General features: G+C 43.7%; 1 protein-coding gene across 2 annotated transcripts; it reads right to left on the reverse strand.

Annotated features, from left to right (window-relative positions):
• Window positions 1-11,003: 11,003 nt before the first annotated feature.
• LOC122926616 (galactoside alpha-(1,2)-fucosyltransferase 2-like) lies at window positions 11,004-54,101 on the reverse strand. 2 transcript variants are annotated; one of them, XM_044278046.1, is made up of 2 exons: window positions 54,051-54,101; window positions 11,004-13,276 (listed from the first exon to the last, which is right to left on the reverse strand). In XM_044278046.1, exon 2 carries the CDS (start codon window positions 13,209-13,211, stop codon window positions 12,138-12,140), a length of 1,074 nt encoding a protein of 357 aa, XP_044133981.1. In that variant the 5' UTR covers window positions 13,212-13,276; window positions 54,051-54,101; the 3' UTR covers window positions 11,004-12,137. The 2 variants fall into 2 exon arrangements, with proteins under 2 accessions (XP_044133981.1, XP_044133980.1); XM_044278045.1 differs by lacking the exon at window positions 54,051-54,101 and adding an exon at window positions 36,685-36,739.
• Window positions 54,102-72,089: the final 17,988 nt, after the last annotated feature.

Genomic DNA, 72,089 nt, shown 5'->3' on the forward strand with positions numbered 1-72,089 from the left:
TCCAGGCCATGTGGACCACAGAAGCGTCTCATCTAGGAGGACAACATTGCCCCAGAGAGCCTGCAGGGTCCCATAATATAGAAGATTTATAAGCTATGGCATATTTGTGCCAGCAGAGTGATGAAGCAATCAAGCTATCAAAATTCCTGCAAGGTGGTAGGAAACACATTATGACACCATCACTGCAGTTCAGGACAGGCATAGCTGGAAGACTGCATCATACAGTGGACACCTACAGCCACAGATGCAAGTATACAGCCGTAGGCAAGGGAATCCGGAAGAAGACATTGTCAGCTAGCAAACTTCTGAGTTTCATCTTCTGTCACATTGACAGCCACCATACCAAATTATCTGGGAGGAGAGAATTGCACTTGTAAGAACTGCTGTTGGATGTGCTGCCATTTATTTATTTTTTGCACTCAGTAAAGAAAGATGTTCTTGGATCTACAATCTCTGCCTTCCTTCACATCATCTTTTTCACCAGAGAGTGATGGCCTGAAGTAGGACACCTTGACACAACAGTACTTCATCAGGGCCACTACCACTCTCATCCTCAGCAACGGCTCCTTGGGGGCTTTCTGCAAGTTGAGTATATAATCATTTTTTATTTCACAGAATTAGGTGGCATGGGCCAAATTTATAGTTAGGCAGCACCTTTAAAGTCCACCTTTTGCCATGCAGTTAAAGGGGTTTTCCCGGAGCTTAACATTGATGGCCTGTTCTCAGAATAGGTCATCAATATCTAATTGATGGGGGCCCAATTCTCAACACCCTCACTGGTCAGCTGTTTGAAGAAGCCAAGGTGATTCAGTGAGCACTGCGACCTCTTCATAGCTTATCATGCACACTGTCGTTCATTGTATAGCAACTGTGCTTGGTATAGTAATCCACACCCAATCACTTGAATTGGACTTGGCTGTGCCTAGGAAATGTGACCGATGAACATGAAGTTACTGGCCTAGGAAGAGGCTGCAGAACTCACCAGAGAACCTCTTTAACCCCTTAGTGACCACCCATATGCTTTTTTTTGCAGCTGTCACTAAGGAGCCTTAGGCTGGGCCGCCGCCTTTTCATGGTGGCCCAGTCTAAGCACTACGCAGGGCCCCCGTGCAGTGGAGAGGGGGAAACAACTCTAACAGCCTGGACTGTCAGGAGTGCTGATCTGGGCTGTTTAACCACTTACATACCACAGGCAATGGTGCCCGCCGCATATAAGCGGTGACAGAGGGAGCGGACTCCTCTGTCTCCCATCGGGTGCTGATGTGTGTATAGGCTGACTGGGACCTGATGTAGGCCCCAAGCCTGCCTTGAGTGTTCTCTGACAGGCTACGTCTGTCTGGCGCAGCCTGCTGGTCATTGTCAGTATAGTACTGACATTAAAATGCAATGCACTATAGGGATAGTGCATTGTATTTTAGAAGCAATGAAAAGATTGCCTGTTATAGTCCCCTTGTGGGACTATTAAGTGGTTAAAAAATGTATTAAATAAAAAAATTCCAATAAAAAAATATAATTTTTTCCATTGAAAATACGCTTTTCAATAAAAAAAAATAGCAAAATAAAATCTCCCCCACATGTTTGGAATCGCTGCATCCGTAATCACCTAACCCACATGGAAGAAAAATATATTTTAAATCGATGTCATATACTTAAATTATGTTGCTAAATATATTTGAAATATATTTCTCTACAAATATCATGAAAAGTATCCCCTACGGTGAATGCCATAAAAAACAACAATAAAATTTCAGAAATGCTTATTTATTCTTAGTCACCACCGAAAAATCTTAATAATAAGCAATCAAAAACAGTTATTTTCCCAAAATGATATCAATGAAAAGTACATGTCATTCTGCAAAAATCAAGCTCTTACACAAATCCATAGAAAGAAACATAAAAAAGTTATGGGTCTTGGGATGCGGTGATGCAAAAAGATTTTCTTCTTTTTAATAAAGGGGGTTTTATTGCACAAAGTAGTAAAACATTAAAAAAAACATATATGTATTTGGTATTGCTGTAATCGTACTGACCCAGAGAATAAAGATATTATGTTATTTATGCTGAAAAATGAACACTGCAAAACTTATAATGTAAAAACTTAGTGGCAGTATTACAGTTTTTTCCCCATGTCCCTCCCTCGAAGAGTTAATAAAAGTTAATCAGAAAGTTATGTGTACCCCAAAATGGCACCATAAAAAACTTAAAATTTCCCACAAAAAATAAGCCCTCATACAGCTATGTAGACAGAAAAATAAAAAAGTTATAGCTTTTGTAATGCGACAATGAAAAAAAGGAAGAAAAACGCTTGGTCAATAAGGCCCAAAACAAGTTGGTTACTAAGGGGTTAAACAGCTGATCTGCTGGGGTGTTAGAACTTGGTCCGAATCTGCTTAGCTATTGATGACCTATCCTGAAGATAGGCCATCAATATAAAACTTTCAGAAAACTGCTTTAAATGTAATCTGTTGATGAAACTAAGCAACCATTTCAGGTTTAAGAGAATCCGACGGAATTGTTCTTCAATAGGATGACTGATGTTAAACTTATAGGGGAAAAAAATAAAAGTGAAAAAACGAAAATTTACCAGGGGACAAATATACATAGTAACAAAAGAAATTACACAAAAAGGCAAACGATTGTTAACATGTTTAACACAAAAACTTGATTTAAACAAAGGTCATTTTCTGCTGACACTTTCCCTTTAAGAACGATGCATGCGTTGATTCACGATAGAAGTCATTTATTAAATAACATGAGTCCATGACATGTATTCTTTGAAGGCACATTTGATAATGGCTTACTTGAATATCATGAGAACAATCCTGAGCTGTTTACCTGGGATTGATATATAATATTAATGTGACTCAAATCTCATTAACTGTAATCATCATGCTATATTAATAATTTACATTACAACACCTTAAATGGACATTTCCATCAGAAAGGAGGAGTTTTGAAACTTTACTCATAGAAAACATATTTTTTAGACTTGTTGGGCTGTTTTTGATTTCGGCAGCACTGTACCATTGTAAATGTTGTTCTTCTGTAGCAGTCAACAAAATGATAAGATCTCCTATATAGATAGGTAATTTATAGTACGTAATGTTGCTGCGAGGGGTAGGTGTTTTTTTAAGGGTAATTGTCATGATAATATTAGGTGTAGAATTGGTATAACAGGATGACAGCTCTATTGCTCTCTTGATAGCCCTAGAGAAAGATGTCCAAAGAAGAGCATTGCATTGATTAATGTAATGTGTGAAACTGTAGTTGAGTCTGTCTGATCGCAGTGATGCTCTGGCTGAAGTTAAGCAAGACTGTTTGCTGTGATAAAAGTTCAAAGAGGAAGTTAAAGAATCAGAAAAGGAAGGAGAATACTCCTCACTTTAAAAAAATATATGCAGAAAACCAACCACCCATTTTTTTTTTTATAAAAAATAAATAAATAGAATTTTCACATATTGGCTTTTTATATGTAAAAAAAAATGTGTTTGTAGAAGTGTCCCTTTAACGTATAATAAACCATGCACCATTAAAAGGTGAAAACTGTTAAAGTACATGTATCCAAATATGCAGTAGTAAACTAAATAGATACTTGCCCACGGCACAGACTTTACAATAGAGGGCAGGGATATAACTATAGGGAGTACGGTTATACCTCAACCTTTGGAGCCTTAGATAGCGCAAAGGCACATAGAAACACAGCAGCACGAAGGCACAGTGTAAAGGAGCAATGTCAGTTCAGGCAATTGCACAATAATATAATGTGTGTACTACTTTAGCTTCACAGTGAATAAAGTGGACCCTGGTACATGATAATACATTGGAGCCCAGGGGCTTCCAGTTACATGTGACTCTCTGGCTTTTGCAAAACCACTCACTATAATGCTGGAACAGCCTGCCCGACCAGCCTAATGCGAGTGTGAAAGAAGCCTCATAAAGTGATGTAAAGAAGCAGAACTTCTAGAAGTAGTGAATGAAGGTTCCTGCTGAATGACAGCAAGCAGGAACCTTGATAACCATAAGGAATTGATACTGAAAATATTTTGGAAAACTATACGATTGTTTATTATACACAGAATAACATTTAGTTGCTGAAACTGGAATACCTCCTTTAAAGATATTGCCCCATCTTGCCATTACTAAGGCAGGATGGGACTAAGCGTCAATCAACAGATGACCGGGAAACAGGGAAGTGTGCCAGTGCTCTGCTGTTTCGGTAACTTCTATTGCAGTGCATGGGATTTACAGAAGTCAGTGTAGAACCATTGCAGTGCAATAGGAGCTACTGAAACAGTGGATCATTTACCCTGTTTCTTGGCCATCTGGTGGTTAGCACTTAGTCCCATCTCACATCAGTAATAGCGAGATGGAACAACCCCTTTGCCCCTATACTGGTAAATGATTCAGCCATACAACAAAGTATTCTCTCTGTCCATCCCTTTCCATCTGTTTACGGATATACAGTACTCTACATAAAAATTACCTATCCTACGTGTTAGACAGTTCTCTTAACTGTTACATCATAAATTTATAAATATTAAACAAATATGATAATTTACTAAATGTTCACTGAAATGGTTATGAATCTTCAACACACTTTGCAGAAATCAGTAATACAAGTCAATATACAACTTTCTAATATACTTTGTTAAAATAATGCTTCTTTCTCCCACCTCCCTCCTCTTAAACTAACATTTCCTTCTAAATTCATCCTGACAGATGAGAGCTTTAGCAACTCACTAAAGGATCGGACTGCACACTGCCAATAGAAGTCTATGGAAAGGGAAGGAGGAGTAGAAGTTAGCTGCTAGAGGGAAAAAGCGGCATTTTCTTTGATAAGATATATTACAAAGTTTCTCATATTCAGCTATATGGCTGATTTATGCAAAATGTGAGACCACGTAAGGATCAGACTGCCTTACTTTATGCTGTACATGTAACATTTCCTTTTAATAACACTGGCTATTTTCACTTTAAATTTAACTTTAAATCATATAATCGGCACAGCTCTTGCATCACTTTTATATTCAAAAAGTTTAAAGGCCTAATATCTTTATTTTAGCAAATATTATTTTCCTTAAATTTTGGGATATTAGATATGACGAGTTAAAACACAAATGATTGTGCCCCTATCACAATACGAACACCCTGGTATGTGCAATTACTGGCCTAATAATTCAATTAATTTTTGATTCAAAACACCTAAAAAACACAATTTGACGATTAGAGTTTGCTTGTTTTTATAACTGTTAAAATCAATAGGAAACAAAAACAACATAGACATTGGGTAGAGTAAGAAAAAATATCGGTAATACTATTGCCCTGAGTGAACCTAGCCAAAGATACTTTCTGACTATGAATGTGTCATCAAATAGATGTTTATTTTGTGTCAACATTCATGGATATTGAGCATTTTCAATCCTAATTAACTTCCTTACATTATTCCACCCAGGTCCCTTCAGATAAATATGTGTACAGTAGACCTCGTAATGCAGGGCGTGGGTAAGTCTGTTAAGTAGGTTTGCTTTTCAATATCCTTTTAGACTTTACAGACATACTTTGCCATACATATCAACAGAAAATGTTGAGTGATATTGCAAATAGTTTCCTTATATTGTGCTAATCTCACATTTTATTGCATTATATCTTTTACTGCACATAACAACCTTGTTCTGCTTCAGTGATTGCAGATTATCTGGGAGTCATTGTAAGATAAGTAGGGTGTACACATATACAGGAATCTGGCACAGGAGCGGATCAAATTTGTCGGGGGTTTTCGGGCAAAAAATGCAGTTGCAGACCTAACCGCCCTAGTAGCAGTGTACTGTATGGTCATTGGATAGCCTGCCCAGGACATAACGGACAGAAGGTCCTAATTATCTGAGCAGGATTTGACAGTAATTGAATACGTTTGTAGCCTAACTTGCTGTCTCCAGTGTCTGTCTTTGGGGGAAGCAACACAATATGCTTGATCACCAGATTTCTAGAGGAGGCTTCATTGCCCCAGTGGGCCCCTGAGCTAGGTGGACCTTGGTCCCCCACCCCCTGCACAAGTGGCACATAATGCAGCAGAAAGACTGCACTACATATAGATAGGCAGCTTACAGCATCTCAATACGCTTGTGTCCATATAAAAACTGTGTACATTATTTAAGAGACTACTCAGTTTATGAATATATATATTATATATATATATATATATATATATATATATCAAGATTGATATTTTTCTATAGCCTAGTACTAGAGTTAACTTTATCATATACAAAAGCGAGGTTACTGATACAAAACAGAAACCCAGCAACCAATTCATATTCGTCTGAAAGATTTTAAGGGTATATTCATACGAGTTCCTAAAAAACTATCTATATATCTGAATGGGACTCATTCTGCAGCATGTATGAATTTGTCTGCAGAAAACCCTAACCTGAGACTTAATTCTATGGCAAAAAAAACTCAATTGTTACTTTTGTGTGTCCTGAGAAGCAATCAGACCAGGCCACATGAACGTTAGATGCTTGCTGGCAATTATCAGTTAGAGGATGCCAGTTCTGTGATACAAGAGTGGCAATAAAATTGGTTTATGTGGGATTTTGTATACAGAGTTGAACCCATTTGGAATTTACTGCAGATAGGCAAAGTAACGTCGGTATTCAGTAAAAGGCGTTTTCCTAGTAGAAAACGTTATCACCTATCCGTGGGTAATAAATGTATGATTGTGTGTTGGATTTCTGGGACCTCCACAGATGAATAGGGTTTCCTGAGTACGCTGTGTGAAGGAAGTAGTGGTGTGCATGTGTGACCACCACTATGGGACTGCCGAGTACAGCATTTGCCTATCGTCAAAGTTCCATAGAAGTGAATCAACTGTTGGTCATGCATGCGTACCATCACTTCATTCTCTTAAGGGATGCTGGGACCCCTGTTCTTGTGATCTCCAGTGATCATACATTTACCACCAATCCACTTCAAGGGGTCCCAGTTTTATATTTTTGGCTTTGCTGTTTTATATTATAATAAAAATTTTGTAAATTTACTAGAATACTTTGTGCTTCATCATTTTTAAGGTCTCTGCTTGTTATAATATTTAAATGCCGTAATAAGACATATGAAAGCGGTTAGGCTACTTTCACACTAGCGTTTGGCTGTCTGCTTGTGAGTTCCGTTTGAAGGCTCTCACAAGCAGCCCCAAACGGATCCGCTCAGAATGCATCAGTCTGGCAGCGTTCAGCCTCCGTTCTGCTCAGCAGGCGGACACCCGAACGCAGCTTGCAGCGTTCGGGGGTCCGTCTGGCCGTGCGGAGCCAAACGGATCCGTCCAGACTTACAATGTATGTCAATGGGGACGGATACGTTTGACATTGACACAATATGGTGCAATTTCAAATGGATCCGTCCCCCATTGACTTTCAATGCAAAGTCCGGACGGATCCGTCTGACTAACTTTCAGACTTAGAATTTTTTCTGAAATATAATGCAGACGGATCCGTTCTGAACGGATCCCATCGTCTGCATTATAGGAGCGGATCCGTCTGTGCAGACACCAGACAGATCCGCTCCGAACACAAGTGTGAAAGTAGCCTTATACAATTAGTACAAATTGTTTGCATAAATTAGTTTTCCTCTTTAAATAGAATCTGTAATGTTATTAATTAGGCCAGGATATAATTATACTTTAACCCCTTAAGGACCCTGAGATTTTCCATTTTTGCGTTTTCGTTTTTCACTCCCCGCTTTCCCATAGTCCTAACTTTTTTATTTTTCCATTCACATAGCCTTACGAGGGCTTTTTTTTTGTCGGACAAGTTGTACTTTCTAATGGCACCATTTACGGTTGCATACCATGTAGTAGGAAGCGGGAAAAAAATTCCAAATGGGGTAGAATTGGGAAAAAATGAAATTCTATATTTTACACTTTACACTATGAGGTAAAATTGACCTGTTATCTTCATTCTCCAGGTCAGTACGGTTACAATGATACCACACTTGTATAATTTTTATTGCGTTTTAATACTGAAAAAATTTAAATAAAATTCAAACCCCCATTCACATTACTGTATTGTAGGCCAAACCAGCCGACAGTCTAATGTGTATGGGGAGCTCCTGATTGACTGGGCAATCAAAATGTTTTCATCCAATCCTTTGTCCTCCCAGGAAATAAGCCACCACCATAAGTGTGACTTTCTCCTTGAAAACACATACACGCTCAGCAAAACCAAACATGCACCGTATGTATATGAGCCAAGAGAGCAAATGATCGCGCCAGTTATTGAATGTGCATGGCCAGCTTTAGGCCTCTTTCACACGAGCGTGACGGATTGGCTCCGGATGTGTTCAGGGTGCGGTCAATGAAACTCGCACCATTTTGCAAGCAAGTTCAGTCAGTTTTGTCTGCGATTGCGTTCAGTTGTTCAGTTTTTTCCGCACGGGTGCAATGCGTTTTGATGCGATAAAAAACTGAACTTTTACAAACAACATCTCTTAGCATCCATCAGTGAAAAACGCCTCCGCACTTGCTTGCAGATGCAATGCGTTTTTCAGTGAAGCCCCATCCACTTCTATGGGGTCAGGGCTGCGTGGAAAACGCAGAATATAGAACATGCTGCGATTTTCACGCAATGCAGAACTGATGCGTGAAAAACAATGCTCACGTACACAGACCCATTGAAATGAATGGGTCAGAATTCAGTGCGGGTGCCAGTGGCGTAACTACCGGGGAAGCAGCTGACAAGGGGCCGGCAGCGTGTCAGTCAGATTATTTAAAGACTAGGACCTTTCATGGGTCCTGACTTTGTTAACTAAGTAGCAGGACATGTAGAGCGGTGCCCAGGGATCTCCCTGCACTTACTGTTATATCTGGGCACCACTCTGTTCCCCCGCTGTGGCCCCCATTACCGTCTCCCGCGCTGTATGCTAATTACTACTATCGGAGCAGGGAGGAGGAGACTGCCCTGTTTCTCAGTGGGCGTTCCTTCTAGCTGGCTGTAGCGCTGTCCAATCGCAGCGCCGAGCGTCACAGCCAGGGAGAAAAAAAACTCACCTTCTCCCTACTGCCACATTATAATAACCTGTAGGAGGCACATTACTGGAGCATAAGGGGATACCCCTGTACTATGCCTCCTAACCTCTACTATGCCTTCTTATACCCTATACTGTGCCTACTCACCTGTACCCTGCATTGTGCCCCCTTACCATAGCCTGTACAGTGCCCCTAATCATACCATGTACTTTGCCCTCTTATACTGTATACTGTGCGGCTGGTCACATACTGTACTGTGTCCCCTTATACCCTGTTATCCAGTAACTGTATGGCAGCGTTATCCAGTCACTGTTTGGCGGCATTATCAAGTCATTGTATGGTAGCGTTATCCAGTCACTGTATGGCAGTGCTATCCAGTCATTGTATGGTGGTGTTATCCAGTCACTATATGGCGGTGTTATCCAGTCATTGTGGGGTGGTGTTATCCAGTCATTGTGTTGTGGTGTTATCCAGTCATTGTGTTGTGGTGTTATCCAGTCACTGTATGACGGTGTTATCCAGTCACTGTACGGCAGTGTTATTCAGTCATTATATGGCGGTTTTCAAGTCACTGTATGACGGTTATTCAGTCGCTGTATGGTGGTGTTATCCAGTCACTGTATGACGGTGTTATCCAGTCACTGTACGGCAGTGTTATTCAGTCATTATATGGCGGTTTTCAAGTCACTGTATGGCGGTTATTCAGTCGCTGTATGGTGGTGTTATCCAGTCATGATATGGAGCTATAACGTTACAGTGTTTCGTTATCCAGTTAAGGTACGAGCTATTATCCAATATGGTGGTATTATTTAGTCTCTATATGTTGTTGATTATACAGTCACTAAATCTATTATTATTCGGGGGTAGGGCTAATATCTTTACAGTATTAACTGTAGATTCCAGTACATGATACTGTGGAGTGAGCCTTGTAGAATACAGTCCACACCACTGATCACCAGGACCAGGCTGTGCGCTCTGCCAGCTTTCTGTACTATAGCATGCAGTACATTGCAGCCTTCCTTCTGTGCCTCTAGTGCTTGGCACTTGGCACTTTCATGGCACACTAAGGCTTTTTTTTTACATCACGTTTTGCCATTCACCTAATGTATACAAAAAATTTATATGTTAACAAATGCCTCAGACTGACACCATACAGTGGCATCCGTCACCATAGAGTCCCATTGTAAAAAAAAACATATAACGTATACTTTTTTTTTAACAGTCTTTGCAGGATACAAAAGCAAAGTGTGCTTCACTTTCGTATCCCTTTTTTCCAACGTATACATCAAACGGAAGGCAAAAATGTGATGTGAACCCTTCCTTACATATGCACACATACGATGCCAGGATAGTCATGGAGGGGGGGGGGGCCCATACAAAATTTTCTGTGGGGCCCAGTCAGTTCTAGCTACACCCCTGGCGGGTTCATGTCATGCATTACACCCACATGGAAAACTCGCTTGTGTGAAAGGGGCCTTACTCCAACATAAGCAAGTCCGATGACTGGACAACCTGGATTGTGAGTAGTGATGAAACATTTCAAGTAGGTATGAATATTTAGGAAAATAAATGCACTTACTGACAACAGTTTTAGACCATGTTGACATGGCAGATTTTTCAAGTTCAGCAATCTGACATGGATTTGCAAGGTTGAGAATTGTTAGGTTGAGCAATTCATCATGGTGCTGATCTGCAGGTGGATTACCCAGATTAGTGCACGTGGAAAGGCTACTTTCACATACTGAGGATCTCAAAACCTGACCAAAACGGTTCCAGTTTGATTACACATCAGTATGCATCCGTTCCGTTAGGATGCGGTTATGTGAAATTGAAAAAGAACAAACCGGATCCGTCTATAAATACATTGAAAGTCAATGGGCGACAGATCAGTTTTTTTAGGATACGTCGCCATTGACTTACATTGTTTGTAGTGATGGATCTGGTTTGTTCCATTTCGATGACCGGACACAAAATCGCAGCTTGCAACAGTTTTGTGTCTGGTCACAAAACCGCATCCTGACAGAACGGGAGACATCCTGATGCATCCTGAACTGATCTTTTTTCTTCCATTCAGGAAGCATGGACAAAATGGAAGCGTTTTGGCCCGGTTTTGAGATCCTCTGCCAAAACTCATATGTGAAAGTAGCTTTACTTTCTGTAAGAAAAAAATTAAAAAAAAGTTACGTTGACTTCTCAATGAAAACAATGTCAAGTGGCTTTCAGCATAGAATATGTGAAAATGCCCTTTATAAAGGCAGTGGAACTATATCGGATACCTACAAAATAAAAAATGGTATAGTCACTAGCAACTCTAGAGTCTTCCTAAGTTGTATAGAGACATCATTTGCCACCCTTTCCCTATTTTGTAACTTAAAGGGGTTGTATTACGGCACATGAACATCATAAGAACCCCCTCTTCGATGTTCAAAAAAGCCAAAAGGGAGAACCGCCTTGGGAGACCTGACCCAGCCATGCATTCATTGAAGATTTAAATTACAGGACTGTTTAGTATACAAATGAGACCATGTTCACATACGGTGGCCTTGCTGTAATCTTTTTTGGTGGGGATTCTGTAGAGAAAATCGACAATCTAAAATTGAGAACATTCACAATATAAATGAATGCAAAAAAACTTAACAGAAGTATGTAAAAGGGGTTGTGAAGGTTTATAAAAACATCGCAGTCCCCCCCCAAAAAAAGAACAGTACCACACATGTACACAGGTCAAATGTGGAATTGCAGTTCAGGCCCCTAACTTCTTTAACATCCCATAGACAGGTATGGTGTTGTTTTATGGTAGAAAGCAGCTGCATTTTTCTGACAATCTCTTTAATGCATAAAGAAATAAAACATTTAAAAAAGTTTTCAATATACCTATAACAGTTTACTATTTTATGCCTCTGTGTAGGCTTTGTGCAATATTATGCAGTGGATCTTGTAAAAATATTAGTTACATTTTGCACCAAAGACAATCTGGTTTTAAAAAGCTGACAAATAAATAATCATATTCCTGTTAAAAACATATTTTAGATATAATAGTTTAGCTCTATTAATATTCATATCCATAAATATGGTAATGTGTGCGATCTAGGCAGCTTTGGCTTTACTTTCAGTACTTTCAGTGCCACAGTGGAGACAGATCTGCTGGAATCCCTTTCCATTCTGGTAGAAATGCAGCATCATAATGGAAAAGTTTCAAGAATTCCGATTCAGGAAGCGTAAAATTAGTGAGGTAAATAGTTTCTCCCCCAACCAAGTAACTTGCCCAAAATCCAAATGTCCCAATAGTCATGATGGTATGGTTACAACCAACCAGAAGTGCAAAATCTTTGCCTGGAGTAGACTCATTGCCATCCCCTGAGAAGTAGACATCTCCCTTGGAATTGTCAATGTTTTGTTTACACCATTTCATTCCATTACTGGTCACTACAAAAACCGGTTCTTTATATTTATTTCGGAAGTAATTCATGGCTTTCTCCAGGTAACCCTTGTCTGCGACCACACCCTTCCAAACATTTGGCATAACGTTCACATAATCGCCTCTGCGGACATGGACCCCAATGTAGGTAATATTTTTTTTAGAACCTTTTATGCTTTCCAAAACTTGGTTGGCCTCAGTCTTAAGGTAGTCATGGATTGTAAACTCCTTAAGGATGTCCTTTCGAAGATGATGAAAAAATGTCCACGAACAAGGATAGCCTGTCAGTTTAATAAAGCTCTCGTCAATGTGATTATATTCCTCTGACATCCAGTCATGTAGCCAATATTCCTTAAATGGGACATGCCTGGCCACGTTGTCATGTAAAACTGGAAGCGTGATTTTAAATATTTGTCCCAAGTAGTTATGCATATCTGTAAGTATAAAAGCCTGACGCCCATTTGCTTTGGCCAAGGCATATAATGTAGCATATTCACCCATTTGATTTCCCAACCTACCATCTGGTCTTATAGTCCAAATTCCTAAATCTTTGCATTTAGCCATTATCTCATTGCTACCAGTGTCTGATAAACCCTCCTTTGTTTTAGAAGGTGTGTTGTCTTTTTCTGGGCATATTAAAGATATTGGTAGATTAGCAGAAAATGTCAGAAATTGGATATGGAGCTGTAGTCGGTATAATCCAAAGAACACAAAGACTGACATAAACAGACAGCCCACGATAAAAAGTTTCTTTTTCTTGTTAGGTATCTGCATCTTTGTCTGGGATCTTCCCTTGATCCTGGATGGTAGGACTGATTCATCGATAACGAATCTAATACCTGTTGAAAAGCAAAAACAACATTTTTAATTATGTTCTACATAGAATCAAAGCATATAACTATCTCTTCTCTTTAAGTGGGCCCGTTTGGGCCTTTAAGACCAATAAATAAAAAAATATAATAATGTATTCATTGAATTACAGTGAATAAAAAATACTTTGTATTGATTATGATAAACAGATTAAGTCACCAGTACTTAATGCTGGCGATTCCTTGTACAAGTCATTCTAATTGAGAATGGATGACTAGTGAACCATCTTCAAAGAAAAAATAAAGCAATTACCCCAGGGATAAATAACATTCTAACTTTATTCTGTGGGTCAATGTGATCATGGTTATACCAAATATATGGACTTTTATATTCCACTACCTTTGCACACAAAAAAAAATCACTTAAAAAAAATCCTCTGTTTTTGTGCTGCCATATTCTGAGTTACAGTGTAAATCATGGAGCGTGCTGAAGCTCTGGAGCAGGGAGTATTGAAATCGTTAAAGGGATTCTGTCACCAGGTTTCACCCCCTCCAGATAAAAATATGGTTATGTTCAGGGAGCTTTAACCATTCCTAATGTGGTCTTATAAATGTAATCTGTAGGCTCATTTTGCTAAAAATACGCTATTACTAACCTGTCATTCATAAAAATAAGGTGCCCAAGGGGATGTAAATGGATCCAAGCTGCCGCCCGCACCCGTCGCCCTTCGTGCCCAGCTCCGCCTTTCCCGACCTCAGCACCGCCTCATAATCTTCGGTGACGCCTCCCGCTCTCCCCCCCTCTCCACCTCCTCCTGCTGTAAGATCGCTGTGACGCCTCCCCCCGCCTCCTGCTGTAACATCGCTGTGACGCCTCCCGCTCTCCCTCCCTCCCCCCTCCTCCTGCTGTAACATTGCGATGTTACAGCAGGAGGAGGGTGGAGGGAGGGAGAGCGGGAGGCGTCACAGAAGATTATGAGGCGGCGCTGAGGTCGGGAAAGGCAGAGCTGGGCACGAACGGCAGCGGGCGGCGGCTTGGATCCATTTACATCCCCTTGGGCACCTTATTTTTATGAATGACAGGTTAGTAATAGCGTATTTTTAGCAAAATGAGCCTACAGATTACATTTATAAGACCACATTAGGAATGGTTAAAGCTCCCTGAACATAACCATATTTTTATCTGGAGGGGGTGAAACCTGGTGACAGAATCCCTTTAATGATGTATGGTGTGGATACTGTTTACAAGTTGACCCATATTCTGAGACCCATAACTTCTTTATTTTTCTATCAACAGATTTCTTTAAGAGATTTTTGTTGCGGGTATGAGTTGATGGTTTCACTATTATCATTTGAGGGAACATGAGACTTTGCGATTGCTCGTATTCAGTTTAGTTTTTTTAAATCGTAATACAGAACAGCAATACTGGTAGTATTTTTAAAATTTTTCACTTTTCTAGTGTTCAGATTAAATAATACAATAGTTTAATAGTTTGGGTCGATATCAAGGGCAATACCGATATTAATGTATATTTTATTATTTAAAAAATCTGACAAGCATAGGCCAAAACAATTGCAAAAAAACAATATTTTAATAATATTCAAAAAAAATTTTTTTTAGTAAAAAAAAACACTTTTTAAACATTTTACTACATTTATTTAAATCTTACTAGGGGTCTTTAACCTCTGACATGCTGATTGCTAGTATAATACTCTGCAATACTTCTGTATTTCAGTGTATTATACCTTTCAGCATTGCGATTATAAGCAGTCTATTAGATCCTGCCTCTGGAAAAGGATAAAAGGGAACCTCCCAAAACCATCCCAAGCCGCCAGCAGTACCTGCGTGTAGCCCACAGTGTGTTTCTGATGATGCCTTTCTTCCCGAAGATAGATGCAGCAAAAGTACTGAATACGTTGTTTTATCCCCTGCCCGGCGCGCTTCTCCACACATGCTTGAAGTCAAGGGGGCAGCGGCCTCCTTGCTTCAATTCATGGTAGCCACGCCCCCTTCCCTGCCCCTTCGCTGTGACTGACAGCCGGCAGTTCGGCAAAGCATAAGCGCTGTCAATCACAGCAAAAGGGCAGGCAAGGGGGCGTGGTTACCATGACTTGAAGCAAAGAGGCCGCTGCCCCCTGGACTTCAAGCATGTGTGGAGAAGCGCGCCGGGCAGGGGATAAAACAACGTTTTCAGTACTTTTGCTGCATCTGCCTTCAGGAAGAAAGGCATCATCAGAAACACACTGCTGGCTACACGCAGGTACTGCTGGCGGCTTGGGATGGTTTTGGGAGGTGACAGGTGCTCTTTAATAAGCTTTCTCATTTGGCAGTCCTGGGGCTATTGTAAGGAATCCAGCTCTTGCAACACATCAGTAGCCCACAAACACATTGCGTGGGTGCCAATGGTCATATCAGTCTGACAAATTCCAAATAGGGGACATGCAAAATTATTTATTATTTGTTATTTGGTTCTATGTAATGTTCTGATGTATTATATTGTACATGCATATTTTTAACAATCCTGACTCTGCCCTTTTGGGAGACTAGGAGATGGATCTAGGTTTGCCCCTAGTTCAGTCTAGTGCTGCGGAAGAGAGAGGAGCTACATGTGCCTACTCATCAGAAGACTAGGCCTAAGTCCCAGAGAATCTCTGAGATATAATTCATCAAGAAATCCATCTGTACTCTACAGTACACCAGAGGGGGGGGGGAAGAAACTAGAAGGTCCAGAATCTGCAAGGTTAGGCGCAGTCAGTAAGGTATTTGCTGTATAAGGCTGATAAAGACTTAACTGCAGTGAGAGGGACATTGCTAATAAAATCTTCACACTTAGGCGTGGTCGTGGCTAGCCATATTTTAATCCAGTATCCCCAGGGGTGGGATTCAAATTTTTAACAACAGGTTCCCTACTCAGCGGTGGATACGCAGCGCGTTACGAGTCATGACACATATATACATACACCATATATATGCAACACAGTCACGACATATTTACATACACCATATATACACTACACACATACCACTCAACTTTTAAAAAGCCTTAGGCCCCCTCTTTGTTATTACTGTAATGGCCCCCTCTTTATTATTATTATAATGGCCCACTCTTTATTATTAATATAATGACCCCCTCTTTTTTATTAATATAATGGCCCCCTCTTTATTATTAATATAATGGCCCCCTCTTTGTTATTACTGTAACGGCCCCCTCTTTGTTATTACTGTAACAGCCCCCTCTTTGTTATTACTGTAACGGCCCCCTCTTTGTTATTACTGTAACGGCCCCCTCTTTATTATTATTATAATGGCCCACTCTTTATTTTTAATGTAATGGCCCCCACTTTATTATTAATATAATGGCCCCCACTTTATTATTAATATAATGGCCCCCACTTTATTATTAATATAATGGCCCCCACTTTATTATTAATATAATGGCCCCCTCTTTATTATTAATATAATGGCCCCCTCTTTTTTATTAATATAATGGCCCCCTCTTTATTATTAATATAATGGCTCCCTCTTTGTTATTACTGTAACGGCCCCCTCTTTGTTATTACTGTAACGGCCCCCTCTTTATTATTATTATAATGGCCCACTCTTTATTTTTAATGTAATGGCCCCCACTTTATTATTAATATAATGGCCCCCACTTTATTATTAATATAATGGCCCCCACTTTATTATTAATATAATGGCCCCCACTTTATTATTAATATAATGGCCCCCACTTTAATAACAAAGAGGGGGCCATTACATTAATAATAAAGAGGGGGCCATTACATTAATAATAAAGTGGGGGCCATTATATTAATAATAAAGTGGGGGCCATTATATTAATAATAAAGTGGGGGCCATTACATTAATAACAAAGAGGGGGCCATTACATTAATAACAAAGAGGGAGCCATTACATTAATAATAAAGAGGGGGCCATTATATTAATAATAAAGAGGGGGCCATTACATTAATAACAAAGAGGGGGCCATTACATTAATAATAAAGAGGGGGCCATTATATTAATAATAAAGAGGGGGCCATTACATAGTGGAGTACCGCTTAAAAAAGCTGCTCTTACTCTGTGGGCAAAATAGATGTGTTTCCCTGTGTGTGGCCACCTTAAATATTGTCATCAACCCCATCCATAACTCTTGTTTGGCTAAAAGAATCTAAACATTGGGTCAGGATGAGGGGAAGGTGGAGTAGGCACCTGCTTAGGAGAAATAATTAATACTTACCTCTCTCTCCTTCACAGCTTGTGGCATCCTGGTACAGGCGGTCACCAATGCCTCGCTCACTGTGCCTTCCCGCGCCGCGTCATCGCGTCATCTCGCGAGATCCGCCGCAGGAGGTCACAGTGAGGTATGTGACTAAGTCCTGCGTCGCACCTCAACTGAAGCCGCTCCCCCGGCCCCTCCTCACTTCGCCTGCCCAGCTGCCCTGCACAGTGCGCGTCACACAGGGCCTCTCCTCTCGGCTTCCGCTCCGCCCCCACCCCTATAGCTACGCCACTGGTGCAGGCGCAGCTGCAGGACCGGGTCGGGATCCCTGCTTCTCACCGGTTCTGCGAACCGCCTGTAATTTTAACAAACGGTTCGGCAGAACCGGAGAGAACCGGCTGGATCCCATGCCTGAGTATCCCTCATCCTGAGAATTACAGGCAATTTTTTCAACAACCTTATTGCCAGCTTTAGATTCTGGAGAAAGCGAGAAAGAGACTTTTGGAAAGACAGAGAAAAGGAGCACTACAAGCCCCATCATTGCTCGCATCAGTACAGTACATATTTGCACTGTGAATTGTTTGGAGCTATATTTTGATACTATTGGATGTACTACAACTCCCATTCTATGTTTTACTAAAGAGAGGCTTATTTATTTTCTACAACTAGCCTGGTTACTGACTCCAGCACCATTCACTGGCCACAGCACTTACATCTCCTGCCTTGTACTTGTACCAAACTCATAACATCAAGGGCACTCTAACTACTATCAGGCAGGAGCCCCAACATCAGGGGTGCCCCAAGGGAAGAAAGGGTTTGCCCTCCTATCACTGCCCCAGCTCTAGCGAGCACTGGTGTGAGGACTGCCCCTGTGATTTAGGTGAATAACTGTTGCAGCATCTACCACCCTTGTCCTCCAATCAGCTCCAACACAGATTGTGCGGGCACAGCTCCAGTGACCACATAATCACAATTGCAAACATGCATGCCACTCTGCGGAAAGTATTTCCTGTAGATTATGTACAATACATGTATGTAATTTTGCATTAAGGGGTTAATGTAATTGTAGGTTAACCAGAGCTGCACAATGATTTAGTGGTTAGTCCTTGCAGAACGGGGATTCTAGGTTTAAATCCAAGAACAACACCTGCATAGGTTTGCATGTTCTCCTTGTGTTTGTGTGGGTTTCCTTCCACACGCCCAAAATCATACTGATAGGTAAATTGTCCCCAGTGTGTGTGAGAAGTAAGGTCATGAGCCTATAGGAGACACGGTTTGATAGTATGTTAGTACACAGCTGAATAGTATGCTGGCAAATTAAAGGGAAACTGTCACCTACTAAATGCATGTAAACCCGCCAGCAGTGCCTCAGGGCAGCCCGCAGTGTGATACTAATCATACTTTTCATCCTGCAGTCCGATGCCTCATAAGGTCAGAAAACAATCTTTTATCCTCCGTTCGCGCTAATTTGCATGTCAGCTTGAAGTCAAGGGGGCAGCGGCCTCCTTGCTTAAAGTCAAGGTAACCACGCCCCCTCTTGCCTTTGAGTGACAGCCCACAATTCGGCTTCGCTTTCCAAAGTCTCGCACATGCCCTCTATTTTACTGCGCGATCCTATGACATGGGGGTTACGTGCCCTCCATGTAAATGAAGGGGCAGATGACCATGCTCATTCAAAATGCTAGGCTGCCGGAGATAGCCTGGTGCTGTTATGTTCTTCAGTCCGATACAGAATGAATAGACCATCAGTGTGCGTGCTCATTTGCCAATCTATTCATACAGGGGGACACAGCATCCCGTGATAGCTGGGGGTCCCAGCAGTTGGACCCGCACCAATTAGACACATATGTTATCCTGTAGATAGGACAATCCCTATAAAGGGAACCCGTCACCACAAAAATGCAGTGTAATCTGCCAGCATTATGTTTTAGAGGAGCTAAGGAGATGTATTTCATTCATTTAAATCTCTGCTCATTCTGGGCTTTGAACTCAAGGAGTCGGTCCTATCAGTGATTGACAGTCTTCCCTTTATGACTGTGTATATGTTGAATAATCTATAAATTAGGGTTTAATGTGCTGTTAGGAACCAGACATATGCTTTCTGGAAAATTGACTAGATATATTAATGCAGATCTACTAATCAGATCAAAAAGAGCAAGGAGAAACAGCGGGCAAAGCCTATCAGACTGCTGGAGATAGCCAAGTACAATAGTCATCTCTGACATTACCATCAAGTATGACTGGAGCAGAAGTCCGCATGCTTGACTGCTAGTCCACTCATATAAAGGGGGACAGAGGACCCAGGTTCTCGGGATCAGTGGGGTCCCAGCCAGGCTTGGACTGGCCAGAGGGGTACAGGTAAATCCCCCGGTGGGCCCCTGAGCAAGGTGGGCCCATAGTCCCATAGTCTGATAGATTATAAAAGAAACTCCCCAGTTTATTATTATAGACACGATCAGAGCTGAGATGTCTTCTAGGTATAGAGGAAAGCTACCAGTGTCCTCTTCTCCCCAGGACCTACCTTCTCAAAGTCGCTGCAGGGACCCCCATATTCAATTATCTGGTAGCATCTTGCTGCTGTGTGAACAGGTAATATTTGAATGTATCCGTACGGTGGGCCCCCAAAATAAATTTTATTAGTGGGCCCTAGGCACCCCCTAGCAGTCAACCCAAGTCAGATGCTTAATACCAATATTACAGATATGTAGTTGATAAGTGATAACATGACATTTTAGAACAGCCCCTTAAAGCATTTTCAGACACAGTATCGCAATTTTATTTAGTTTTTGCACCAGGATTTTGGTTATGTAGTCAAAATGAAGAGTAGAGTTATATAACACTCTGGAGGTGATTTACTAACAAAGTCATAATCCTGTCTCAGATAGTGAGAAACCACTGGAGTACATGGCTTGCGCTGAATTTAGAGGGGACCTACACCTTTGGTGAAACATTCTCGGAACACTCTGCACTGTTGGGCTTCACCGACTTCAGCATATGGAGTATGGAACTAGTGATGGACGAACATCGGCCGGGACAGTTTGCGAACGCGATCGCGATCAAATGTTCGCGAACTGCAACTTCGTGGCGGCCCCCAATCACTTTAATGGCAGGCGAACCTGAAAAACCTTCAGCACATATTTGCAGCCACCACTTACTAGAAGTGCACAAATAGTCCCACAACATGGACAGTTTTTATGCGTCTTAAAGGGAAACTCTCAAAAAAGCGCCCTGCTGGAGCATAGAATTAATTTATTTCCTATCGGTTTGATGTATACAAATGTGCAGAACTCCACGTTTTTGTATCCTGCAGAGTCTATTTAAAAAATGCATACGTTAACTTAATTTTTTTTTCTACCATGGAACTGTATAGTGAATGGAGGCCACTCTACGGCATCAGTCTGAGGCATCTGTTAACGCATACATTTTTGGTATGCATTAAATGGATGGCAAAAATAGGATGTGAACCCAGCCCTAGTGTCAGAATAAGCACCAGTACACAGCGGAGCAGCGGAGAGGGGAGGCCGCCATGTACTGACAGAGCGCTAACTGGTCCTGGTGGTCAGGGATGAGGACTGGGAAATACAGGGCACAGTATAATACACTAGAATATATATAATATATAGATATTAGCCCTACCCCTCAATAATAATACAATTAGGTGGTAATTTATTATATAGAAATGCATCTATGTTAGGTGTATTTCTGACAGATTGTGGTGCAAAGGTCCTTAACACCGCAATCTGCATATTTTTCCTGCTCATGCCAGGTCTAAAAAAGGATGGAGTGGGCAGGAAAAGGGATACAGTTATGGCCATCCAGTTATTGGATACCACCGCCATACATTGACAGGATAACACCTCTGCATAGTGACCGGATAACACTGCCATACCGTGACCGGATAAAAGAGGGTACAGTACAGGGAATGACTAGAGGCACTGCACAGGGTGTGGTAAGAGGGCACAATGCAGGGTATAAAGGGGCACAGTACAGGATGAGGGGCACAGTATTGGGTGGGGGGCACAGTCACATGACCCCGTGACATTAGAAGGTACTTATGGTGAATGCAATAGAGATGTATAATGAAAACCGGCACTCTACATCTGGTGGTAACGCTTAAAGAGCAATGTAGACAGATTGGATGGTAAAAATATGCATTTATTGATTATCTATATCGATAGTATAGGGAAGGGTTAGGTTTAGAGGGTAATATTCAGCAATGGTTGGTAATAATATTAAAAGAGTAATAATAATAATCAAAAATGTAAAATGCAAAAATGGGAGTGCAAATGGAGCAATGCGGTGGTTGTATGGTGGTGAGATTGAACATGTGGTGTGTTTTGGGTAGTGATTATGTGCTTTAATTTATGTGTTGGCACGGAGTGAGGTCTAGTGGTGGCATTGGTGGGGGGCATTGTGAGTGGTTAAATTAAAGCACATAATCAGGCAGAGGAGTGAGACAGGGGTGTGATTATGTGGCTAGAGATAAAAAATTTAACTGTCGGCCAGTACAGGCCCCAAAAATTTGCCAATAGGCATTCACCTCACAACAAAGAACTTTGGATGCTGTGGCTGGAGGTACATTAGGAGGTCACAGGATAAATATGTAACTGTAGGCCAAGTACAGGTCCCAAAAATTTGCCAATAGGCATTCACCTGATAGCACACAACTTTGTAGGATTCTGTGGCTGGAGGTGCATTAGGCGGTCACAGGATAAATATGTAACTGTCGGCCAGTACAGGTCCCAAAAATTTGCCAATAGGCATTCACCTCACAACAAAGAACTTTGGATGCTGTAGCTGGAGGTACATTAGGCGGTCACAGGATAAATATGTAACTGTCGGCTAGTATAGGCCCCAAAAATAATTTTCTTCAAATAGTGTTTTTCACTCTGTGTAGTTGAGGTAACGCAGCAAAACCGCAGACAAATGCTGCACTACCTAAATGTACTATATAGAAAGTATATTATTGGTATATAACACCCCTGCTTCAATCAGTTTTTTTGGGGGGCAACTGGTAAATCACACCAGTAGAAATTATTTCTTCAAATAGTGTTTTTCACTCTGTGTAGTTGAGGTAACGCAGCAAAACCGCAAACAAATTCTGCACTACCTAAATACACTATGTAGAAAGTATATTATTGGTATATAACACCCCTGCCTCAATCAGTTTTGTTGGGGGGGGCAACTGGTATATCACACCAGTAGAAATTATTTGTTTCAATAGGATTTGGCGCTCTGTGTGGCTGCAGTATCGCAGCAGAACCGCACACAACTGCTGCACAGTACAATTGCACTATAATATATTTTCTATGTTAGAAAGTATATTATAAGTATATCACACCCCTCTGTGTATCACACCTATCGATAGCATACCTATACCAGTCCTTAAAAGGACTTTTTGTGGTCCTATTAGCTAGCGATTTGTGTCCCATAGGCTAGGTATACACAACGACATTTGTCACTCAACATTTTGTCGCAGCAATGTCGTGCGGCAGTCTGTGGTGTCGCACTGCAACATGCAACACGACAGTCGCAGAAAAATCCATCTCGAATGGATTTTTTGCGACTGTCGCATCGCAGTCTCAACATGTCGCATGTTTCAGTGCGACACCATAGACTATCATTATAAAAATTGTCACGCGACATTGGTCTAACAAAATGTCGCGCAACAAATGTCGTCGTGTAGACCTAGCCTAACAGCCTGTCCCTGCTCCACACAGCAACCTCTCCCTACACTGGCAAAAGACTGAATGTAAAATTGCGCCCAGATCAGGTTTATTTATAAGGTAGGGGGTATGTCCATGTGCTGCAATGTCTCAATTGGCTGTCCTGTACCACCTGATGGATGTGTCATGGGTCAAAGTTATTTACAATGTAAAAGAATATGGCGGGCGCGAATATCGCCATATATTCGCTCGTTTGGCGAACTGCAAACGAGCAAAGTTTGCCGCGAAACGACTGCCGGGCGAACCGCAAGGCCATCTCTATATGGAACTGCAAAAAGTATATGGGATCCTACGGAAGTTGAGCAGGACAGAGGACACCCAACAGTGAGGAACACTCTGAGAAGAGCTGCTGCACGATTGTTGTTTCACCAAAGTACTGCAACAGATTTTAAGGGACTACAAAATAGGAGTAACAATAAATAGCACTTCCCCTTTAGTGGCCCATGAAATTGGAAATGTATAGCTGGACGAAAGTCTTCTTGGACAGCAGACACAGGGGTTGTCCAAGATTTGAAATGCATGGTTGTGCAGTACCACACCTGTCCATGGTATGTGAATGATATTGTAGCTTAGCTTGGAGTGAATGGAGCTGAAATGTGATACTGCATGCATCCTGTGGACAGACGTGTCATTATTTAAGCAACAAAGCTTTTCTATTCCTGGACGATGCTTTGACTGAGACAATGCCTTTAAAGGGGTTCTCCGGGAATGAAGAAAAGGAAAATACTTGAATATTACTCTATTATAAACTAGAAGAAGGACCCGGCTTCACACAGTATATTTCATCAATTTCATTAAATGTTTCTGTGTGTCGTTAAAAGATATTCATATTATCCCCAATAACTGTGATATCTACAGCACCCTGCCCCCTTAACAGTGAACTCCACTGCCCTTCACTCCTTAACACTGACCCCCCCACAGTGCCCCACCTCCTTACAATGAGATGTCTACGGCAGCCCGTCCCCTTAACTTTGAGCTTGACAGCAGCCCACCCTTTTAACAATGAGTTTCACAGCACCTCACTCCCTTGACATTGACCTTCTCAGGGGGCACGCCCCCTTAACAGTGACCTATACAGCACCCCCCCTTTTAACAGTGACCTCCACAGTGTCTGCCCCTTTAACAATGACCTCCCCAGTGCCCATTCTTTTAACAGTGACCACCACAGTATCCATTCCTTTAACAGTGACCTCCACAATGTCCATCCCTTTAACAGTGACCTTCACAGTGCCCGCCCCTTTAACAGTGACCTTCACAGTGCCTGCCCCTTAACAGTGACCTTCACAGTTGTGATCCCTTTAACAGTGACCTCCACAGTGCCTGCCCCTTTAAGTGACCTCCACAGTGCCCGCCCCTTTAACAGTGAGCTCCACTGTGCCCGCCCCTTTAACAGTGACCTCTACAGTGCCCGTCACTTTCACAGTGACCTCCACAGTGCCTGCCCCTTTAAGTGACCTCCACAGTGCCCACCCCTTTAACAGTGAGCTCCACAGTGCCCGCCCCTTTAACAGTGACCTCCACAGCAGCCCACACCTTTAACAGTGAGTTTCACAGCACCTCACTAATTTTTGGGGGAATATCTCAGGAACGGTACGTCCTAGAGAGCTGAGACCCTCACAAGATTTCTTTCCAGGTAGCAAGGGATGTGTATACCAAGTTTTTTGAGTGATCGCGGAACATACAAACACACATACACACATATATACGTCCTATTTTATATACACTGTATATATATATATATATATATATATATATATATATATCAAATACCTTTCATTAGTTATATTGTCTCACTTTATCTGGGGAACAATCTTCAGGAGAAATAAAATAGCTGCCGTCCTATCAGTGCACACAAAACCTGTCCTAATCACACAGGAGGAAAAGTTACTTCTCAACACTCAGCTAATGAGTAGTGATGAGCGGCATGGGCAATATTAGAATTTGCGATATTTTGCGAATATTTTGTAGAATATTCGTCATATATTCGCAAATTCGAGACTATATTCCTGATTGTGAAAATCGGCAATGCATTATTCGTGTAATGCGCGCAAAATACCGCCGTGGGTCACTTATGCTACATTTTTCAAGCTGGTATAAGTTTCCTGAGACTGGAGAAAATGGTTGGCATGGCAGAATATTAGAATAGCTTTATATGCAGATAGAGTGCTCCATAATATATGCAAATTTTCAGCAATTAATGATGCGCATATTTTTTTGCAATACGTGCAACTTGTGACATCACAGCATTATGTGTGTAGCATGTATGTATGGACAGAAGAACCTATCACACTACCTAACACCCTGCACTGGAACCAGCTACACTATAGATCAATCTAACCTACACTGACTGTCTCCCCCTAACTATCTGTATTATATATATATATATATATATATATATATATGATATACTGTATAAGTTAACTGTCTAATGTAACATAGTAACATAGTAGTAACATAGTACATAAGGCCGAAAAAAGACATTTGTCCATCCAGTTCGGACTGTTATCCTGCAAGTTGATCCAGAGGAAGGCAAAAAAAAAAACTGTGAGGTAGAAGCCAATTTTCCCCACTTTAGGGTCCATTCACACGTTCGTTGTTTCTTTCCTGATCTGTTCCGTTTTTTGCTGAACAGATCTGGACCAGATCTGTACCCATTCATTTTCAATGGGTCCTGAAAAAAATCTGACATTGTGCTGTCCGTTTTTTTTCAGGACCCATTGAAAATGAATGGGTCCAGATCTGGTCCAGATCTGTTCCGCAAAAAACGGAACAGATCAGGAAAGAAAAAACGGACGTGTGAATGGACCCTTAGGGGAATAAAAAATTCCTTCCCGACTCCAATCAGACAATCAGAATAACTCCCTGGATCAACGACCCCTCTCTAGTAGCTATAGCCTGTAATATTATTACACTCCAGAAATACATCCAGGCCCCTCTTGAATTCCTTTATTGTACTCACCATCACCACCTCCTCAGGCAGAGAGTTCCATAGTTTCACTGCTCTTACCGTAAAGAATCCTCCTCTATATTTGTGTACAAACCTTCTTTCCTCCAGACGCAGAGGATGTCCCCTCGTCACAGTCCTGGGGATAAATAGATAATGGGATAGATCTCTGAACTGACCCCTGATATATTTATACATAGTAATTAGATCTCCCCTCAGTCGTCTTTTTTGTAAAGTGAATAACCCTAATTTTGATAATCTTTCAGGGTACAGTAGTTTCCCAATTCCAGTTATTACTTTAGTTGCCCTCCTCTGGACCCTCTCCAGCTCTGCTATGTCTGCCTTGTTCACAGGAGCCCAGAACTGTACACAGTACTCCATGTGTGGTCTGACTAGTGATTTGTAAAGTGGTACAACAAAGCACAGAGCACAGCAATGACACTGCTGTCTCATTCATAACTGCAATAAACTTTGGATAATAGCTGCTGGGGAGGTTCTTATATAGTAAGGGGTAGGCAACTTTTCTACTGGTTGCTTGGGATGTTGCTAAGCTGTGACAAAGCCTTCTCATTGGCCCACAAGCTAGAAGAAGGAAGGGATGATCACCTGATGTGTACTGTGTTAAAAACAAAAACATAAACAACTAATATTCGTCATTATGAATATATAGCACTATATTCTAATATTTGCAAATTCTCGAAGTGCTGATATTCGCGATAAAAATTCGTAATACGAATATTCATGCTTAACACTAATCCTGAATAGAGCTGATAAGATCTTCAGCTGAATCTCTGAAGGATAGGAGTTCATAAGGAGACAAGAAGTACAGGGAGGAGGGGGGGGGGGGTCCGTGGTAATGAGCAGCAGCTCTTATATGCAGTCTCCATTACCACAGCCCCACATTACCACAGTCTGCCCTGTCCATCATCTCTGTACTACATGTCTCCTCATGAACTCCATTCCTACAGAGATTCAGCTAAAAATCTTATCAGCTGTATTCAGGATCATAATCCCTTGCAAGCGGAGTAGAGAGGAGGATGAGGCAGCTATTTAGCTCAGTGTTGTGAAGTAACTTGTCCTGCTGTGTGATTAGGACAGGTTTTGTGTGCACTGATAGGATGGCGGCCATTTTATTTCTCCTAATGATCGCTCCCCAGACAAAACAAGCCATTATTACTAATAAAATGTATTTGGGAATATATTTATAATAAAGTAATATTTAAGTATTTTCATTTTCTTAATTCCCGGAGAACCCCTTTAAGTAATATTATTCTTCCTTGAGATGTAACATTATAACTAGAGATGAGTGAAGTTATGAAAAATTTAAATTTGCCGAATTTCACAAAGAAATTTGATTTGTTACGCATTACTTCTTCACAAATTACATTGCATTGTATGAAGCGGACGCTGCTGTGTTCATCATTGATCGTCGCATCTGACATTAAAATTGAGGCTTTTCAGGGGTTATTCATGGTTAAAAAAAATGCATACTCACCTTATCCATTTGCTTGAGGAGAAGCCATCATGATTGAAGAAACCAAGTAAAATCTAAGGTAGTGACGCAATGACATCATCACGCTGGTCGGGCACAGTCACGTCACTGTGTTGACAGTCTCTTAAGCAAATGAATGAGGTGAGTTATTTTTTTTTTCTTTTTACCACCATAACAGGAAAAATAGATTCCTTCCCACGAAGCGCGAGGAAATTCGGTTTTATGAAAAAAAAATCCGGAAATTGAAATCAAAGTCACTTAGTTTGACTTCGATTTGCTCAAGACTAATCACAACAGAAGTAAACTAAAACCACCAATACCACCACCCACTAAACTCCACTAAAACACTAAAAACTAAATATTACTTTAAATTTTGCATGGTAACGTCATACAAAATGTAAACTAAATAATAATCGAGGGTAATAAGGAGAACTTTGTCACAACATCCTGCCATGGTGCCACTCTAAAAAATTTAAGTGACCTGTTTTCTAATGACATGAAAAGAACATACTCTACTAAAACTAATTCCCTAAGGCCATATACAGTGAGGAACAGAAGTATTTGAACACCCTGCACTTTTGCAAGTTCTCCCACTTAGAAATCATGGAGGGGTCTGAAATTCACATTGTAGGTTAGGTGCATTCCCACTCTTAAAGACAGAATTAAAAAATAAATAAATCAGGAAATCACATTGTATGATTTTTTAAGAATGTATTTGTCTTGCACTGCTGAACATAAATATTTGAACACCTGAGAAAATCAATGTTAATATTTGGTACAGAAGCCTTTGTTTGCAATTACAGAGGTCAAACGTTTCCTGTAGTTCATGAACAGGTTTGCACACACTGCAACAGGGATTTTGGCCCACTGCTCCACACAGATCTCCTCTAGATCTGTCAGGTTTCGGGGCTGTCGCTGAGCAACACGGAGTTTCAGCTCCCTCCAAAGATGTTCTATTGGATTTAGGTCTGGAGACTGGCTAGGCCACTCCAGACCCTTGATATGCTTCTTACGGAGCCACTCCTTGGTTATCCTGGCTGTGTGCTCGGGTCGTTGTCATGTTGGAAGACCCAGCCATGACCCATCTTCAATGCTCTGACTTAATACAATGCAGTCGTCCTGTCCCCATCGCAGAAAAGCACCCCCAAAGCATGATGTTACCACCCCCATGCTTCACAGTAGGGATGGTGTTCTTGGGATGCAACTCATCCTTCTTTTTCCTCCAAACACGACGAGTGAAGTTTAGACCAAAAAGTTCTACTTTTAATTCCCTAAGGCTATATGCAGTATAAAGTCAATTGTCAGCCCATGTAAAAGAGCCTTTACTATGTCTTTGTTCTTTTGTTTGTTAGGGAATATTTGCGTTCTTGGAGGTGACTTCACCATGCTTTATAAATCATAGCTGCTTCATGCTATGTCCACATTGCAGGCGGATAGATTAAACAGCCTGTGCCATCAGTACTTGAACCACAGCATTACACTTCGTCCGTGCCAAACTGGGGTGCGGAGGGCCCACTGTACACCTACATGCAAATGTTACTCCTGTTCTCAAATCCCCAAAAATGTGCCCACACACATTTATTTTCAGTAGTAACCTGTGCCTCAGACTATTCTGCCCAGGCTAGGTGAGCATTGTTTTTTATTTTGATAACAATACAGGCTTCACTGCTGTAAGAAGGCACTAAGGGAGCATTCTGCTGTGCCTGGTGGTACAGATCAGCCCCACTGATCGCACATACTGTGTACATATATATATATATATTTATTTCCTGGACGTCCTACAGCAGCACAATAACAAATGGGATGTTAGTCCCCTAGGTACAACCGAAGAGACAGGTTTATTAGCAATAACACTTAATTAGTCAATTACTCAATTATTCCCCCTATAAAGGTTAGACTCAGTGAACCACACATTGGGCCAGATTTATCATTAGCTCAGGTCAGAATAATGGAGTGAAAAAGTCCCCCAAAAAGTCCCAAACGCTAAAACTGTGCACAAATTTGCGACTTTTTTCTGCTCTGCACTATGCTCGCCAGTTTTCTGAAAGTGGGCGTGTTTTCTTATGTAAATTAATCTCTAGACAGATTTACTATTGGGACTATTTAAAAAGTCGCAAAAAAGTCGCAATTTCACTCCAGTGAGGACCATGCTTATCTTATGAGACTTTTTAATAGAACATGCAACTTTTTTCATAAAAACGTGCAACTTTTTCTGTAAAGATGTGCGACTTTTGTAAAGCTGCTTACTGACGGATAAACTGCTACCGTCAAACCACATTTATTACAGTCTTAAAGGGCCGATCATAAATCTGACTTGGCTAAAACTGACTTTACCCATATGTTAAAGTGGAGTGAGCTGTCAGAGTAATGATAAATCTGGCCCATTGTATTTAGTTTTCTCTCTAGGCACTGAGGAGACAAGGATCTGTTTTTTTCAAACTTTTTCCAGGTTTTATACGTGGGGTGTTCCCTGTCCCTCGTCCTGAAGGTGCACCAAGTGGATATATGGAAACCATGGTCACATAATATAGCTGTGCCTGTTTTATATTCCAGTTTTACTGGTATGTGTACTACTGTACTGCGGTGGCAGCAGGAAGCTCATTGGCGTCATAGCAACCAATGATGCTGTGCGCTCCTGCACTCAGAAGAAATCCAGGCCAGCATCACATGGTCCGTGTTTCACGGACGTGTGCATGAGGCTTAAAGGACCTAGAAAAAAATCTGCAGTTTCTCCCACACATGTGGTTTCTGTGTCTGATTCTTCATCTGTCTTTGAAGGGGAAATATTATTTATTGCATAAAGAGAAAATTAAAGGGGTTCTCCGGCCTCTACTTGAAAATTGGCCATCTTCATACCCTGTGGAGGGAAGGTTATTACACCAATACTTACCCTCCACAGCACAGCCCTTCCTATGATACTCTTCACGGTCATGTGACCGCTTCTAAAGCGTTTTGAAGTCTTCCGGTCCAGCGCCGTCCTCTTTTTTTCCTGCCTGAGGCAGGAGACGGAACGTCATCACTGACGTCACCACTTCCTGTCAGCCTTCTTCAGTCCCATCGCTTGCACACTACTGAGCATGCGCCTGGACAGTCGGACGTCTATGTGAAGCCTGTACTGAATCATGTACAGCGCGATGTAAGCGCTGTACATGAGTGACAGCATAGCGATCAGCCACAGAGGCTGATCCCTATGCTGTGGAGGTCATTGGGGGAGCTGTGCATGGCACATGGGGGCCACTTTGGATGGCACATGGGTGCCCTTGTGGGCACTGTGGCTGGCACATGGAGGCACTGTGGCTGGCACATGGGGGCACTATGGCTGGCACTGTTAATAGCACATGGGTTCGGCCACTCAGAAGTTGTGTTCGGCCACTCAGAAGCACCGACACAGCCCAGACCCGGCTGACATGAATTGTAGACAAAAAATAAAGAAATCCAGCTTCTGAAAAATGCAACATTAAAATCTCCACATACAGGAAAAAACGTACAGGTTCTACGCATTTCAGGTTCTAGAGCTGTGTATCTAAACCCTTATGCACAGGACCGTATCCGTTCTGCTCTCTCCAAGTAGCTGTCACGGATGGTGTAACAGAAAACAAGAAGTTACAAATAAGGATCCGACTGGCTTGATCCGAAACTAAGGAACAAAAGGGTGACCCCTATTTAAGCCCTGAAACTCTCCCTGCCTTCTCAGCCCATGCAAAGATCTCTATGATAGAAAATTGCATGCCCTCGTGCCTCGACTGTATGACACCTGAACACCCTATAATAGTGAGGGGACACGACCACCAGCTCCCTACACTTAATACGGAGGGAGTCAGGGTCACCTAGGATCAAGCAAACAGGATAACACAAATCAATGAACAGACTTATCTGTAGAAGGATCAGTAGTAGCATCCAGCATGCACACACTCCAGGAAGTTGTATAAACCACAAAGTGATGCAGTATGGGATGGAAAAAGAAAATAAAAAAAATAGCAGAATCAGTGTCAGCGAGTCTCCCCAGGACTGCTGCCAGCCCCTGGAACAACACACAGGGACCAGGTTGCTGACTGCCAGCCTCTGGAACAACACACAGGGACCAGAGACCAGCAAAGAAACAGCCCGGAGAGACCGCACTGCGTCCACTCTCAGCAAACGGTTCCCACAAAGTCGCTGCTAGCATGCATCCTCTCCCAGCACACACTAAAGCCAGTCCAACGGGGACTGCAGCCAGCCACACCGACATAAGTGGCTCTGTGTCGGTGGCAGGTTGGTGTGGTACTGGTTGCACTTACCTGCCATTGCCATATGTCTGTTTCTGTTTCCCCTTTCTTTATAGCTTGGCCAGTGAGACTCCTGTTCATCCGTATCTAGGAGGAACAGGTAGTCTTACCCAGCTCCTAGTCCAGGGCCAGCCTGGGGGCTAGCAGGAATATCAGGTTCTGGAGTATAATCCCTCCTACCATCAGTGTCGGCTCATACGCCTAGGAGACAGGGTCAGAATTAGGGATTGATAGGAGGTGACCTGATTCCTGTCCTGGCCTTGCACTAACCATCCATCTTCTGGCATCGCACGGCTGAGGGTTTTCCCCATCCTCAGCCCTGACAGTAGCAGATCTGCAAAATAAGGATATTGCCTGTGTGAGATGTGCATTTTTTTCCAGAGCCATTGAGTTCTATGTGTTTTAGACCTGCATTATGAGGACCAGAATAAGACATGTTCTCTCTTTTGCTGTACTAATATACAGATGTGGAAAGCACAGTGTCAGTTCTGTAATAAAAAGAACATGTCCTATTTTGGTTCTCATAATGCAGACCTGAAATCCATAAAAATCAATGGGACTGCAAAAGAAAAAATGCTGGTCGCACACGGACAGTATCCTTATTTAGCAGATCTGTGTCTCGCAGACTGAAAAATGGATACGGTCGTGTGCATAAGGGTACTTTCACACTTGCGTTTTTCTTTTCCGGCATAGAGTTCCGTCACAGGGGCTCTATACCGGAAAAGAACTGATCAGGCATATCCCCATGCATTCTGAATGGAGAGTAATCCGTTCAGTTTGCATCAGGATGTCTTCAGTTCAGTCGTTTTGACTGATGAGGCAAAAGAGAAAACCGTAGCATGCTACGGTTTTATCTCCGGCGAAAAAAACTGAAGACTTGCCTGAATGCCGGATCCGGCATTTTTTTCCATAGGAATGTATTAGTGCCGGATCCGGCATTCAAAATACCGGAATGCCGGATCCGTCATTCCGGTCTGCGCATGCGCAGACCTTTAAAAATGAAAAAAATGAAAAAAACGGATCCGTTTTGCCTGATGACACCGGAAAAACGGATCCGGTATTGCAATGCATTTTTCTGACTGATCAGGCATTTTTCTGACTGATCAGGATCCTGATCAGTCAGAAAAATGCCTGATCAGTCAGAAATAATGACATCCGTTTGCATACAGTTTGCCTGATCAGGCAGTCAGTTCAGGCAACGGAACTGCCTGCCGGAATCAAACAACGCAAGTGTGAAAGTACCCTGAGGGTTTAGATGAACAGCTCAGCAGGCTGTATGATACAAAATAGAATTAGATACATAGCTCAGCAGGCTGTATTATACAAAGTGGAAGTAGATACACAGCTCAGCAGGCTGTATTATACAAAATAGAATTAGATACATAGCTCAGCAGGCTGTATTATACAAAGTGGAAGTAGATACACAGCTCAGCAGGCTGTATCATAGAAGATGGGATTAGATACACACTTCAGGAGGCAGTATCGCATACAACAGGCTCTGTATCAGGCACACATACATGTTAGGATTAGATACAGATGTGTTTGGATATTATGTGTTTATTACACTCTAGAGATGGTGAGGGTAGAGCCTGTGGACGGTCAGTGATGGGATTAGATACTCGGCTCAGCAGGCTGTATCACACAAGATAGGATTAGATACACATGTGAGGGCAGAGCCTGTGGACAGTCAGTGATGGGATTTAGACACTGGGTGAGAAGTAGATTCCTGTCTCGGTGAAGAAAGACACAGGTCCCTAAAGCAGACCTTGTGGTTGCAAGGCATTCAAAAAAGGCGTTTTTTTCCGTCTGAAGCAGCAATAAAAACTTTATTAAAAGACCCTATGGATAAAAAAGCAAAGTCCATGTTGGAAAAAAAAAAAAACTATGCTTCCTCAGTCTCCAGTTGTAAAGCAGCATTAGCTTCTATCCGGGGGCAGAGCACTTCGTATATGGATCAGTCAGCTAAGTCATGATATGGAGGAAGGCGTTTCTAGGGAAGAAATTTTAGCAAAAATCCCATTACTCAAATCGGCCAAGTATGGAACAAGTCACAAAATACTCTGGACAAAGCTCTACTCATTTCTCCAGCCACTCGTCAAGATCTAAAGTGGTGGCTCATGTCATCTCGCCTAACCAGTGGGAAGAGTCTGATTCTTCAAGCACAGAAAATCCTCACCACGGATGCCTCCTCTTGGGGTTGGGGTGCCCATGTAGAGGACATGTGGTTCCAAAAAAGATGGGTTCCGGAGTATATGCCAATCCAATATGAACAAAATAAGAGCTGTCAGACTTGCTCTCTTACATTGCCAGAATCACCTAAGCAGCTGTCACATTCAAGTCCAATCAGACAACCTGACAACCGTCTATTATATAAACAAACAAGGCCATACCAGGAGTCCCCAGTTAACGGCAGAGTGCAGGCAATTGATGAATTGGGCAGAGACTCATACGGCAGGCCTATCAGCCATACACATGAAAGGAACTCTCAACATAATGGCAGATCAGTGGCGGATCCAGGGGGGGGCAACACGGCAATTGCCCCCTCCCCCCCCCCCCCGAGCTGGCGGCGGGTGGCTGCGGCGGCAGCGGGGCACAGGGAGATGGAAGCGCTCATCTCCAGTCATCTGTATCGCCATCCTCAGTACAGCGATACAGATGCCTGCCTGTGCTGCGGCAGGGGAGGGAGAGGCGTGTCCCTTTCCCTTCCTCTGATAGGCTGCCAGCCTAGTGCCTGCCGCCTATCAGAGGCCGGGGCAGGCGGCGCAATGACGTCATCGCGCCGCCTGAGCCATACAGCGTGGGACACAGGTCAGAAGAGGCCTGCATCGAATCGCTGACATGGAGGTAAGTATGTGTTTTTTTTTGTTTTGTTTTTTAATTATATACAACACTTTTACTGGCGGGGGCTGTTAGTACTGGCAAAGGGGGGCTGTTATTACTGGCAAAGGGGGGCTGTTATTACTGGCGGGGGCTGTTATTACTGGCCCAGAGGTACTGTTATTACTGGGGGCTGTTATTACTGGCAAAGGGGGGCTGTTATTACTGGGGGCTGTTATTACTGGGGGCTGTTATTACTGGCAAAGGGGGGCTGTTATTACTGAGGGCTGTTATTACTGGCACAGAGGGGCTGTTATTACTGGGGGCTGTTATTACTGGGGACTCTTATTACTGGCCCAGAGGGGCTGTTATTACTGGGGGCTGTTATTACTGGCAAAGGGGGGCTGTTATTACTGGCACAGAGGGGCTGTTATTACTGGCAAAGGGGGGCTGTTATTACTGAGGGCTGTTATTACTGGCACAGAGGGGCTCTTATTACTGGGGGCTGTTATTACTGGGGACTCTTATTACTGGCCCAGAGGGGCTGTTATTACTGGGGGCTGTTATTACTGGCAAAGGGGGGCTGTTATTACTGGGGGCTGTTATTATTGGCACAGAGGGGCTGTTATTACTGGGGGCTATTATTACTGGCACAGAGGGGCTGTTATTACTGGGGGCTGTTATTACTGGCACAGAGGGGCTCTTATTACTGGGGGCTGTTATTACTGGCACAGAGGGGCTCTTATTACTGGGGGCTGTTATTACTGGCACAGGGGGCTGTTATTACTGGGGGCTGTTATTACTGGGGGCTGCTATTACTGGCACAGGGGGGCTATTATTACTGCCACAGGGGGGCTGTTAATACTGGCACATGATTGGGGGCACTATAGGGGCATCTACTGTGGCCACAAAGAAGGGGTATTTTATATGGGTTCTCTGTACAGTACAATTTTATACTGGGACACATTATGGTGGGTACTATGGGGAAGGGGGGAGGGGAGTACTATGGGGTCATCTACGGGGGCACTAAGAAGGGGTATTTTATACTTGCAAATTATGGGGGACACTGAGGGCATCTACTGGAGCATTTTATACTGGTACATTATGGGGAGCACTAGGAGGAAGGAGGGTGTGGAGCACTATGGGGTCATTTACTAGGGGCACTATATAGGGGTATTTTATACTGGCACATTATGGGGGCACTATGGGGACATTAGCTCAACTGGGGGCATTACAAGGGGGTATTTTTTGCACTGTCACATTATAAGGAGAATTATTTCTACTGGGGGGGACATTATGGTGGGCTTTATTACTTCCCCATGGTATGACCTCCTAGTAGCAGCACCATCCTCTCCCTGCTCTGCTCTCCCTCTTCCACTTCTCCAAATCCTTAATATGAAATCTTTCTCATTAGGATAAAACACATCAGCTCCGCCGAGCCCCCGGCCAAAGTGTTGAAGTGGTGTCCGAGATCCCCAAGGGCCAAGTCAAGTAACTGTAAGTTTTCATGTGAAATATGTTTGTTATACACATATAGCCTACACTGTGTAGTCTGTTCTATAAGCACCATTGTTTTGTGCTTAGCATCCAGCATGTACACACTCCAGGAAGTTGTATAAACCACAAAGTGATGCAGTATGGGAAGGAAAAAGAAAATTAAAAAAATAGCAGAATCAGTGTCAGCGAGTCTCCCCAGGACTGCTGCCAGCCCCTGGAACAACACACAGGGACCAGGGTGCTGACTGCCAGCCTCTGGAACAACACACAGGGACCAGAGACCAGCAAAGAAACAGCCCGGAGAGACCGCACTGAACACTGCGTCCACTCTCAGCAAACGGTTCCCACAAAGTCGCTGCTAGCATGCATCTTCTCCCAGCACACACTAAAGCCAGTCCAACGGGGACTGCAACCAGCCACACCGACATAAGTGGCTCTGTGTCGATGGCAGGTTGGTGTGGTACTGGTTGCACTTACCTGCCATTTCCATATGTCTGTTTCTGTTTCCCCTTTCTTTATAGCTTGGCCAGTGAGACTCCTGTTCGTCCGTATCTAGGAGGAACAGGTAGTCTTACCCAGCTCCTAGTCCAGGGCCACCTGAGGGCTAGCAGGAATATCAGGTTCTGGAGTATAATCCTTCCTACCATCAGTGTCGGCTCATACGCCTAGGAGACAGGGTCAGAATTAGGGATTGATAGGAGGTGACCTGATTCCTGTCCTGGCCTTGCACTAACCATCCATCTTCTGGCATCGCACGGCTGAGGGTTTTCCCCATCCTCAGCCCTGACCGTAGCAGATCTGCAAAATAAGGATATTGCCTGTGTGAGATGTGCATTTTTTCCAGAGCCATTGAGTTCTATGTGTTTTAGACCCGCATTATGAGGACCAGAATAAGACATGTTCTCTCTTTTGCTGTACTAATATACAGATGTGGAAAGCACAGTGTCACAAAATTTTTGCTAAAAAATGACATTTTTCACTTTCAGTTGTAATTTTTTTTTTTTTAAATGAAATCCATATATAGATTTTTCGCTAAATTTATTGTTCTACATGTCTTTGATTAAAAAAAATGTTTGGGTAAAAAAAAAATGGTTTGGGTAAAAGTTATAGCGTTTGTACTATGGTACAAAAATGTAAATTTCCGCTTTTTGAAGCAGCTCTGACTTTATGAGCACCTGTCATGTTTCCTGAGGTTGTACAATGCCCAGACAGTAGAAACCCCCCACAAATAACCTCATTTCGGAAAGTAGACACCCTAAGGTATTCGCTGATGGGCATAGTGAGTTCATAGAACTTTTTATTTTTATCACAAGTTAGCGTAAAATTATGATTATTTTTTCTTTTTTTTTTCCTTACAAAGTCTCATATTACACTAACTTGTGACAAAAAATAAAAACTTACCTGAACTCACTATGCCCATCATAAAATACCTTGGGGTGTCTTCTTTCCAAAATGGGGTCACTTGTGGGGTAGTTATACTGCCCTGGCATTTTAGGGGCCCAAATGCGTGCAAAGTAGTTTGAAATCAAAATCTGTAAAAAAAATGGCCAGTGAAATCCGAAAGGTGCTCTTTGGAATGTGGGACCCTTTGCCCACCTAGGCTGCAAAAAAGTGTCACACATGTGGTATCGCCGTACTCAGGAGAAGTTGGGGAATGTGTTTTGGGGTGTCATTTTACATATACCCATGCTGGGTGAGAGAAATATCTCGGCAAAAGACAACTTTTCCCATTTTTTTATACAAAGTTGGCATTTGACCAAGATATTTATCTCACCCAGCATGGGTATATGTAAAATGACACCCCAAAACACATTCCCCAACTTCTCCTGAGTACGGCGATACCACATGTGTGACACTTTTTTGCAGCCTAGATGCGAAAAGGGGCCCAAATTCCTTTTAGGAGCGCATTTTTAGACATTTGGATCCCAGACTTCTTCTCACGCTTTAGGGCCCCTAAAAAGCCAGGGCAGTATAAATACCCCACATGTGACCCCATTTTGGAAAGTAGACACCCCAAGGTATTTAATGAGGGGCATGGCGAGTTCATATAATTTTTTTTTTTGGGCATAAGTTAGCGGAAATTGATTTTTTTTTCTTTTCTCACAAAGTCTCCCTTTCCGCTAACTTGGGACAAAAATTAAAATCTTTCATGGACTAAACATGCCCCTCACGGAATACCTTGGGGTGTCTTATTTCCGAAATGGGGTCACATGTGGGGTATTCATACTGCCCTGGTATTTTAGGGGCCCTAAAGCGTGAGAAGAAGTCTGAAATATAAATGTCAAAAATTTTTTACGCATTTGGATTCTGTGAGGGGTATGGTGAGTTCATGTGAGATTTTATTTTGTGACACAAGTTAGTGGAATATGAGACTTTGTAAGAAAAAAAAAATTATAATTTCCGCTAACTTGTGCCAAAAAAAGTCTTACTGGAGCCTTACAGGGGGGTGATCAATGACAGAAGGGTGATCAGGGAGTGTATATGGTGTGATCACCCCCCATCATTGATTACCCCCCTGTAAGGCTCCATTCAGACGTCCGTATGTGTTTTGCGGATCCGATCCATGGATGCGTGGATCCGTAAAACACATACGGGCGTCTGAATGGAGCCTTACAGGGGGGTGATCAATGACAGGGGGGTCATCAATGACAGGGGGTGATCAGGGAGTGTATATGGGGTGATCACCCCCCTATCATTGATCACCCCCCTGGTAAGGCTCCATTCAGACGTCCGTATGTGTTTTGCGGATCCAGGAGGAATGCGTCCAGGAGGAATGAATCGACCGCCTCCAGGACGCATCCATGCGTTATGCGGTCCTGGAGCGGTTAATTCTCTAATAAACGCTGTTAAAGAAACTGTAGAATCAGACAAAAATATTCGTATAAAAAGACAAAAAGAGAACAACTTTTTTATTTTCCACACTGCAGTTTCAAGGTATAGCCTAGTCACCCTGTGCTGAAGGAATGGCTCCAGCAGGATTGGGATAGACCTGAAAAGAAATCTGACACAGGCGCCAGATTTAAAAATATGTATTAGGCCTCATGCACACGACAGTATTTTTTCACGGTCCGCAAAACGGGGTTCCTTTGTTCCGTGATCCGTGTCCGTTTTTTCTTCCGTGGGTCTTCCTTGATTTTTGGAGGATCCACGGACATGAAAAATGAAAAAAAAATCTAAGTCAAGCTTGCCTTTGAAATGATAGGAAAAAACGGACACGGATCACGGATACGGATCACGGACGCGGATGACAATCTTGTGTGCAGCTGTGATTTTCACAGACCCATTGACTTGAATGGGTCCGTGAACCGTTGTCCGTGAAAAAAATAGGACAGGTCTGGAAACACGGATCACGGACGCGGATGCCAAAGAGTGCATTCTCTGATTTTTCCAAAGTCAATGGGTCCGCGAAAAAAAAAAAAGGAAAACGGAACAACGGCCACGGATGCACTCAACGGTCGTGTGCATGAGGCCTAAACTGGATAAGAAATTCACAGAGGATTGGGCTAACACCCCTAAAGCAGACCTTGCGCTTTCAAAAAAGGCGTTTTTTTCCATCTGAAGCAGCAATAAAAACTTTATTAAAAGACCCTATGGATAGAAAAGCAAAGTCCATGTTGGAAAAAAAAAAACTACGCTTCCTCAGTCGCCAGTTGTAAAGCAGCATTAGCTTATATCCGGGGGCAGAGCACTTCGTATATGGATCAGTCAGCTAAGTCATGATTTGGAGGAAGGCGTTTCTAGGGAAGAAATTTTAGCAAAAATCCCATTACTCAAATCGGCCTCTGATTTTATGTGTGATACGCCGTTAGATGTTTCAAAATTTGCTTCAAGAATTATGGCTTTGTCTAATAGAGCCAGAAGGCCCTTGGATAAAACAGTGGCCTGGGGATGTCCTGTCCAAAAATCACTTCTGCAACCTTCCTTTCAGTCTGGTTCATTATTTGGACCTCAGCTGGAAAAAATATTGGAATCTCTACGCGAAGGGAAAGGCATTACATTTCCAGAGTCCAAAAGGAAGTTTAACTGTTTCAGGTCCTTTCGTAATCGAAGCAGAAGATCCCCAAGATTCAGAAAGAACAGAGAAGCTGAGCATCAGATAAAGTTCAGATGAAGAGATCAAGGAACCTCCTTCAAAAAGAAGGGTGCTGACCACAAACCTACTGTCACGGCTAAGGATGGGGAAAACCCTCAGCCATGCGATGCCAGAAGATGTTATGCGCTGCTTGGCCAGGACGACAGTATTAGGGAGCAGGTCACCTCCTATCGCGTCCCTAAACTGACCCTGACTCCTAATCATATGAGTCAACCCTGATGGTGCGAGGACTCATACACCGGATGCCTTGGGGTCCCTGCTAGCCCTCAGGATTGCCCTGGAATAAGGAGCAGGGTAAGACGACCTGTTCTTCCTAGGCACGGAGGAACAGGAGTCTCACTAGCCAAGCTGCAAAGGGAAGAGGACATAAACGACCTATGGATATGGCAGGAGGATGAAAAGCACTTCCACACCTACCTGCCACAGACACACAGACTGGATCCCGTGAAATACAGCAAGTGTCCACACCCAAACACCAGTGGACACAGCACACACACAAACACACAGGAACCCAGATCCATAGGTGCATAACATAACAAGGAAAACATCAAGTGGACATCACATAAACTTGAGAATCACAATTAGTTTATGACCACAAGGGTGGCCCCCACTGGCAGATGGAAATACCAGGAGAGTGTCTCCAGCAAAGCATGGCTGAAGCACCCCTCTGACCTGCACTATACACTAAGGCTTTATAGGCCCAAGTAGTCACACCCACATAGAGACACACCCAGTGTTCACACACACAGAAGGGAATTAACCCTTCCAACACCAGGGAAGGGAAGACAGCAACTTAAAGGGGAATACACACAAATAAACCCTGTGCACACCAAACAAGGGAAGTGCACACATACAAACCAAGTTGCCAAGTACAACCGCATGCAATTACAGCAAGCTGCCTAACAACAGCTCAGGCTGCTATGCTGCAACAGTACAACATAACTTGTTGCCCGCGGCAACCACAAGTGAGGCAGCACACTAGCGGCCCTCACCTGTGGTTGAACACCTACATACAAACCGCAGGCAACAGCATGCGGTTCAAGGGTCACAACCATGACCATGGCCGTGACACCTACTGACCTATGACGCCAGAAGAAAACCAGTGCGAGTAGGTGCAAGACTATAAAACATTTTTCCTCAGTGGTCAAAAACCTCATTAGATGTCTGGGTAACTTCAATTATACAAAGAGGATATTCCCTAGAGTTTAGAAAGTTTCCTCCAGATCGATTTTTCCTCACCAGGACACAAGATCTAGTTATTCCTATATTAATTCAATAATTTGTTGAAAAGGGGACTCTGAAAGATGTTCCAAAATGGCAAAGAGGAAAAGGAGTCTACTGAAAAGTGTTTGCAGTCCCGAAACCAGGAAAAAAATGGAGGTTAGTCATAGATCTGACCTTCCTCAACGACGATCCGGACAGTAATAGACCTCCTACAAAAAGAAGACTACCTAGCAACAATAGACCTGACAGATGCCTACCTGCATATGCCTATACTTCCCAAACATTGGAAGTATTTGAGAGTGGTGTTACGTTTACCCAAAGGGACAAGACACCTTCAGTTTACATGTCTCCCTTTTGGGATATCGTCTGCACCTCGTGTGTTTACAAAGATTACAGTAGTTCTGTCAGCAGCTCTCAGACTGAGGGGAATCTCAGTAATACCATATTAAGACGACTAGCTGATAAGAGCATCCTCCAGGGAACAGCTTATAAAAGACCTGCAAGCAACCACTTCTTTGATACAGCAACACGGGTTCCTGATAAATCACAAAAAGTCCCACCTGGATACGACACAAACATTAACTTTTTAGGGATTTGTGATAGATTCTTGCAAAATGAACATCAGATTGTCAACACCAAGTATACAGAAGATTATCCAGGAAATTTCTCTTCTCATTGCTCATCCAAAGATGTCTGTTAGGAATGCCATGAGAGTTTTGGGTCTCTTGACCTCATCAATAGACGCTGTTCCTTGGGGCAAAGCTCATATCAGGTCCCTACAAAACAACATCCTGTAAGTATGGAACAAGTCACAAAATACTCTGGCCAAAGCTCTACTCATTTCTCCAGCCACTCGTCAAGATCTAAAGTGGTGGCTCATGTCATCTCGCCTAACCAGTGGGAAGAGTCTGATTCCTTAAGCACAGAAGATCCTCTCCACGGATGCCTCCTCTTGGGGTTGGGGTGCCCATGTAGAGGACATGTGGTTCCAAAAAAGATGGGTTCCGGAGTATATGCCAATGTCATCCAATATGAACGAAATGAGAGCTGTCAGACTTGCTCTCTTACATTGCCAGAATCACCTAAGCAGCTATGAATTGGGCAGAGACTCATACGGCAGGTCTATCAGCCATACACATGAAAGGAACTCTCAACATAATGGCAGATCAGTGGCGGATACGGGGGGGGGGGGGCAATTGCCCCCCCACCCCCACCCCGAAGTGCTCATCTCCAGTCATCTGTATCGCCATCCTCAGTGCAGCGATACAGATGCCTGCCTGTGCTGCGGCAGGGGAGGGAGAGGCGTGTCCCTTTCCCTTTCTCTGATAGGCTGCAGGCACTAGGCTGGCAGCCTATCAGAGGCCGGCGCAGGTGGCGCAATGACATCATCGCGCCGCCTGAGCCATACAGCGTGGGACACAGGCCAGAAGAGGCCTGCATCGAATCGCTGACATGGAGGTAAGTATGTGGGTTTTTTTTGTTTTTTTTTTATTATATACAACACTTTTACTGGCGGGGGCTGTTATTACTGGCACCTGGGGGCTGTTATTAATGGCACCTGGGGGCTGTTATTACTGGCCCAGAGGGGCTGTTATTACTGGGGGCTGTTATTACTGGCAAAGGGGGGCTGTTATTACTGGGGGCTGTTATTACTGGCACAGAGGGGCTGTTATAACTGGGGGCTGTTATTACTGGCAAAGGGGGTCTGTTATTACTGGGGGCTGTTATTACTGGCACAGAGGGGCTCTTATTACTGAGGGCTGTTATTACTGGCAAAGCGGGGCTGTTATTACTGGGGGCTGTTATTATTGGCACAGAGGGGCTGTTATTACTGGGGGCTGTTATTACTGGCCCAGAGGGGCTGTTATTACTGGCACAGAGGGGCTCTTATTACTGGGGGCTGTTATTACTGGCATAGAGGGGCTCTTATTACTAGGGGCTGTTATTACTGGCACAGAGGGGCTGTTATTACTGGGGGCTGTTATTATTGGCACAGGGGGGCTGTTATTACTGGGGGCTGTTATTACTGGGGGCTGCTATTACTGGCACAGGGGGGCTATTATTACTGGCACAGGGGGGGCTGTTAATACTGGCACATGATTGGGGGCTCTATAGGGGCATCTACTGAGGCCACAAAGAAGGGGTATTTTATATGGGCTCTCTGTACAGTACAATTTTATACTGGGACACATTATGGTGGGTACTATGGGGAAGGGGGGAGAGGAGTACTATGGGGTCATCAACGGGGGGCACTAAGAAGGGGTATTTTATACTTGCAAATTATGGGGGAAACTGGGGGCATCTACTGGAGCATTTTATACTGGTACATTATGGGGAGCACTAGGAGGAAGGAGGGTGTGGAGCACTATGGGGTCATTTACTAGGGGCACTATATAGGGGTATTTTATACTGGCACATTATGGTGGGCTTTATTACTCCCGCATGGTATGACCCCCTAGTAGCAGCACCATCCTCTCCCTGCTCTGCTCTCCCTCTGCCACTTCTCCAAATCCTTATTATGAAAATCTTTCTCATTAGGATAAAACACATCAGCTCCGCCGAGCCCGCGGCCAAAGTGTTGAAGTGGTGTCCGAGATCCCCAAGGGCCAAGTCAAGTAACTGTAAGTTTTCATGTGAAATATGTTTGTTATACACATATAGCCTACACTGTGTAGTCTGTTCTATAAGCACCATTGTTTTGTGGCGGCGGACAGAAAATAATCTGCAAGTGCCCCTCCCGAGACCAGGCTCTGGATCCGCCACTGTGGCAGATTGTCTCAGCAGAAGGAAACTCCACCCAGGAGAGTGGAGTCTGAAAACAAAGGTTTTCAAACAAGTGGTGAAGCAGATGGGTCAGTCGACCCTGGATGCTATGGAAACACAATACCAAAGTAAAAAGGTTCTGTGCCCTCTACCAATCTCCCCAGTCATGGGAATAGATGGTATCGCAATCAGCTGGAAACAAGAGCTGGTCTATGTTTTTCCCCCATTCACGATGATAATGAAAGTGCTAAAAAAGACGATCCAGGACCAGGCGGAAGTTATAACAGTTCTTCCCTTTTGGCCTCACAGAGCTTGGTTCTCTCTAGCCATGACCCTCTCAGGGGGCAGACTGTGGAGACTGCCGTTACTGCCAAACCTACTAAGGCTACTTTCACACTCACGTTTTGGCAAGATCCGTCATGGATCTGCAAAAATTGATCTGTTACAATAATACAACCGAATGCATCCGTCATGAACGGATCCGTTTGTATTATCTGTAACATAGCCATGATGCATCTGTCATGAACTTTATTGAAAGTCACGGCCTGGAGACTGAGCGGCAAAAACTACTCAACTTAGGCCTCTCCGCAGAGGTGATCGATACAATCTTAGCAGCTAAAAGGCCTAATACAGTAAAGATTGTAGTGTCCCACTAGGTAAACGTGGGCACTACACAAGGGTCAATTGGACCACGTTGTTCTCCACCTCCTGTGGGACAGTGGCATTGTATTTAACAGTCCCTTTTAATGTGTATTTATATGTTTTTATGTGTATTTTTCCCTGTTATGTGTGTATCAGGCCTATCAGTTCCTCCTCCTAGACAGTAGAGGGAGCTAGGGAACCCCTAGTATAAATAGTTTGGTCCTGTTCAGGGAAGGGGGTTGTGTAGTCAGGAGTCTGTGGAGAGACAGAAGAGAGTGTGCACTTCAGCAGAGAGGAGCTGAGGGCCACCTCCTGACATGCAGCTAGATAGCCCAGGCTTTCAGCTGACCACCAGGGGAAGAAGTTGCCTCCTGAGAAACCTGCAGTTCCCACGGACAAAGTGCAGAGCAGAGCAGAAGTGTAGCCAGCCAACCTGAGGGCTGAAGGGCAGAGGATCTACTTAATGCAAGGATATACATATATACCTAAGGAAGGTTTTTCTACCAAGGATAAAGCCAGCATTAGGGCATACTGGCCTTGGGATCAAGACAGACAGGGGTTTCTGAGGAATAGTGCACAGGATTTCTGAGGAAAAGGTGCAGCCTGATCTGTAAGTGTTTTAACCCTCTGAGTATCTTGCAAAGAACATTGTACCTGCCATTGATGTAAAAGCCTGCTTATAATTACTACTGCCATGTGGAACTGAACCTAGACTGTACAAAGTTAACTGTTTCCAGTAAAAGGAAGTTTTGGCTCACCACAACATCGTGTTCCTCAATTATTCCTATAATAAATCGGTGTGCCACCGTTACCGGCACTGGCGTCACGAATCTTAAAGGGACCTTGCCCCCGACACATTAAACACCTGCAACATCCAGGGCACCTCATCGACCATCAGGCCTGGTCCCTAAACACTGAGAGTGCCCCAGAGGTCTCCTGTGCCAGCCTCTCCATCACTGCTGTATGCCTGCCCAGGGTCTTTCAAGAAACTGTGAGTAACCCAGAGCAACCCTTGTTTGCCTAAGTAACCGTGACCTTACCATCGCAATACCCTGCAGGGCTGCGTACTGCAAGATCTACAACAGAGTTTGGAGAATTTATAATAACTGGTGTTTGGTCAATTCAGCAGACACAGAAACTATCAACAGCGTCCTACAGTTCCTACAGGATGGTGTAAAAAATGTCTCAAACGAAACACCTTAAAGGTACATTTAACCGTGAGGAAATTTCTTTAATCACAGTCTAATTAGATCTTTCTTCAGAGCCTTGAACATCCTAAAACCTACAGTCCAACCTCCACTTCCATCCTGGGACTTATTATCTGTAGTGGTTACAACATTGACCAAACTCCTGTTTGAACCGTTGCAATACACTAGCTCTCTCTAAAAACCTTCTTTTTAATAGCTATCGCATCAGCTAGGAGAATTAGCAAGCTACATGCATTATCATGCAAAGAGTCTTATCTGAGAGATCAAGGGGACTGTCTGGTACTTCGTACAATGCCAGGTTTTCTTCATAAGGTGGCCTCCAGTGCCAACCTTAACCAGGAAATTGCTCTACCTGTTCTATATCCTGAACCTCAAGTCATGGAACAAGAGACTCTATACACTCTGGATGTAAGGAGAGCAGTCCTGACGTATGTGGAAAAAACTAAGCCCTTCAGATCCACAGAGAGTCTGTTTGTTTAGCATCAAGGCCCAAACAAGGGGTGCAAAGCTAGCAAAGCGACCTTAGCACGATGGATACCATCCACCATTCAAAAATGTTATGCTCTCAGTGATCTTCGTTGCTCTCTACAAATAAAGGCACACTCTACTCGCTCAACCGCCACATCCTGGGTGGAATTGGGCCAAGTATCTATCCAGCAAATTGGTTCAGCAGCTACCTGGTCTTTAAGTTCAACATTCATGAAGCACTACAGACTGAATACAAGTCTACAAGCAGAAGGGGCTCTTTTTGGCAAAAGAGTGTTAGAACTGGCATCTTCTCTTCCTCCCTGATCTCATTGCTGTACAAATCCCATTTGTTATTGTGCTGCCGTAGGACATCCAAGAAAACAAAAATTTACTCACCGAAATTTTCATTTCCTCTAGTCCATAGGCAGCACAGCTTTCCTACTCTTAATAAACTTTTATTGCTGCATACAAATACAATGTGTGGTTCACTGAGTCTAACCTTTTTAAGGGGAATAATTGAGTAATTAACTAATTAAGTATTTTTGCTAATAAACCTGTCTTTCAGTTGTACCTAACATCCCATTTGTTATTGTGCTGCCTACGGACTACAGAAAAATGAATATTTCGGTCAGTACATTTTTGTTATATATGCCATCAAACTATCTGGTTTCAATTGAATGTGTCTTCAAATGTCAGTCATTAGAAAAATGCTGAATTACCTGTTCTTACCTATATCTCTTTTTACAGTATTTGCAGTAAACTTGCTGTGTGTGTGCAAAACTAACTGTAGGTATGTGAAAAGAAAAAATTTTTTTTTTTACCATTTGCCATCACAAAGTGACACAAATGACCACCCCCAAATTATATATCGATCAATCTGTCGATCGATCTATCTATCATGAAATGCATGCACTTACACGCCTTGGCAATGGCATGCTATCAGTGATGTTATTAATGGTTGTCTGAGGAATGTTCTGCCACCCTGAATGTACTTGAGCACGCAAATAATCAGGATCCGCTGCTGGCAGCAACCTTTGCATTTGCTATTCCTGATGTGCTCAATGGGAGACAAGTCCAAAGATGCCACAGGCCACGGAGGCATGTTTAGGCTACTCGGGCTGCTCACAGTAGCATATACTGAGATATATATATATAAAGCTCCAACATAAGCTATCACCTAATTCTAGAACGAGGCCTCCAGAGAAAATGATGGCACACTACGAATGCACAGCATGTGCTCCATTCGCTTCCAAAAATAGACACCAATGACTCCGATGAGACAACCCCTTTAAGAAAAAATATATTGCAAACAACTCGGCAGATCAAACAAAAAAATATCAATTTATTTAAATGACCCACATGTGACCCTCTATAGTGATTGGTTGCAGCAGTCACGTGTCCCTGCGTCAGGAATGGACAGGTCACTTCTTTTTTTCTGCGGTGCGGCTTTTAAAACTGCAAGTAGAACACAAAAGTGCAGTATGAATTCATGTGTGGATTCTCCACTGAAATCAATGGGGAAGATCTATCTATATGCCTTTTTGGCATGGAAGCCGAGCCAAGAAAACTCAGTGCGAACATATCCTAACAGCACGGGCGAGTATTCCGCACGGATGCGATGCGTGAGTTGAACGCAGTGCACCCACACTGAATCCTGACCCATTAATTTCTATGGGGCTGTGCACACGAGCGGTGATTTTCACGCATCAATTGTGCGTTGCGTGAAAATCGCAGCATGCTCCTCTTTGTGCGTGTTTCACGTAACGCAGGCCCCATAAAAAATGAATGGGGCTGCGTGAAAATCGCAAGCATCCGCAAGCAAGTGCGGATGCGGTGCGATTTTCACGCACGGTTGCTAGGTGACGATCGGTTATAAGGGAAAATAATAGCATTCTGAATACAGAATGCATAGTACAATAGCGCTGGAGGGGTTAAAAAATAATAATAATAATTTAACTCACCTTTATCCACTTGCTCACGCAGCCGGCATCTCTTCTGTCTTCTTCTTTGCTGTGTGCAGGAAAAGGACCTGTGGTGACGTCACTCCGGTCATCACATGATCCATCACCATGGTAAAAGATCATGTGACGGACCATGTGATGACCGGAGTGACGTCACCACAGGTCCTTTTCCTGCACACAGCAAAGAAGAAGACAGAAGAGATGCCGGCTGCGCGAGCAAGTGGATTAAGGTGAGTTAAATTATTATTATTATTTTTTTAACCCCTCCAGCGCTATTGTACTATGCAATCTGTATTCAGAATGCTATTATTTTCCCTTATAACCATGTTATAAGGGAAAATAATACAATCTACAGAACACCAATCCCAACATGCAGATTTTTCTCATGCGCGTGCAAAACGCATTACAATGTTTTGTACTCTCCTGGAAAAATCATGCATGTTCCCGCAACGCACCTGCACCTTTTTCCGCAGCGCCTGTGTGAAAGAGGCCTAAAGAAGTCTGAACCTAGTTTAGAACAGATAGCCAGATTCCCAGCTAAACTGACTGACTAAGACAGAAATAGAAGTAACCTTGGGCACTTGGAAGGAAGCAGGACAGAAATAGTTAATCTTGCATGAGCTTTGCATTAGCTTTCCTTTCTGCGTTTTGCATCCAAGTCACCTGCTGTTTAAAGCAGCAAAGAAATGTACATAACCTTATAACCTTATAAACCCAAGCCATACATGTAGAAATAAAAGAATACACAATTTACAAAATACTCAGTCACAGGGGATCATCCATAATCATTGTGAGTTGTGGACGCACCCTTCCATCACAGTAATCCTTCTAGTCATTCATTTGGATCCTTTGACCATACAAAATCTGATTCAGATGGCGTGTGCTTTAGCATTAAACATATATGAGAAAACTGCAAACATCTGTAAATATATAGATTCTTAGAGATTTATAAGACATTGTAACAACACGTATTTGTAGGCACTTTTCTGGTCTCTCACTGTTCAGATAGACGGTCTCCTTCCAGTCTGTAATGGCTGATAACTGGAGCAGGGCTGGACTCTGGTGGGCCGAGTCTCTGAAACTATAGTGGGCCCCAAAGCTCCAGCAGAAAATCCAATTTAGAACAGCCTTTGGAGCAAATCACTTGCCTCTAGGGTCTACTTTGTTGATTCAAAACCTATTAGGCTAGGTCTACATGACGACATTTGTCGCGCGAGATATGGCACAATCCACTGCAACATTTGTAGCGCAACATTTTGTTGCACCAATGTCGTGCAACAATTTTTATAATAGCAGTCTATGGTGTCGCACTGCAACATGCGACATGCTGCGACTGCGACCCAACAGTCACAGAAAAATCCATCTCAAATGGATTTTCTGCGACTGTTGCGTTGCAGTCGCAGCATGTTGCATGTTGCATTGCGACACCATAGACTGCCATTATAAAAATTGTCGCGCGACATTAGTGCAACAAAATGTCGCGAGACAAATGTCATCGTGTAGACCTAGCCTTAGACTTGAAAAAATAAGAATAATTTTCTCTGTTGTCCCAAAAATAAACAGTCCGACACTGGACTGACTGCTGTTAGCTCCACCGCAAAAGTATAGAGAGGATATCATAGAGGGGCTTACCTGCTTGTTTAGTAAAAAAGATAGTCCTGGCACCCCCCCTATGTCTATGTATTACATAGTGAGCCATTAATTTGTGTATGGCAACAACATTAGGGATGAGCGAACCCGTGGAAGTTCGGGTTCGCCGGGTTCGTCCGAACTTCAGGTCAATGGGGACCCGAACTTCACTTAATTATTTTCCGTTTTAACATGGTTATAATGGAAAATAATAGCATTCTTAAGACAGAATGCAAAATAAAATGGTCATTGAGGAGTTAAAAAAAAAACTCACCTCATCCACTTGAAGGTCTTCTTTCTTCAGGACCTGCAAAAGGACCTGTGATGACGTCACCGCACTCACCACGTGATGAGCGCGGTGACGTCACCGCAGGTCCTGCTGAATGAAGATAGAACTATCTTAAATCAGCAGGACCTGTGGTGACGTCACCGCACTCACCACGTGATGAGCGCGGTGACGTCACCGCAGGTCCTGCTGAATGAAGATAGAACTATCTTAAATCAGCAGGACCTGTGGTGACGTCACCGCGCTCACCACGCGGTGAGCCCGGTGACGTCATTGCAGGTCCTTTTACACGACCTGAAGAAAGAAGACCTGTGCGATCAAGTGGATAAGGTGCGTTTTTTTTTTTAACCTCTTAATGGCCATTTTATTTAGCCTTCTTAAGAATGCCATTATTTTCTGTTATAACCATGTTATAACGGAAAATAATAAAATCACCCAAACACCGAACCCGAACCTCCGTGAAAAAGTCTGGATTCGGGTCTGGGTTTCTTGGACATATCTGCTTATCTACGGGGTTTCAGAAGCCTTACCTGCACAGATCTCTCTATTATCCGGTCGGCTTCTAGTTTTTATTTCCTCTATGGGATGGAGTAACTGGCATACACAGCGTGCAATATGTTTCAATCCCTAGTCACCACCAATTACAAAAACTATCTTTCTAATAAAGCAAGGGTCTGTGGGGTGAACCTTCACTAGAATAATAGGAGAATTGCATAGAAACTCAGCTTTTATCAATGCACACGTATAGACATTGCTTATGGACTCCAGTAACAGTGTTTGCTAAAACAGGGTGTAATAGAAGCATGTTTATGACATTTTTTACATATATTTGTAGGGACAACTTTTCATGTGTATTCTACTAAGAGGATGCCTGGAAACCCAGAGCATGATATAAATACCACTGACCACAAAAACACTACAAAACTACCGCAACCCAAAAAGCTGTCTATATAGACTTCCATAATCATTGCAAGACGCTGCTGTGCGTGTATACGTGTGTGACGCTGGCCTTATATTATCAGACTAGTGGTTTCCTGCATCGGCCTGACCTACAGTTGTTCACACACATAAATCTATTTCATATGTATTCCTTTTCATATCTGTCTACCAATCTAAAAGAAAAGGTTAGACCAGCACCTCCAAACAATATGAAATAAAGTACGGCTGACACTGCCCCGTGGGCAAAGACACATGCAAGCACTGGAGACATGGGCTCATTCCAATTGCATTACTGCTATACTTACTATACATGAAATTAGAAGCTCTTTGTGCACATTTTGGATGAACGACAAGGCGGCTTCTGCAGATGGGAACCTGACACTATCAGAATTGCCTCTCCTAGCCTAAGGCCTCATGCACACGACTGTATGCAAAAAATACAGATGACGTCCGTGTGCATTCCGTATTTTGCGGAACGGAGCAGCTGGCCCCTGATAGAACAATACTATCCTTGTCCGTAATGCGGACAATAATAGGACATGTTCTTTTTTTAATTTTTTTTTATTGCAGAACGGAAATACAGAAACAGATTGCACACGGAGTAACTTTAGTTTTTTTTGGTGGACTCGTTGAAATGAATGGTTCGGTATACGCAAAAAAAAAACCTAAACGGAACGGACGCGGAAAGAATATACGTTCGTGTGCATGAGCTCTAAGGCTACAACATTCAGGGCAGTGTAGCATCCAGGTATAGTATGCTCTAATTAAACGCCTTTGACAGATGGGTGGGAGTGCACGGTCCAAATGTAGCCAGTCATCTATCACATATTTATTCTATCTCTCTAATATCTATCTAACTTCTAATATCTATCTATCTATCTATCTATCCATCTCTATTAATTTCATATTTATTCTATTTATCTAAATCATCTATTATTATCCTTCTCATATTTGTTCTCTGTCTAATATCTATCAATGTATTACCTATTTGTTATATTTCACATTTATTCTTGATCTATCTATCTATCTATCTATCTATCTATCTATCTATCGATCCATCAAATTTTTATTCTTTCAATCTATCATTATCTATTACATATTTGTATCTATCTCTTATTTAATTAATTAGTTATAGTTTTCATATGTATTCTAATATCTTTTTTTTTTTTTTTTCTATCTACAATAAGAAATGACTAAAATGTGTAATGCGCTTTTCTCACAGGGACTCATAGCGCAGGGATAGTTGTGTGGCTGGGGTGACTCCCTGGGACGCTCTATCTATCTTGTATTCAGCTATGAGGCTGAGTTTGCCATTTGGCTCCACTCACTGTAAAATAACTCATTGCTATCTGTGGTTTTATGTGGAAAAAATAAGGGCACATTCAGATGGGCAGACAGTTGTTCTAGTTATCAGGAATGCATGTTCGTATAAACGCTCTTTCCGATAATTGCCCCATGAAAATGTTTCATCGATTATACGGCATGTAGAATCATCATTTATCGGTAGCATTTCATCCTGCATAACCGGGTAATGGCTGCCACAATCAATGACTCTGTATGGGGACATATCAGGGATGGCCAACCTGCGGCTCTCCAGCTGCTGTAAAACTACATTTCCCACCATGCCCTGCTGTAGGCTAATAGCTGTAGGCAGTGTGGGCATGCTGGGAGTTGTAGTTTTGCAACAGCTGGAGAGCCTCAGGTTGGCTATCCCTGTTATATATAGATATAGTAACGCATGTAGATGCAGCACAACAACACAACAGTTCATTCCCCATGATTGCCTTTTTTAGCGGCTCACGTAATTGGGCCCTTCGTTATATATCCACCTGGAGTAATCCCAACACACAAACAATGCAAACCATATACTGTACATTATGCACAATCTTGTCTTGCTTTGATTTAGTTCACAAGTTGCCTATGGCAAACCCTACTATTTATGTATTTGTACTAGGGAATCCACCCCAGAAACTCCTAGATTTCTGCCACGGATTTCCAAAAGGATTAGCGACCGTCATTCAGCTGGAATAAATCTGACACTTTTCCGCATAAAATTGCGAGAATAGTGAACATTTTATTATTCTTGTGGCTCATTTTTTCCACTTCAAATGAATGGAGTTGAGATTGACTGCAGATTTGTGGCTCCGCAATGTGAGAACTTATATCCTTATGTCAGATATCCAGATATATGGTAAGATGGGTGCTGGCCCTTTCTATTTATGTATGGAGGACTGCACCATACATCCTTTTCGCCAGATCACCACATCACTCAACACTTTCTGATACTACTAGCATGGATGTCGCACGCTGACGACTCCATGATGTGTTAGAAAGATCTGTGATTTTTTTCCATGGAGGTAAAGAACCTTTAAAATCACTTGGGATAAGTATATAGGCAATGCTACACGATCCCTAATTAAAGTCTAGGGATGCTATATGCCCCTGGAGGTGCCTCTGTATCCGTGGTAAAGCGACGCTGCTTTGATTACCAGTTCAGCGTAGAAAATAAATCATAGCCCTGTATAAATAACATCCATATAGTCCATTTTTCTGCTTCTTCTAATGTTCTATAGATCATAAAACAAGCAACGAAGGTACAAGAATAAAACCCAGCAAGAGATACGCCTTACCTTTCAAGATCTACGAGAGAGCATTGCAGCTGCCTTGTTCCTAGACCATCCACGTACCTGTGGGAATGGCAGGTGGAAGTCCTGCACCGTGACAGGTGTAAAAAGATTATGTCATAAAAGTGAGTGTGGCTGTTTGGCTCCCTCCTGGCACTAGGTGTCAGAGTCCAGCAATTATAGTATATTCTTTCCGTCAATGACCTGCACTAGTGTCAGGTTTCAGAGCTGCTTGTTTGCATTTCTAGCACTTTCATTCATCACATGAACATGAAGGTAAGGAGCATTTGCCTTTATTTGCCTTTGAAGTGCACGCATATTCCCCCATTCTGCTGGGCTGCAGCAGAAAAGACACGACCCTGGGCTGCAGCAGAAAAGACACGACCCTGGGCTGCAGCAGAAAAGACACGACCCTGGGCTGCAGCAGAAAAGACACGACCCTAGGCTGCAGCAGAAAAGACACGACCCTGGGCTGCAGCAGAAAAGACACGACCCTGGGCTGCAGCAAAAAAGACACGACCCTGGGCTGCAGCAGAAAAGACAAGCCCACTGAACTGCAGCAGATAGGGCACTCCCCTTGAGCTGCCAGCTTGATATAAATCTAGCAGAGCAATGAATGTGGAGATCTCTGGATCCATGTGAGGTACAAGGCTGGCTCTAGTTTTGTTAGAAAGAGATTGCCTTGCACTATATAATGTCTGATTTCCAATTTTTACATTAATCATGAGTAGAGTTGAGCGAACACCTGGATGTTCGGGTTCGAGAAGTTCGGCCGAACTTCCCGGAAATGTTCGGGTTCGGGATCCGAACCCGATCCCAACTTCGTCCCAAACCCGAACCCTATTGAAGTCAATGGGGACCCGAACTTTTCGGTACTAAAAAGGCTGTAAAACAGCCCAGGAAAGGGCTAGAGGGCTGCAAAAGGCAGCAACATGTAGGTAAATCCCCTGCAAACAAATGTGGATAGGGAAATGAATTAAAATAAAAATTAAATAAATAAAAATTAACCAAAATCAATTGGAGAGAGGTCCCATAGCAGAGAATCTGGCTTCACGTCACCCACCACTGGAACAGTCCATTCTCAGATATTTAGGCCCCGGCACCCAGGCAGAGGAGAGAGGTCCTGTAACAGAGAATCTGTCTTCATGTCAGCAGAGAATCAGTCTGCATGTCATAGCAGAGAATCAGGCTTCACGTCAGCCACCACTGCAACAGTCCATTGTCATAAATTTAGGCCCAGCACCCAGGCAGAGGAGAGAGGTCCCGTAACAGACAATCTGGCTTCATGTCAGCAGAAAATCAGTCTTCATGTCATAGCAGAGAATCAGGCTTCACGTCACCCACCACTGTAACAGTCCATTTTCATAAATTTAGGCCAAGCACCCAGGCAGAGGAGAGAGGTCCCGTAACAGACAATCTGGCTTCATGTCAGCAGAGAATCAGTCTTCATATCATAGCAGAGAATCAGGCTTCACGTCACCCACCACTGTAAGAGTCCATTTTCATAAATTTAGGCCCAGCACCCAGGCAGAGGAGAGAGGTCCCGTAACAGACAATCTGGCTTCATGTCAGCAGAGAATCAGTCTTCATGTCATAGAAGAGAATCAGGCTTCACGTCAGCCACCACTGCAACAGTCCATTGTCATAAATTTAGGCCCAGCACCCAGGCAGAGGAGAGAGGTCCCGTAACAGACAATCTGGCTTCATGTCAGCAGAGAATCAGTCTTCATATCATAGCAGAGAATCAGGCTTCACGTCAGCCACCAATGCAACAGTCCATTGTCAGATATTTAGGCCCAGCACCCAGGCAGAGGAGAGAGGTCCCGTAACAGACAATCAGGCTTCACGTCAGCCACCAGTGCAACAGTCCATTGGCATATATTTAGGCCCAGCACCCAGGCAGAAGAGAGAGGTCACTTAACAGAGAATCTGGCTTCATGTCAGCAGAGAATCAGTCTGCATGTCATAGCAGAGAATCAGGCTTCACGTCAGCCACCACTGCAACAGTCCATTGTCATAAATTTAGGCCCAGCACCCAGGCAGAGGAGAGAGGTCCCGTAACAGACAATCTGGCTTCATGTCAGCAGAGAATCAGTCTTCATATCATAGCAGAGAATCAGGCTTCACGTCAGCCACCAATGCAACAGTCCATTGTCAGATATTTTGGCCCAGCACCCAGGCAGAGGAGAGAGGTCCCGTAACAGACAATCAGGCTTCACGTCAGCCACCAGTGCAACAGTCCATTGGCATATATTTAGGCCCAGCACCCAGGCAGAGGAGAGAGGTCCCTTAACAGAGAATCTGGCTTCATGTCAGCAGAGAATCAGTCTGCATGTCATAGCAGAGAATCAGGCTTCACGTCAGCCACCACTGCAACAGTCCATTTTCATAAATTTAGGCCCAGCACCCAGGCAGAGGAGAGAGGTCCCGTAACAGACAATCTGGCTTCATGTCAGCAGAGAATCAGTCTGCATGTCATAGCAGAGAATCAGGCTTCACGTCACCCAACATTGGAACAGTCCATTGGCATATATTTAGGCCCCGGCACCCAGACAGAGGAGAGGCTCATTCAACTTTGGGTAGCCTCGCAATATAATGGTAAAATGAAAATAAAACAAGTACAATAATATATGGTTAAGGGGAGGTAGTTAATGTCTAATCTGCACAAGGGATGGACAGGTCCTGTGGGATCCATGCCTGGTTCATTTTTATGAACGTCAGCTTGTCCACATTGGCTGTAGACAGGCAGCTGCGTTTGTCTGTAATGACGCCCCCTGCCGTGCTGAATACACGTTCAGACAAAACGCTGGCCGCCGGGCATGCCAGCACCTCCAAGGCATAAAAGGCTAGCTCTGGCCACGTGGACAATTTAGAGACCCAGAAGTTGAATGGGGCCGAACAATCAGTCAGTACGTGGAGGGGTGTGCACACGTACTGTTCCACCATGTTAGTGAAATGTTGCCTCCTGCTAACACGTTGCGTATCAGGTGGTGGTGCAGTTAGCTGTGGCGTGTTGACAAAAGTTTTCCACATCTCTGCCATGCTAACCCTGCCCTCAGAGGAGCTGGCTGTGACACAGCTGCCTTGGCGACCTCTTGCTCCTCCTCTGCCTTGGCCTTGGGCTTCCACTTGTTCCCCAGTGACATTTGGGAATGCTCTCAGTAGCGCGTCTACCAACGTGCGTTTGTACTCGCGCATCTTCCTATCACGCTCCAGTGCAGGAAGTAAGGTGGGCACATTGTCTATGTACTGTGGATCCAGCAGGGTGGCAACCCAGTAGTCCGCACACGTTAAAATGTGGGCAACTCTGCTGTCGTTGCGCAGGCACTGCAGCATGTAGTCGCTCATGTGTGCCAGGCTGCCCAGGGGTAAGGACAAGCTGTCCTCTGTGGGAGGCATATCGTCATCGTCCTGCCTTTCCCCCCAGCCACGCACCAGTGATGGGCCCGAGCTGCGTTGGGTGCCACCCCGCTGTGACCATGCTTCATCCTCATCCTCCTCCACCTCCTCCTTATCCTCGTCCTTCTCGTCCTCCAGTAGTGGGCCCTGGCTGGCCACATTTGTACCTGGCCTCTGCTGTTGCAAAAAACCTCCCTTTGAGTCACTTCGAGGAGACTGGCCTGAAAGTGCTAAAAATGACCCCTCTTCCTCCTCCTCCTCCTCCTCCTGGGCCACCTCCTCTTCCATCATCGCCCTAAGTGTTTTCTCAAGGAGACATAGAAGTGGTATTGTAACGCTGATAACGGCGTCATCGCCACTGGCCATGTTCGTGGAGTACTCGAAACAGCGCAACAGGGCACACAGGTCTTGCATGGAGGCCCAGTTATTGGTGGTGAAGTGGTGCTGTTCCGCAGTGCGACTGACCCGTGCGTGCTGCAGCTGAAACTCCACTATGGCCTGCTGCTGCTCGCACAGTCTGTCCAGCATGTGCAAGGTGGAGTTCCACCTGGTGGGCACGTCGCATATGAGGCGGTGAGCGGGAAGGCCGAAGTTACGCTGTAGCGCAGACAGGCGAGCAGCGGCAGGATGTGAACGCCGGAAGCGCGAACAGACGGCCCGCACGTTTTGCAGCAGCTCTGACATGTCGGGGTAGTTGTGAATGAACTTCTGCACCACCAAATTCAGCACATGCGCCAGGCAAGGTATGTGCGTCAAACCGGCTAGTCCCAGAGCTGCAACGAGATTTCACCCATTATCGCACACCACCAGGCCGGGCTTGAGGCTCAACGGCAGCAACCACTCGTCGGTCTGTTGTTCTATACCACGCCACAACTCCTGTGCGGTGTGGGGCCTGTCCCCCAAACATATGAGTTTCAGAATGGCCTGCTGACGTTTACCCCGGGCTGTGCTGAAGTTGGTGGTGAAGGTGTGTGGCTGACTGGATGAGCAGGTGGAAGAAGAGGAGGAGGAAGCCGAGAAGGAGGAGGTGGCAACAGGAGGCAAAGAATGTTGCCCTGCGATCCTTGGCCGCGGAAGGACGTGCGCCAAACAGCTCTCCGCCTGGGGCCTAGCTGCCACTACATTTACCCAGTGTGCAGTTAGGGAGATATAGCGTCCCTGGCCGTGCTTACTGGTCCACGTATCTGTGGTTAGGTGGACCTTGCTACAGATGGCGTTGCGCAGTGCACACTTGATTTTATCGGATACTTGGTTGTGCAGGGAAGGCACGGCTCTCTTGGAGAAGTAGTGGCGGCTGGGAACAACATACTGTGGGACAGCAAGCGACATGAGCTGTTTGAAGCTGTCTGTGTCCACCCAGGGCCGGTGCAAGGATTTTTGCCAACACAAGCGAAGCTACATTTTGGCGCCCCCCCCACGCTTCTCCTCTCTGTGGTCCAGGTATCTTCTCTCGGCTTCAGACAATGGCTGGTTTTTAAGTACCATATTTTTTGCCCTCTAAGACACACCTAGGTTTTAGAGGAGGATAATAAGAAAAAAATATTTTCCATTACACCTCAGGTCAGATCAGCAATCAGACCCCCAATGTTAATCAGACCTCAGCTCACAGCCCCAATCAGACCCCCAATGTTAATCAGACCTCAGATCAGAACTCCATGTCAGACATCATCCCCCAGCCATCAGCCCCCAATGTCAGCCATCAGACCCCCATGTCACATTTCTCCCCCTCCATGTCACATTTTTCCGCCCTCCCCCAGGGTGCGCCCTAAGGCGGCCGCTTGGTCTGCCTTATGGTAGCACCGGCCCTGTGTCCACCAGCCTAAATGACAGCATTTCATATGCCAGTAGTTTAGAAATGCTGGCATTCAGGGCCAGGGATCGAGGCTAGGTGGGAATTTACGCTTTCTCTCAAATATTTGTGAGATGGAGAGCTGAACGCTGCCGTGTGACATGGTTGAGATGCTTGGTGACGGAGGTGGTGGTGGTGTTGGTGGTACATCCCCTGTTTGCTGGGCAGCAGGTGCCAACGTTCCTCCAGAGGCGGAGGAAGAGGCCGAGGCGGCAGCAGCAGAAGAGGCCAAGGCGGCAGCGGCAGAAGAGGTAGCAGGGGGAGCCTGAGTGACTTCCTTGGTTTTAAGGTGTTTACTCCACTGCAGTTCATGCTTTGCATGCAGGTGCCTGGTCATGCAGGTTGTACTAAGGTTCAGAACGTTAATGCCTCGCTTCAGGCTCTGATGGCACAGCGTGCAAACCACTCGGGTCTTGTCGTCAGCACATTGTTTGAAGAAGTGCCATGCCAGGGAACTCCTTGAAGCTGCCTTTGGGGTGCTCGGTCCCAGATGGCGGCGGTCAGTAGCAGGCGGAGTCTCTTGGCGGCGGGTGTTCTGCTTTTGCCCACTGCTCCCTCTTTTGCTACGCTGTTGGCTCGGTCTCACCACCGTCTCTTCCTCCGAACTGTGAAAGTCAGTGGCACAACCTTCATTCCATGTGGGGTCTAGGACCTCATCGTCCCCTGCATCGTCTTCCACCCAGTCTTTATCCCTGACCTCCTGTTCAGTCTGCACACTGCAGAAAGACGCAGCAGTTGGCACCTGTGTTTCGTCATCATCAGAGACTTGCTGAGGTGGTATTCCCATGTCCTCATCTTCAGGAAACATAAGTGGTTGTGCGTCAGTGCATTCTATGTCTTCCACCGCTGGGGAAGGGCTAGGTGGATGCCCTTGGGAAACCCTGCCAGCAGAGTCTTCAAACAGCATAAGAGAGTGCTGCATAACTTGAGGCTCAGACAGTTTCCCTGATATGCATGGGGGTGATGTGACAGACTGATGGGGTTGGTTTTCAGGCGCCATCTGTGCGCTTTCTGCAGAAGACTGGGTGGGAGATAATGTGAACGTGCTGGATCCACTGTCGGCCACCCAATTGACTAATGCCTGTACCTGCTCAGGCCTTACCATCCTTAGAATGGCATTGGGCCCCACCATATAGCGCTGTAAATTCTGGCGGCTACTGGGACCTGAGGTAGTTGGTACACTAGGACGTGTGGATGTGGCAGAACAGCCACGTCCTCTCCCAGCACCAGAGGGTCCACTAACACCACCACGACCATGTCCACGTCCGCGTCCCTTACTAGATGTTTTCCTCATTGTTATCGTTCACCACAACAACAAAAATATTATTTGGCCCAATGTATTGAATTCAAATTCAGGCCTTTTTTTACAGACACCTAACACTATCTGGCTATCTATTTAGGTACCGTATTACACTAATACAGGCACAGCAGTAACCACCGATTTAGCTGACTATGAATTTGAAGCCTAGTATTTAGGCGCTGGGTGACAGGTATACGTTTTACGGACAGAATTAGACTGGGATATGCACAGTAGCGTGTGTGTGAAGTTATTGAGAATGACCCTATCAGCACCTTGATTCTGATATACCCTTTTAGGGATGTATTTAAAGTAGGCCTGATACAGCAGAAACCAATAAATTAGGAAATTGCTAAATTGGGAATTGTATTTCAACCCAGAACAAAAAATGTGCTTTGACGGACACTAAATAACTTGCCCAGCCACAACAGTACAGCAGTAACGACAGATTTAGCAGGATATAAATTTGAGGCCTAGTATTTAGGTGCTGGGTGACAGGTATAGGTTTACTGACAGAATTAGACTTGGAAATGCACAGTAGCGTGTGTGTGAAGTTATTCAGAATGACCCTATGTGCACCTTGAATCTGATATACCCTTTTAGGGATAGATTTAAAATAGCTCTGATACAGCAGAAACCAATAAATTAGGAAATTGCTAAATTGGGAATTGTATTTCAACCCAGAACAAAAAATGTGCTTTGACAGACACTAAATAACTTGCCCAGCCACAACAGTACAGCAGTAACGACAGATTTAGCAGGATATAAATTTGAGGCCTAGTATTTAGGCGCTGGGTGACAGGTATACGTTTTACGGACAGAATTAGACTGGGATATGCACAGTAGCGTGTGTTTGAAGTTATTCAGAATGACCCTATGTGCACCTTGAATCTGATATACCCTTTTAGGGATAAATTTAAAGTAGGCCTGATACAGCAGAAACCACTAAATTAGGAAATTGCTAAATTGGGAATTGTATTTCAACCCAGAACAAAAAATGTGCTTTGACGGACACTAAATAACTTGCCCAGCCACAGCAGTACAGCAGTAACGACAGATTTAGCTGGATATAAATTTGAGGCCTAGTTTTTAGGCGCTGGGTGACAGGTATAGGTTTACTGACAGAATTAGACTTGGAAATGCACAGTAGCGTGTGTGTGAAGTTATTCAGAATGACCCTATGTGCACCTTGAATCTGATATACCCTTTTAGGGATAGATTTAAAATAGCTCTGATACAGCAGAAACCAATAAATTAGGAAATTGCTAAATTGGGAATTGTATTTCAACCCAAAACAAAAAATGTGCTTTGACGGACACTAAATAACTTGACCAGCCACAACAGTACAGCAGTAACGACAGATTTAGCTGGATATAAATTTGAGGCCTAGTATTTAGGCGCTGGGTGACAGGTATAGGTTTACTGACAGAATTAGACTGGGATATGGCCAAAAAATAACCACACTATTGATGGTTAAATGCACTAGGTGTGACAGCTTGACCAACCACACTACTGAGGGTTAAATGCACTTGGTGACAGGCGCAGCTTGCCCCTGATGTAGTATATGGCCAAAAAATAAACAGACTATTGCTGGTTAAATGCACTTGGTGTGACAGCTTCACCCTGATGTAGGATTTAGCCAAAAAACAACCACACCATTGAGGGTTAAATGCACTTGGTGACAGCTTGCCCCTGATGTAGTATATGGCCAAAAAAATAAACAGACTATTGCTGGTTAAATGCACTTGGTGTGACAGCTTCACCCTGATGTAGGATTTTGCCAAAAAACAACCACACCATTGAGGGTTAAATGCACTTGGTGACAGGCGCAGCTTGCCCCTGATGTAGTATATGGCCAAAAAATAACCAGACTATTGTTGGTTAAATGCACTTGGTGTGACAGCTTCACACTGTTGTAGGAATTAGCCAAAAAACAACCACACCATTAAGGGTTAAATGCACTTGGTCGCAGCTTGTGCTGGCGCACCACAAGACACAAAATGGCCGCCGATCACCCCAGAAAAAAGTGACTGACAAACGGTCTGGGCAGCCTAAAAACAGTGAGCAATTGAGTATCAGCAGCTCAATGATCCACAGCTGCAGATCGATCAATTAATCAAGTCCTTTGGAGGAGTTAATCTGCCTAATCTTGCCCTACTGTCGCAGCCGCAACCTCTCCCTATGCTGATCAGAGCAGAGTGACGGGCGGCGCTATGTGACTCCAGCTTAAATAGAGGCTGGGTCACATGGTGCTCTGGCCAATCACAGCCATGCCAATAGTAGGCATGGCTGTGATGGCCTCTTGGGGCAAGTAGTATGACGCTTGTTGATTGGCTGCTTTGCAGCCTTTCAAAAAGCACCAAGAAAGCGACGAACACCGAACCCGGACTTTTACGAAAATGTCCGGGTTCGGGTCCGTGTCACGGACACCCCAAAATTCAGTACGAACCCGAACTATACAGTTCGGGTTCGCTCATCACTACTCAGCGTGTCTTCTTATGCGACATAGCTCCCAAAAGCCAATCCTGCTAAATCTGTCCTGCAAAAGCCCTATGGCGCAACTTCCCTTTTGAACCCTGCCAGGCACCCATACAACATTTTTGGAGCACCTATTGGTGTTGGCGTATTCGGAAGGGAATGGGAAACAAAATGTGGGGTGCATTTTGTCCTGTTTTCCCTTGTGAAAGTGAATAATGTGGGTGTAAAGCAACTTTTTCAGAACAAAAAATAGCAATTTTTCATTTCTACAGCCAAGCGTTTCCCAATTCTGTGATACGCCTGATAGGTCAAAGTGCTCACTACACACCTTGAAATATTCCTTGAGGGGTGTAATTTCTGGAATGGGGTCACTTTTTGGGGGTTTCGACTGTAAGGCCAACTCAGGGTGTGTTCAATTGCAAGATGGCGCCTGTCAGTTATTCCTGTGAAATCTGCCTTTTCGTAGCCATTGAGTGCTCCTTTCATTCTGACCGCTGTGGAACGCCCATATAGCAGTACACAATCACAAAAGGGGTTATTGCTGTAATCCGGAGAAATTGGGCAATAAATTCGGGGGTGCATTTTCTCCAGTTCACCTCGTGAAAGTGAAAAATGTTGGCCTAAAGTCCATTGTTTGAAAAAAAAAAAAATTTTCATTTTCACAGCCAATTCCATGAATCACCTTTGAGGACAACGTTCTCAGTACACATCTTGAAATATTCCTTGAGTGGTGTAGTTTCCAGAATGGGGTCACTTTTTGGGGGTTTCCACTCTAGGGTTACCTCAGCGTGTCTTCTTATTCAACTAGCTCCCAAAATCCAATCCTGCAAAATCTGTCCTGCAAAAGCCCTATGGCGCTACTTCCCTTTTTAACCCTGCCAGGCATCCATACATCATTTTTGGAGCACATATGTGGGGTGCATTTTGTCCTGTTTCCCCTTGTGAAAGTGAATAATGTGGGTGTAAAGCAACTTATTCTGGAAAAATTGCAATTTTTCATTCTCACAGCCAAGCTTTCCCAATTCTGGGAAACACCTGATGGGCCAAAGTGCTCACTACACACCTTGAGATATTCCTTGAGGGGTGTAGTTTCCGGAATGGGGTCACTTTTTTGGAGTTTCCACTGTAAGGCCACCTCAGGGTGTCTTCATATGTGACATAGCTTCCAAATACCATTCCAGCTAAATCCGCTTTCCAAAAGCGCCCATACATCAGTTTCTGAACACACATGGGGTGTTTCTGTTAACTTCAGATTCAGGGTAATAGATTTTGAGTTTTGTTTGGCTGTTAACCCTTGATGTGTTGCAGAAAAATTTGATTAACATTTAAAATCTGCTAAAAAATTTGAATTTTTTAAAATTTAATTCCCAATTTGCATTAATTCTTGTGGGACACCTAAATGGTTAACAAAGTTTGTAAAATCAGTTTTGAATAGCTTGGGTTTTGTAAATTTTCTTAAAAATGTTAAGATTTGCTTTTAAACTTCTAAGCCTTCTAACGTCCCAAAAAGATTTAATTAAATTTTCAAAATAATCCAAACATGAACTAGACATATGGGAAATGTAAAGTAATAACTATTTTTGGAGGTATTACTATCTACAGTCCTGATCAAAAGTTTAAGACCACTTGAAAAATGGCAAAAAATCATATTTTACATTGTTGGATCTTAACAAGGTTCCAAGTAGAGCTTCAACATGCAACAAGAAGAAATGAGAGTGAGGGACAACATTTTTTGAGCATTCAATTAATTGAAAATAACGATTAAACTGAAAAAGGCTGTTTGTCAGCTGATCCAAATTTTAGGACCACATGCCTTTAAAAGGCCAAATCTGTGCAAAGATGTGGATTCATTGTCATTTTCTGTCAGGTAGTCACACGTTGTGATTACAACGGCAAATAAATTATCCCTTTTTGAACGTGGTCGGGTTGTTGAACTGCATAAGCAGGGTCTCTCACAGCGCGCCATCGCTGCTGAGGTGGGACGCAGTAATACAGTAATTTGGAATTTCTTAAATGATCCTGAGGGTTATGGAACAAAAAAGTCAAGTGGAAGACCCAAAAAAAATTCATCAGCATTGAGCCGGAGGATCCAATGGGCTGTCCGTCAAGACACTGGATGATCCTCGACACAAATTAAGGCCCTTACTGGTGCTGACTGCAGCCCCATAACCATCAGACGGCATCTGAGACTGAAGGGCTTCAAAAAACAAAAAACGACTTCAAAGACCTCGTCTCCTTGAACGCCACAGAACTGCTCGTTTGGACTTTGCAAGAGAGCACCAAACATGGGACATTTCAAGGTGGAAGAAAGTTTTATTCTCTGATGAGAAAAAATGTAACCTTGATGGTCCTGATGGTTTCCAACATTACTGGCATGACAAGCAGATTCCACCTGAGATTTTTTCTACTCGCCACAGTGGAGGGGGCGTCATAATGGTCTGGGGTGCTTTTTCCTTCAGTGGAACAATGAAGATTCAGGAAGTGCAGGGGCGTCAAACGGCCGCAGGCTATGTCCAGATGTTGCAGAGAGCATTCCTCATGACTGAGGACCCTCGTCTGTGGGGTAACGACTGGGTTTTTCAAAAAGACAACGCTACAGTACCCAATGCCCGCAGGACAAGGGACTTCTTCCAGAGAATAACATCACTCTTTTGGCCCATCCTGCGTGTTCCCCTGATCTAAATCCAATTGAGAACCTTTGCGGATGGATGGCAAGGGAAGTTTACAAAAATGGACAACAGTTCCAGACAGTAGATGGCCTTTGCGGCCGTCTTCACCAAATTTTTGAAGTGATAAACAATAACGGTGGAGCTACTCATTACTGAGTTCATGTTTGGAAGTTGGATTTCTGTTTTGGGGGGGGTTAGTTTTTTTTGGGAGGTGTGGTCCTAAACTTTTGATCAGTTTATTCGTTGTTTTCATTAAATTGAATGCTCAAAAAATGTTTTGTCTCACTCCCATTTCTTCTTGTTGCATGTTGAAGCTCTACTTGGAACCTTCTTAAGATCCAGCCATGCTAAATATGATTTTTTGCTATTTTTCAAGTGGTCTTAAACTTTTGATCAGGACTGTATTATAAAAGTAGAGAAATAGAAATTTGGAAATTTGCTAATTTTCCAAATTTTTTGTTAAATTTGTTATTTTTTTTTGATCATTTACTACTGTCATGAAGTACCATATGTGACAAGAAAACAATCTTAGAATGGCTTGGATAAGTTAAAGCGTTTTAAGGTTATTAGTTATTACCACATAAAGTGACACGTCAGATTTGCAAAAAATGGCCTGGGCAGGAAGGTGAAAACAGGCCCAGGGTTGAAGGGGTTAAAGGGCAAATGCAGTCAAACTGGACTTCTGATGTCATAGATACACGTGAGACAATTACATTGGTGAAGTCTCAGCAGGTTTCATTAAGAGCTTGTTCACACGAACGTGTGATGCCTGTTGCCGTATTGCGGGCCGCATTTGCGGATCCGCAATACACGGGCAAAGTTCTGTGGCCATTCCGCATCACGAATGTGGACCCATTCATTTCAATGGGTCCGTAAATCCGGAGATGCGGAATAGAAGAATGGAACGGAACACTACGGAAGCACTACGGAGTGCTTTCTGGGGTTCCGCTCCGTGCTTCTGTATCGCAAAAAGATAGAACTTGCTCTATCTTTTTGCAGAACGGAAGGATCGCGGACCCATCAAGTGAATAGGTCTGCGATCCCCATGGGCAATTTGCTTCCCACAGCATGGGCACGGGCTTCACGCATTCGTGTGAACGAGCCCTAAGACTACTTTCACATTTGCGTTTTTTGCGCATCCTTCATGGATCTGCAAAAATGCTTCCGTTACAATAATACAACCGCATGCATCCGTCAGAACGGATCTGGTTGTATTATGTCTTCTATAGCCATGACGGATCCGTTTGTATTATCTGTAACATAGCCATGACGGATCCATTTTGAACACCATTGAAAGTCATGGGAGACGGATCCGTTTTCTATTGTGCCAGATTGTGTCAGTGAAAACGGATCCGTCCCCATTGACTTACATTGTGTGCCAGGACGGATCCGTTTGGCTCAGTTTTATCAGACAGACACCAAAACACTGCAAGCAGCTTTTGGTGTCCGTCTCCAAAGCAGAATGGAGACTGAACTAATGCATTCTCAGCGGATCCTTTTCCATTCAGAATGTATTAGGGCAAAATCCGTTTTGGACTGCTTGTGAGAGCCCTGAACGGATCTCACAAACAGAAAGCCAAAATGCCAGTGTGAAAGTAGCTTAAGGCCTCTTTCACACGGGCGTCATGTTTTTTGCCCGGATAAGAGGCGGGTGCGTTGCGGGAAAATGCGCGATTTTTCCGCGTGAGTGCAAAACATTGTCATGCGTTTTGCACTCGCGTGACAAAAATCGCGCATGTTTGGTACCCAAACCCGAACTTCTTCACAGAAGTTCGGGCTTGGGATTGATGTTCTGAAGATTGTATTATTTTCCCTTATAACATGGTTAGAAGGGAAAATAGTAGCATTCTGAATACAGAATGCATAGTATAAGAGGGCTGGAGGGGTTAAAAATAATAAAAAAGTTAACTCACCTTCTTCTCTTGTTCACGTAGATCCCGGTCTGTTCTTTAGCTGTGGGCTGAATGACCTGTGGTGATGTCAGATCACATGCTCCAATCACATGGTCCATCACCATGGTGATGGAGCATGTGATCTGACATCACCACAGGTCCTTTAGCCCACAGATAAAGAACAGACCGCGATCTACGTGAACAAGAGGAAAAGGTGAGTTAACTTTTTTATTATTTTTAACCCTTCCAGCACTATTATACTGTGCATTCTGTATTCAGAATGCTATTATTTTCCCTTATAACCATGTTATAAGGGAAAATAATACAGTGAATAGACTGTCACCTAGAACCCATGCGTGAAAATCGCACCACATCCGCACTTGCTTGCGGATGCATGCGATTTTCATGCAACCCCATTCATTTCTATGGGGCCTGCGTTACGTGAAAAACGCACAAAGAGGAGCATGCTGCGATTTTCACGCAACGCACAAGTGATGCGTGAAAATCACCGCTCATGTGCACAGCCCCATAGAAATAAATGGGTCAGGATTCAGTGCGGGTGCAGTGCGTTCACCGCACGCATCGCACCCACACGGAAAACTCGCCCGTGTGAAAGGGGCCTAAGGCCTTATTTACACAGTCAGTGTTTGTTCAGTAACTGTGAGCCAAAACTAGGTAGGGCTCAAAAACACAAAACAGAGCAAATGTTTCCATCTTTGTGTAGCCTTCACACCTGGTTTTGGTTCACAATTACTAATGGAAATAACTGACCATTTAAAAGCAGCCTAACAGAAATCTCTGTTTAGTGCCAAAGGGGTTCCAGTGTTCTATAGAGCCTTCCCTGCTTAAAGGGAACCTGTCACCTCTACTATGCTACCCTCACTGAGCGTTTCTAAATGTTCATTGTGTTACCCTAAACATATAAATTACACTTTTAATTTCATTTGCACACTAATTCAATAAGTATTACGCATTTTTGTACTTCCTGTCTTTTATACAAATTACCATAAAAGAGTAATATCTTACTTGTGTGACCAGAGAAGAGTCATATTTTCAAGCTCTGACTCATCTCAGGTTAATTTGCATATGTATCAAATCGTTTTTTTTACCCAATAAAAGCACATAGAGCTATGGGGACTGGGTATTGCGGATGGGCCAGCGGCCATTTAGCAACCCATGTCCTCAGCCATATACCCAAAATCCAGGTGACAGGTTCCCTTTAAGATAAGTGGCGGTCCAAGATCATAACTTTCTGTCACGACTATGGTCATGGTCGTGACTCCTGAACTGCATGCTGTTGCCTGCGGTCTGGTTTGCTTGTTCAACCACAGGTGAGGGCCGCTAGTTTGTTGCCTCACTTGTTATTTTGTATGTCGCAGTATAGCAGCCTGAGCTGGTGCTAGGCAGCTTGCTGCAATGTGCATGCGGTTGCACCAGGCAACCTGTCTTTGTATGTGTGCACTTTGTCGTTTTGGTGTGCACAGGATTTACGTATGAGTACACTTCCCCTTTAAGTTGCTGTCTTCCCTTGCCTGGTATAGCAAGGGTTAACTCCCTTCTTTGTGTGAACACTGGGTGTGTCTGTGTGTGGGTGTGGCTACATGGGCTATTTAGCCTCAGTTAAGATCAGTAGTCTGAGGGGTACTACAGCCATGGTTAGCTGGAGTCATCCTCCTGGTTATATACCATCTGCCAGTGAGGGCCACCCTTGTGGTCATAAGTTTATGTTATTTATGATGTTATGAAGGTGTGTCTTTGGTCTGCTTGTTTATTGCAATTTATGGTCCTGGGTTCCTGTGTGATGTGTGGTGTGTGCTGTGTCCCTTTGTGTTGTTGTGGACAGCAGCACTTGCACATGGGTTCCAGGCTTTGTGTCTGTGGCAGGTAGGTGTTGTACTTCTTTCATTTACCTGCCATTGCCATAAGCTGTTTATGTCCCCATTTCTTTGTAGCTTGGCCAGTGAGACTCCTGTTCGTCCGTATCTAGGAGGAACAGGTAGTCTTACCCTGCTCCTAGTCCAGGGCCACCCTGAGGGCTAGTAGGAATCTTAGGGTCCGGAGTATGAGCCCTCCTACCATCAGGGTCGGCTCATACGGCTAGGAGACAGGGTCAGAATTAGGGATGTGATAGGAGGTGACATGCTCCCTGATTCCTGTTCTGGCCTTGCAGCTGGCCTCCCTGATTCCTGTCCTGGCCTTGCAGCGACCAACATCTTCTGGCATCGCATGGCTGAGGGTTTTCCCCATCCTTAGCCGTGACACTTTCACCATCTTGATATTAGGTGAACCTTGATGAAGGAGAAGGAAAAGGGCTATATGCGGCACTACAGGAAAGAGGAAGTTCAAGATAACGTGAAGAATACTATATTTGGTGCAAGGACAACACGTTTCAGAGTTGTACTAACCCGTTTATCAGGTGTGTTACTTTCCTAACAAAAGGTTTAATACAACCCCGAAAAACATTGTCTTTGCACCAAATAAAGTATTCTTCACGTCATCTTGGAGTGCCGCATACTGCCTTTTTCCTTCTCCTACATCAAGGTTCCTCTACTGACAGCTCCAGTGCATACCTCAGCTGGAGGGGCAACGTGGAGAAACGGGATCGATATTAAGTTCAAAGCCAGATGGGCCTTTGTGCCCCCAGCTCAATGATAGAAGGTGAGCAGTTCTGTCTGCAGGGCATCACCTCTTCTCTGTACGGTCCTACCTATGTGTGTAGGACATGTGTGTAGCTCTCCTTTCTCTACATATATTTCTACCATCTTAATTTTTTCACATTAGAAAGCCATTTTTTCAGGTATTGAATTGAAGAATGTGCAATCTTAAATATGAAACTACATAACTTTTGCAGACAGCCATTCATTGATACTGCAACAGCACTGCTTTTCTTAAGTCAAGTTCACACTTCCGTTATTTGGTTCGTTATTTACATCAGTTATTGTGAGCCAAAACCAGGTGCAGGTCAAAAACACAGAACAGGAGCAGATCTTTCCATTATATTTTATCTCAGATTAGGCTACACTACAGCTTTTGGCTCACAATAACTGATCAAATAACTGACATGTGAAATCAGTCTAAGGCTTCATGCACACGACCATATGTGTTTTGCGGTCTGCAAAAAAAACCGGATTAATTTCCGTATGCCATCATTTTTTGGGCGTATCCGTTTATTTTTTTGCAGATCCATTGTAATAATGCCTATCCTTGTCCGAAAACTAGAAAAAAATAGGACATGCACAATTTTTTGTGCGGGGCAAAGGAACGGACATACTGATGCGGACCGCGCTTTTTTGAAGACTCATTGAAATGAATGGGTCCGCATCCTATCTGCAAAATAAAACGGAACGGACACGGAAACAAACAACGTTCGCGTGCTTGTGGCCTAAGTAATCACAGATTATTTTGACTGCACTTTGCTCTAAGATAAAAATGGACCATATGGAAGACGAAAGAGCAGATGGCAAATGCAGTGTCTACAGAGTTAAAAAAATTAAGATTGTGTGTTAGCCGACATTGTGTATTCTAGGGACTTGGCACATATTGCGATATCTTAAAGGTGTTCTCTCACGAAATAAAAAAATAAAAAAATTATACATCTTAAAACCCACATTTGGATCTGACTATGCTTGTAATTGCATTTAGGTAGAAATGTTGTTATTCAATTAAATGTATCTGTACAGCACCACCCTATTTCTTTATCCACCTCACTGAGGTGGACGCACATGCTCAGTTCCGTCCTTCAACTACCACCAGCCCTATGTACTGTTAGAAGCTGCAATTTTTTTAGCGTGGCAGCGGAACAGACATACTGATGCGGACAGCACCGTTTTTTGCGGACCCATTGAAATAAAACGGAACGGACACGGAAACAAACAATGTTCGTGTGCATGTAGCCTATCACTGTAGATAAGGAGTTGAGATTTTTCTACTTCCCCCAGTTCCCAAAAGCTGTGCTAAAATACATTGTCAGGACTGCTGAGCACACCACAGGAGTCCTCTTCATTATGTTAGTACAGCACAGCAGTCCGGACTGTGTATTTCAATGCAACTTTGAGCATGATATCAGAGAAATGGGGAGCAGTAAGAAGAAAAAAATTTGTGATCTGGACTCCTTAGGCTACTTTCACACTTGCGTTCGGAGCGGATCCTTCTGGTGTCTGCACAGACGGATCCGCTCTTATAATGCAAACAATGGGATCAGTTCAGAACGGATCCGTCTGCAATATATTTGAGAAAAAATTCTAAGTCTAATTGTTAGTCAGACGGATCCGTCCAGACTTTACATTGAAAGTCAATGGGGGACGGATCCGTTTGAAATTGCACCATATTGTGTCAACTTCAAACGGATCCGTCCCCATTGACTTACATCGTAAGTCTGGACGGATCAGTTTGGCTCCGCACGGCCAGGCGGACACCCGAACGCTGCAAGCTGCGTTCGGGTGTCCGCCTGCTGAGCGGAAC

This window comes from Bufo gargarizans, chromosome 2, assembly GCF_014858855.1.
Source record: "Bufo gargarizans isolate SCDJY-AF-19 chromosome 2, ASM1485885v1, whole genome shotgun sequence".
In the NCBI taxonomy this organism is placed as follows: Eukaryota; Metazoa; Chordata; class Amphibia; order Anura; family Bufonidae; genus Bufo; species Bufo gargarizans.